At 45.8% G+C, this 69,649-nt stretch overlaps 5 protein-coding genes and 2 non-coding genes across 11 annotated transcripts; all 7 read left to right on the top strand.

Moving 5' to 3' along the window:
* Positions 1–422: 422 nt before the first annotated feature.
* best4 (bestrophin 4) lies at positions 423–13,582 on the top strand. 2 transcript variants are annotated; one of them, XM_046320853.1, is made up of 10 exons: positions 423–549; positions 658–830; positions 4,556–4,650; positions 9,791–10,024; positions 10,353–10,507; positions 10,763–10,840; positions 11,794–11,946; positions 12,311–12,391; positions 12,634–12,776; positions 12,870–13,582. In XM_046320853.1, exons 2-10 carry the CDS (start codon positions 679–681, stop codon positions 13,063–13,065), a joined length of 1,287 nt encoding a protein of 428 aa, XP_046176809.1. In that variant the 5' UTR covers positions 423–549; positions 658–678; the 3' UTR covers positions 13,066–13,582. The 2 variants fall into 2 exon arrangements, with proteins under 2 accessions (XP_046176809.1, XP_046176810.1); XM_046320854.1 differs by lacking the exons at positions 423–549; positions 658–830; positions 4,556–4,650 and adding an exon at positions 8,039–9,440.
* Positions 13,583–14,034: 452 nt separating this feature from the next.
* On the top strand, positions 14,035–29,149 carry hectd3 (HECT domain containing 3). Of its 4 annotated transcripts, none has more exons than XM_046320832.1 (19): positions 14,035–14,768; positions 14,958–15,119; positions 15,226–15,317; positions 15,824–15,959; positions 17,255–17,376; positions 17,874–17,987; positions 18,113–18,204; positions 18,722–18,887; positions 20,437–20,518; positions 21,170–21,352; positions 21,522–21,574; positions 22,026–22,194; positions 23,388–23,591; positions 23,848–24,054; positions 24,145–24,274; positions 27,280–27,354; positions 27,447–27,536; positions 28,263–28,334; positions 28,497–29,149. In XM_046320832.1, exons 1-19 carry the CDS (start codon positions 14,415–14,417, stop codon positions 28,562–28,564), a joined length of 2,571 nt encoding a protein of 856 aa, XP_046176788.1. In that variant the 5' UTR covers positions 14,035–14,414; the 3' UTR covers positions 28,565–29,149. The 4 variants fall into 4 exon arrangements, with proteins under 4 accessions (XP_046176788.1, XP_046176786.1, XP_046176789.1 ...); XM_046320830.1 differs by having other exon boundaries at positions 14,036–14,768; positions 27,447–27,528; XM_046320831.1 differs by having other exon boundaries at positions 14,038–14,768; positions 18,113–18,195; positions 27,447–27,528.
* Positions 29,150–36,361: 7,212 nt separating this feature from the next.
* On the top strand, positions 36,362–41,492 carry rps8a (ribosomal protein S8a). The gene is made up of 6 exons (XM_046320864.1): positions 36,362–36,414; positions 37,239–37,345; positions 37,625–37,724; positions 38,304–38,479; positions 40,754–40,883; positions 41,342–41,492. The coding sequence occupies exons 1-6, from the start codon at positions 36,411–36,413 to the stop codon at positions 41,449–41,451; spliced, it is 627 nt and encodes a 208-aa protein (XP_046176820.1). The 5' UTR covers positions 36,362–36,410; the 3' UTR covers positions 41,452–41,492.
* On the top strand, positions 37,414–37,520 carry LOC124010262. Its single transcript, XR_006834398.1, has one exon. It is a non-coding gene; the product is annotated as a small nucleolar RNA SNORD46 (small nucleolar RNA).
* LOC124010261 lies at positions 37,801–37,869 on the top strand. The gene has a single exon (XR_006834397.1). It is a non-coding gene; the product is annotated as a small nucleolar RNA SNORD38 (small nucleolar RNA).
* Positions 41,493–43,935: 2,443 nt separating the features above from the next.
* acadm (acyl-CoA dehydrogenase medium chain) lies at positions 43,936–51,105 on the top strand. Its single transcript, XM_046320855.1, has 11 exons — positions 43,936–44,063; positions 44,735–44,840; positions 45,543–45,640; positions 45,793–45,963; positions 46,393–46,473; positions 47,969–48,099; positions 48,290–48,398; positions 48,867–49,007; positions 49,257–49,352; positions 49,797–50,045; positions 50,569–51,105. Exons 1-11 carry the CDS (start codon positions 44,049–44,051, stop codon positions 50,638–50,640), a joined length of 1,269 nt encoding a protein of 422 aa, XP_046176811.1. The 5' UTR covers positions 43,936–44,048; the 3' UTR covers positions 50,641–51,105.
* A 1,187-nt stretch (positions 51,106–52,292) lies between these two features.
* On the top strand, positions 52,293–65,373 carry rabggtb (Rab geranylgeranyltransferase subunit beta). The gene is made up of 9 exons (XM_046320858.1): positions 52,293–52,376; positions 52,846–52,953; positions 53,378–53,575; positions 54,030–54,135; positions 54,820–54,872; positions 56,160–56,270; positions 58,153–58,278; positions 58,497–58,646; positions 62,173–65,373. The coding sequence occupies exons 1-9, from the start codon at positions 52,374–52,376 to the stop codon at positions 62,311–62,313; spliced, it is 996 nt and encodes a 331-aa protein (XP_046176814.1). The 5' UTR covers positions 52,293–52,373; the 3' UTR covers positions 62,314–65,373.
* Positions 65,374–69,649: the final 4,276 nt, after the last annotated feature.

Raw genomic sequence — 69,649 nt, forward strand, 5'->3', positions numbered from 1 at the left:
GGAGATTGGAGAAAGGGGGCATGATTTGCACTTGGAGATTGGAGAAAGGGGGGCATGATTTTCTGACATAATTATAATCTAAATGTACTCATTGTGACACACTGAGGTTCCAAACTCTGTTTTAGACCAGACTGACTTTATGACCAAAATTATCCCATTTACCCTTTGTCGTCAATTTTGACGCGATAATAAATGTTTCTGACTCATATTGATGCCACAGGCCGTTTTTCAAAGGGATTCGTTGTTTAGTTTTTTTTTAAAGGGGCCAGTCATTCTTTAATGCTTGTTTGTACTTCCTCAATTTCTCTCATCTCATGTGGGCCCAAAGGTGAACTTGACTTGTTTTGTCGGCAGGCCACTTCTTTTACACATGGTTTCCCAGCCTATAAATCTCAGGAGGATCAGCATCCTTTATCTCACATGATGATGATGAATTCTGACAGGATGACACACAGTAGAAGTTTCAAACGAGAGGAGAGGGAAGTGATGATCTTTCTCGGGACAGAGTGACTGGATACAGGAGTACAGGTGTTTCAGCAGTCTTTACAGGTAAGAGGGGACATGGCCTTTAAAATGCTCTGTGAAAAGAAATCTAACATTTGACATTATGGCAGCTACGTGTAATGGACAACTGCAATTTCCCTGTCTATTTGACAGGTTCTCCACAACGACATAGCGATGACGGTCTCCTACACCCTAGAAGTGGCCAATGCTAAGTTTGGAGGGTTTTCCAAGCTGCTCTTCAGGTGGAGGGGAAGCATCTACAAGCTGTTGTATAAAGAGTTCCTGGTGTTCTGTCTGCTGTACAGCTTCTTCAGTGTTTTCTACAGGTATGATGAGCAGCTGCCTTCAGTGTCTTTTATTGGGGGTAAATATAAAGAATGGAATGGAATCCCTCTACATGTTCCCAGAGGGAGCTACAGTTCGGCAAGTCAGATCGACTTTAGCAACACTGCATTAAAGGTCCTAAACAGTCATTCTGATTCCTGTGTATAAACTTTTGAGTGACTAAAACATCACCCACAATATTTTTTCCTGATAAAAATGTTAAACAATTGAGAAAAATTACTTAATTAATACATTTCTCTCATGTCAAACTACCAGGAAGTCTGACAAGACAGACTGAGTGGACAGGGAGCTAGTAGACTGAGTGGACAGGGAGCTAGTAGACTGAGTGGACAGGGAGCTAGTAGACTGAGTGGACAGGGAGCTAGTAGACTGAGTGGGCAGGGAGCTAGTAGACTGAGTGGACAGGGAGCTGGTAGACTGAGTGGACAGGGAGCTAGTAGACTGAGTGGGACAGGGCGCTAGTAGACTGAGTGGACAGGGCGCTAGTAGACTGAGTGGGCAGGGAGCTAGTAGACTGAGTGGACAGGGAGCTAGTAGACTGAGTGGACGGGGAGCTAGTAGACTGAGTGGACAGGGAGCTAGTAGACTGAGTGGACAGGGAGCTAGTAGACTGAGTGGACAGGGAGCTAGTAGACTGAGTGGACAGGGAGCTAGTAGACTGAGTGGACAGGGAGCTAGTAGACTGAGTGGACAGGGAGCTAGTAGACTGAGTGGACAGGGAGCTAGTAGACTGAGTGGACAGGGAGCTAGTAGACTGAGTGGGCAGGGAGCTAGTAGACTGAGTGGACAGGGAGCTAGTAGACTGAGTGGACAGGGAGCTAGTAGACTGAGTGGACAGGGAGCTAGTAGACTGAGTGGACAGGGAGCTAGTAGACTGAGTGGACAGGGAGCTAGTAGACTGAGTGGACAGGGAGCTAGTAGACTTAGTGGACAGGGAGCTAGTAGACTGAGTGGATTTACATTTACATTTAAGTCACTGAGTGGACAGGGAGCTAGTAGACTGAGTGGACAGGGAGCTAGTAGACTGAGTGGACATTCAGCTATGACTCCAGTGGAACAGGGAGCTAGTAGACTGAGTGGGCATCTAAATATTTTAGACTGAGTGGAAGGATTACTTTAGCTAGTAAGTACTAAGTGGGTGGGGTTTCAGGTAGACTGAGTGGTGAGGGAGCTGTAGACTGCGTGGAGGGAGTTTGTTAGACTGAGTGGACAGGGAGCAGTAGACTTAGTGGACAGGGCGCTAGTAGACTGAGTGGAAGGGGAGCTAGTAGACTGAGTGGAGGGAGCTAGTAGACTGAGTGGATTTGGGAGCTAGTAGACTGAGTGGAGCAGGGAGCTAGTAGACTGAGTGGACAGGGAGCTCACAGTAGACTGAGTGGACATGGTCTTGTAGACTGAGTGGGCAGGGAGCTAGTAGAGCCAGTGGACAGGGAGCTAGTAGGAGTGGACAGGGAGCTAGTAGACTGAGTGGGCAGGGAGCTAGTAGACTGAGTGGGCAGGGAGCTAGTAGACTGAGTGGACAGGAGTTTAATGGACTGAGTGGACAGGGAGCCCAGCCAGACTGAGTGGACAGTAAGCTAGTAGACTGAGTGGAGATGACAAGTGACTGGAGTGGACAGGGAGCTAGTCCTGAGTGGACAGGGAGCTAGTAGACTGAGTGGACAGGGAGCTAGTAGACTGAGTGGACAGGGAGCTAGTAGACTGTCTGGACAGGGAGCTAGTAGACTGGGTGTTGGCAGGGAGCTAGGTTCTGAGTGGACAGGGAGCTAGTAGACTGACAATGGAGCTTGTAGACTGAGTGGACAGGGAGCATGTAGACTGAGTGGACGGGAGGAAGTAGACTGAGTGGGCGGGAGTTCAGTAGACTGGTGGACAGGGAGCAGTAGACTGAGTGGACAGGGAGCATGTAGACTGAGTGGACAGGGAGCTAGTAGACTGAGGGACAGGGAGCTAGTAGGGGAGTGGACAGGGAGCTAGTAGACTGAGTGGACAGGAGAGCTAGTAGACTTAGTGGACAGGGAGCTAGTGACTGAGTGGACAGGGAGCTAGTAGACTGAGTGGACAGGGAGCTAGTAGACTGGGGACAGGGAGCTAGTAGACTGAGTGGGCAGGGAGCTAGTAGACTGAGTGGGCAGGAGCTAGTAGACTGAGTGGACAGGGAGCTAGTAGACTGAGTGGACAGGGAGCTAGTAGACTGGTGGACAGGGAGCTAGTAGACTGAGTGGACAGGGAGCTGGTAGACTGAGTGGACAGGGAGCTAGGACTGAGTGGACAGGGAGCTAGTAGACTGAGTGGACAGGGTGCTAGTAGACTGAGTGGACAGGAGCTCAGTTGACTGAGTCTTGGACAGGGAGCTGATTTAGACTGAGTGGGCAGGAGCTAGTAGACTGAGTGGACAGGGAGCTAGTAGACTGAGTGGACAGGGAGCTAGTAGACTGAGTGGACAGGGAGCTAATAGACTGAGTGGGCAGGGAGCTAGTAGACTGAGTGGGCAGGGAGCTAGTAGACTGAGTGGACAGGGAGCTAGTAGACTGAGTGGACAGGGAGCTAGTAGACTGAGTGGACAGGGATAGTATTAGCACACACCCAGCTAACTAGCTAGCCATTTCACATTGGTTACACCAGCCATTAAGCTGATAGGCTTGAAGTCATAAACAGCGCTGTGCTTGCGAAGAGATGCTGGCAAAACACACGAAAGTGCTATTTGAATGAATGATTACGGGCCTGCTGATGCTCAGTCAGTCTGCTCTATCAAATCAGACTAAATTCTAACATAATAACACACAGAAATACGAGCCTTTGGTCATTAATATGATCGAATCCGGAAACTATCATTTCAAAAAACAAAACGTTTATTATTTCAGTGAAATACGGAACCGTTCGGTATTTTATCTAATGGGTGGCATCCCTAAGTCTAAATATTTTTGTTACATTGCACAACCTGTTTGACATGAGGAAGTGTGTGACAAGAGGAAGTGTTTGACATGAGGAAGTGTTTGACACGAGGAAGTGTTTGACACGAGGAAGTGTTTGACACGAGGAAGTGTTTGACACGAGGAAGTGTTTGACAGGAGGAAGTGTTTGACAGGAGGAAGTGTTTGACAGGAGGAAGTGTTTGACAAGAGAAAGTGTTTGACACGAGGAAGTGTTTGACACGAGGAAGTGTTTGACACGAGGAAGTGTTTGACAGGAGGAAGTGTTTGACATGAGGAAGTGTGTGACACGAGGAAGTGTTTGACACGAGGAAGTGTGTGACACGAGGAAGTGTTTGACACGAGGAAGTGTTTGACACGAGGAAGTGTTTGACACGAGGAAGTGTTTGACAAGAGGAAGTGTGTGACATGAGGAAGTGTGTGACAAGAGGAAGTGTGTGACATGAGGAAGTGTGTGACATGAGGAAGTGTTTGATAAGAGGAAGTGTGTGACATGAGGAAGTGTTTGACATGAGGAAGTGTTTGACATGAGGAAGTGTTTGACAAGAGAAAGTGTTTGACATGAGGAAGGAGACAACCAACTTTATGATGAAATGTGATCAACAGTCATGTTTCTTCTTTGATCTGGTTTCATCCAAATATCACCAAATTTCATGAAAAACTGTTCAGGGTCTTTAAGGGTGGGAGTTACTAGCAGAACAATGTACGTTTGGTATCAATAATCAGTTATCTTGGATTGGATATATTATGTTTTAAATATGATTCCTTTGCAGGTTCTTCCTCACTGAGAAACAACAGTTGTTGTTTGAAAATGTCGCCCTTTACTGCGACCAGTTTACCAACTTTATACCAATGTCCTTTGTGCTGGGTAAGTCAACTTTATACCAATGTCCTTTGTGCTGGGTAAGTCAACTTCACACCAATGTCCTTTGTGTTGGGTAAGTCAACTTTATACCAATGTCCTTTGTGCTGGGTAAGTCAACTTCACACCAATTTCCTTTGTGTTGGGTAAGTCAACTTTATACCAATGTCCTTTGTGCTGGGTAAGTCAACTTTATACCAATGTCCTTTGTGTTGGGTAAGTCAACTTTATACCAATGTCCTTTGTGTTGGGTAAGTCAACTTTATACCAATGTCCTTTGTGTTGGGTAAGTCAACTTTATACCAATGTCCTTTGTGTTGGGTAAGTCAACTTTATACCAATGTCCTTTGTGTTGGGTAAGTCAACTTTGTGTTGGGTAAGTTTATACCAATGTCCTTTGTGTTGGGTAAGTCAACGTTATACAATGTCCTTTGTGTTGGGTAAGTCAACTTTATACCAATGTCCTTTGTGTTGGGTAAGTCAACTTTATACCAATGTCCTTTGTGCTGGGTAAGTCAACTTTACACCAATGTCCTTTGTGATGGGTAAGTCAAAACCTATGAGGTGGGATATGTAATCCTTTATTGTCAACTTTGATACCAATGTCCATTAATTATAATTTGAGGTTTAAAAAGGCTTCCAGTTTAATTATAATTTCAGACTTGATTTTTCCTTACGAGAAATGTCCATTAATTATAATCCACGTAATAATTCACATTTCCTGTTGCTGCAGGATTATTTTCCTGCTGCAGCAAACTGGCTCAAATTAAGATCCTAAATTTGTACTTATCTGGGCCAAATGATCTCAAGGGAGAATACTATGAGAATGCTACATTACTGGTTGTCATAGCTACTGATGAGCATCTGAGCAGGTAGACACCAGATCAGTCAGTCACCTGATACAGCCCTTTCTGCCCCCACATGTAGGCACGCACATTTACAAAGAAAAAAATTCTAAACATCCCTTGTCTGTCACGAGTGTTAAATGAAATGATATTTGAAGTTACTCTGCCGATTGTCCGTGGTGTTGGTCCATTGGTGGGTTGAAATACGAGACAAAATATCCACAGACAAGTATCATTAAACTGATTTCTATGATGCTGGGTGTCACAGCACCCTCCTGATTCATCCGTCCTCATGATGCTGGGTATCACAGCACCCTCTGATTCATCCGTCCTCATGATGCTGGGTGTCACAGTACCCTCCGATTCATCCGTCCTCATGATGCTGGGTATCACAGCACCCTCTGATTCATCCGTCCTCATGATGCTGGGTGTCACAGTACCCTCCGATTCGTCCGTCCTCATGATGCTGGGTGTCACAGTACCCTCTGATTCATCCGTCCTCATGATGCTGGGTGTCACAGCACCCTCTGATTCATCCGTCCTCATGATGCTGGGTGTCACAGTACCCTCTGATTCATCCGTCCTCATGATGCTGGGTGTCACAGTACCCTCTGATTCATCCGTCCTCATGATGCTGGGTGTCACAGTACCCTCTGATTCATCCGTCCTCATGATGCTGGGTCTCACAGCACCCTCTGATTCATCCGTCCTCATGATGCTGGGTCTCACAGCACCCTCTGATTCATCCGTCCTCATGATGCTGGGTCTCACAGCACCCTCTGATTCATCCGTCCTTATGATGCTGGGTATCACAGCACCCTTGGATTCATCCGTCCTCATGATGCTGGGTCTCACAGCACCCTTGGATTCATTCGTCCTCATGATGCTGGGTCTCACAGCACCCTCTGATTCATCCGTCCTCATGATGCTGGGTCTCACAGCACCCTCTGATTCATCCGTCCTTATGATGCTGGGTATCACAGCACCCTCGGATTCATCCGTCCTCATGATGCTGGGTCTCACAGCACCCTCTGATTCATCAACCCTCATGATGCTGAGTACCACAGTACTGTCGTGTCATTGGCTATGCCGGATTAATCGATATGACATGCTATTCTATAAAATCCTTTCCCTGTAATTAATTTGACCTGATTGAGCTAATCATGTAAATGTAATTAACTAGAGAGTCGGGGCACCACAAAAAAGTGTTTATAGAGCTGTTATCTTCTGAATAAACTCTTAAAGACCTGGTAATATTTTACATCAATAGCAGTCAATATTAATCGTTACCTTAATTCAGTCTCATCTGAAAGTTGTAAATGCTTGGCTATCTTCACGAACCCTGGCTAACAAGTTGAATCAGCAATACAAAATTGGGTTTAATTATTTATTTTCTAAATACCTAACTAATCACACAGAATTACATGAACACAGAATGCAAATGATGTCATACAGAAAACGTCCCTGGTGGACGGAGCCGACATGACGGCTGGCTACACAAAGGGAAGGGGGTGGGGTTTGAGGGAAAGAGCTGGAGGAACAAAGGGATGGGGGCGGGGTTTGAGGGAAAGAGCGGGAAGACTGAGGAACAAAGGGAAGGGGGTTGGGTTTGAGGGAAAGAGCGGGAAGACTGAGGAACAAAGGGAGAAGCCATGCTATTGTAAATACAGTATCTTATGCATTCTAATTTACCGCCAATTTGGAAAAAGGAAAATGCAATAAATATTTACTCTGAGCTGCGCTTCGGTAGGTTGGTCGTAGATGCTGGCCGTGTTGGCCAACAGAGATCTTCCTGTCCTTGGAAGAATGTCTCTGGTGGTAAATTGGATACGTCGTCCGTCCTTTCCTAGCCCACGTTTACAGTGGCCGCTGCTAACTCAACAGCTAGGAGGTATCACTTCTGTACTGAATAAGAGTTCAAAGTTCATACCAATCGCAACCAAAGCTCACGCTGAGGTTGGCTTCGTTCTGTAGTTGACATGTTAGCCCTTTTAACGTGGGTCCGTCGTCCTCACGTCCTCTGAACAGGAGGTTACATTTTCGTCAAGGGCTTATATAGTGGAGGGAGAGAAGGGTGTCCACATCAACTTACATTCTACTACAGATTTATAAATGACATTATAGGAGCCTGGCCTCATGATATCCAACTATTCATTAGCATTCTCAACAGTCACCACCCATCCATTAAGGTTAAATACATAATAGATCCATGTGAAGTACACTTGGATACTACAGTTTTCTTTAATCACATAAATCAGTCTCAAAAAACAATATTCACTAAAGTTTATTTCAAACCAACAGATACACATGCTTTACTCCAAACACAGTTATCACCCCAAACATACATTTAGAGGCATCGATAAATCACAAATGATACGGTTTCATAGGATTTCCTCCTGCAAATGTAACAGTATAATTTTAAACCGTCCCCCTCGCCCATTCCCGGGTGCGAACCAGGGACCTTCTGCACACAACGACAACAGTCACCCTCGAAGTATCGTTACCCATCGCTCCACAAAAAGCCGCGGCCCTTGCAGAGCAAGGGGAACTACTACTTCAAGGTCTCAGAGCAAGTGACGTAACTGATTGAAACGCTATTTAGCGCACACCGCTAACTAAGCTAGCCGTTTCACATCCGTTACACAAACAGGACCTGGGAAAAGCAATTCAAACACTATGTCATGCACTCAGACAGAGAGGCTACTCCAAACGATATCTCAGAACCATAAATAACCTTGGTGGTCCTCTCTCCCATTCAACCTACACACTCACATAACACAAGTCTGTCCATCACTCTTTCTGACCCCAACCTTCATTATAGAGGTTCTAGAAGCACTGCCAAATCCACCCCCCCCTGACCCTAATCTTAACCCTGACCTTAACCTTAACCCTGACACTAACCCTGACCTTAACCCTGACCCCAACCTTCATTATAGAGGTTCTGGAGGCACTGCGAAATCCCCCTCTGACCTGAACCCTGACCCTACCCTTAACCTTAACCCTAACCTTAACCCTGACCTTGACCCTAACCTTAACCTTGACCCTACCCTTAACCTTGACCCTAACCTTAGCCCTGACCCTGACCTTAACCCTGACCCTAACCTTAACCCTGACCTTAACCCTAACCCTGACCCTAACCTTAACCCTGACCATAACCCTTACTGGGTTTGCACCCTGCTCCTGACCCTTAACCCTTACCCTAACCTGGGTTCGTATCCTGTCCCACCCCCATCCCTAACCCCATATCCACTCCTAACCCTAACCTCACCCTCACCCCGAACCCACCCCTAACCCCTCCCCTAACCTCATCCCTAACCCCTAACCCCCCATCAAAAGCTGCACTGAAGTCTAACAAAACAGCTCCCACAATCTTCTTATTTTCAATTTCTTTCAGCCAATCGCCAGTAATTTGTATCGAGCATGTTCAATGCCCTTCCGTATAAGCATGCTGCAAGTGTGTTGTTAATTTGTTATCTGTAAAATAACTTTGTATTTTATCAAACACCATTTTTTTCAAAAGTTTGCTAAGCACTTTGTAACAGTCTGATTGGTCAGCTGTTTGAACCATTAGAGGGTGCTCTGATTGGTCAGCTGTTTGAACCATTAGAGGGTGCTCTGATTGGTCGGCTGTTTGAACCATTAGAGGGTGCTCTGATTGGTCAGCTGTTTGAACCATTAGAGGGTGCTCTGATTGGTCAGCTGTTTGAACCATTAGAGGGTGCTCTGATTGGTCAGCTGTTTGAACCATTAGAGGGTGCTCTGATTGGTCAGCTGTTTGAACCATTAGAGGGTGCTCTGCTATTCTTGGGCAGCTGAATGACCTTTGACTCCCTCCATGTCTGAGGGAACACCGTCTTCTAGGCTTAAATTGAAGATGTGGCAAACAGGAGTCACAATGTATTCCTCTACCGACCTCAGTAATGTACCGTCCAGGTTGTCGGGAACCATGTGGTTTGTCCTTATTTATAGATATCAACAAATGTTTTCACGTCTTCCACTCTCACTTTGCGGAACTCAGAACTACACTCTGCTTGTCTTTCATTATTTGATCCATTATGCTAATCTGCTAATCTTTTGCTAATCTTGCCAACAAAAAAATAAGTTATGAAAGTGGTTGTTAATATCACAGGGTTTTGTTATGAACAAGTCATTTGCTGCAATGAAGGATGTTAATGAGGACATGTTTTTGCCTGTTGAGGGAGCTGGCAATACAAACATTTAGCTGAATCTGTAGTAAGACCTGCGAAACTGTGCAGGTGACCAATCTTTGATTTGATGTGCATGTCATATTTTCCTGTAAGGTTTCTATGTAACCCTGGCGTTCAACCGTTGGTGGGGTCAGTACACCAGCTTCCCCCTGCCTGACAACCTGATGATGGTGGTGTCAGGGAACGTCCACGGGCTCGACGAGAGGGGCCGGCTGCTCCGACGCACCCTCATGAGATATGCTAACCTCTCCTCTGTCCTCATCCTGCGATCCATCAGCACTAGAGTACGCAGGAGGTTCCCAACCATGGAGCATGTGGTGGATGCAGGTGGGGAGGTGTGTGTGTGTGTGTGTGTGTGTGTGTGTGTGTGTGTGTGTGTGTGTGTGTGTGTGTGTGTGTGTGTGTGTGTGTGTGTGTGTGTGTGTGTGTGTGTGTGTGTGTGTGTGTGTGTGTGTGTGTGCGTGTGTCCTTTCACGTCCCATGGATAATGCATAGGCTACACATCTCTATGACTGCGTTTACACAGGCAGCCCAATTCTCATCCTTTTACCCAAATTATTGTCAAAAGATCTGATTGGCCAAAAGAGATCAGATTTAGGGCTGCCTGAGTTAGGCTGTATTTACAGACGGTCGTTCCTCTTATCTCCTGGTGCAGGATTTATGACACCACTGGAGCATCGCCAGCTGGATGGTCTGTACTCTGACTTCAACAAGTACTGGATGCCTCTGACGTGGTTCACTAACCTGGCATCACGGGCCAGACAGGAGGGCCGGATCAGAGACGACGTCGCTCTACGACTTCTCATGGATGTGAGTGCTTTTCTCACAATAGTGAACCTGTGAATTGACCTATAAACTGTCCGAAGGAGACAAAACGTCAGAGACCCCCCTTGTTGCTGACATGGACCCGTCTCCATCCACAGGATTTAATTTCACTGACTTTGCACATCCAGACAATAGTATAAATCCGGACCTAACGGCCAGGAGTTCTTTCTGGTCAGTTCACATGGTCAGGTGACTCTCCTGGCCCTAACTGTGAAGCCCTTTTTGTCCTCCTGTCCGTAGGAGCTGAATAACTACAGAGGAAAGTGCAGCCTGCTGTTTCATTATGACTGGATCAGTATTCCTCTGGTCTACACTCAGGTAACCCTACCCTCTGACCCCTAACCTCTAACCCCTAAACCTCTGGTCTACACTCAGGTAAATGTTACAGGCCCCAAACCCCAAGACTGTTAGCCCACTGAGCTAAACTTAGGTGAGCTAACGGAGCTAACACAAGTTGTCAGGTCTCAGCCAAGGTTACTTATCAGCCAAGGTTACTTATCAGCCAAGGTTACTTATCAGCCAAGGTTACTTATCAGCCAAGGTTACTTATCAGTCAAGGTTACTTATCAGCCAAGGTTACTTATCAGCCAAGGTTACTTATCAGCCAAGGTTACTTATCAGCCAAGGTTACTTATCAGCCAAGGTTACTTATCAGCCAAGGTTACTTATCAGCCAAGGTTACTTATCAGCCAAGGTGTATAACACCAAACTACTGCCTGTATAACACAAAACGACTGCCTGTATAACACCAAATGACTGCCTGTATAATACCAAACTACTGCCTGTATAACACCAAACTACTGCCTGTATAACACCAAACTACTGCCTGTATAACACCAAACTACTGCCTGTATAACACCAAACTACTGCCTGTATAACACCAAACTACTGCCTGTATAACACCAAACTACTGCCTGTATAACACCAAACTACTGCCTATATAACACCAAACTACTGCCTGTATAATACCAAACTACTGCCTGTATAACACCAAACTACTGCCTGTATAACACCAAACTACTGCCTGTATAACACCAAACTACTGCCTGTATAACACCAAACTACTGCCTGTATAACACCAAACTACTGCCTGTATAATACCAAACTACTGCCTGTATAACACCAAACTACTGCCTGTATAACACCAAACTACTGCCTGTATAACACCAAACTACTGCCTGCTACTGTTTGAGGTGGATGTCTGCTTTTCCTTTTTTAATTTCCAAACTGCTGCCTGTATAATTGGATGTGATTCCGTCCCTCAACACAAGGTAGTGACCCTGGCTGTGTACTCGTTCTTCGGCTTCTGTCTGATCGGTCGGCAGTTCCTGAACCCTGAGAAGGGGTATAAAGGTCACCAGCTGGATTTGTACGTCCCCGTCTTCACCCTGCTTCAGTTCTTCTTCTATGCCGGCTGGCTCAAGGTGAGTTCCTTATCGATTGATTTGATTGGTTGGTTAATTGATTGATTGGATATTGATTGGTTAATTGATTGATTGATTGGATGTTGATTTGCTGGTTAATTGATTGATTGGGTGTTGATTTGTTGGTTAATTGATTGATTGGATATTGATTGGTTGGTTAATTGGTTGATTTAATATTGATTGGGTGGTTAATTGATTGATTGGTTTTCATTGTTGCTTGCAGTCTGAATTATGCAGAATGTACAGTCAAGTACATTCTGTTTATTTTGGCTGAGTTTATTTTGGCTGAGACATGGTCATGAACAAATCTTGGCCCTGGTTATGCTGAAGTCCTTGACTGTCCTTCCTTCTGTCTGTTTCCTAGGTGGGGGAACTGATCATCAATCCTTTCGGAGAGGACGATGACGACTTTGAAACCAACCAACTCATTGACCGAAATATTCAGGTGTGTTCATCTCACTTCCATTGAATTTAGGCCATCAATGACCATTGAGTGATGAAGTTGATTATCTGAGCATTTGTGCCAATGCTGTATTTTCAGTTTAAAAATAAAAATCCCAGTTCACTTTCCTGAACCAATCCTTTACCATCTCCGATAAAGTATCGTCTGACCTTGTGGACTGTTGGGGTGTTATCCAGAAAGAGTGATAGATCTGCTGTCTTTCTCCCCCTCACGTTTCTTCCCAGGTGTCTATGCTGGCTGTGGATGACATGCACCAGAACCTGCCCCCAACAGAGAAAGACAAGTTCTGGGTGGAGAGATACTTCTCTGTCCCCTACTCTACTGAGACCCTCAGACCTACCTTCATGGGCTCAACATATGACATAAGGTAGCCTACAATGACTGTGATTCATTTGTTCATGCGTTTGATTGTTAATTCATTAATTTCTTTGTTTGTTAATTCATTGATTCATTTGGGCAGCTATGAATCTGGTCAGGCCGTCTCCATGCCCTTCGTCTATAAGGATGAGTGTGGTGATGTGGACGTGAAGGATGTGTCTTTAGTGAGAGACAAACAGCTGAAGGTGTCTCATCTTCAGACAGAACGGGGGGAGGGGCAGTTCAAGGTGGCTGTGGAACTCATCCAAGCCAATGACAATGAGCAGAGCTCTTGTTGAAAGATCTGTGCAACACGTTTATGGGTTTTGTTGATTTTGGGGGGGATAATTCATGCATTTTCCATGCACCTGTGTGTCAATGATTGTGTGAAATGTCTTCTACAATCATGTTTCGATTGTTTGTAATCCTGGTTATTAAAAAATGATTTTGAAAAACATTAATTCTTATTTTTATAAAGAATATAAAAACCATTCAATTAAACAGCTGTGGCAGTGATGCATGACTTTTAACTTTGAAGCCTGATTCCATGATAGAACATTGTAGATTGATTTCAAGAACTAAATTAGTTTATCTACATAAATGAATATACTGTAGGTTGTGAACCAATCTGCAAAGACTGACATACGTGTGTAAGGAATAAAGGTGTGATTGTTTTTCATATTTTTTTGGTTTTTGTATTCTCTTGTATTGTTTACTTTCTGGTGTATTTCTTACGCAATTGTGTTGTATAATTTGTAAGATGCTTGGCTTTTTTGGTCTCATTAGGACTGTTAAAATAAAAAGCACTAAAATGTCGTTAGCTATTGACTGTCATGGAATGAAAACACGTTGCTAGCATGCTATAATAAAAGGCTAGCTAACATGTTAGCTAACTAGCATGCTAACTATAATAGAAGGCTAGCTAACATGTTAGCTAACTAGCATGCAATAATAGAAGGCTTGCTAACATGTTAGCTAACTAGCATGCTATAATAGAAGGCTAGCTAACATGTTAGCTAACTAGCATGCAATAATAGAAGGCTTGCTAACATGTTAGCTAACTAGCATGCTAAAATAGAAGGCTAGCTAACATGTTAGCTAACTAGCATGCTAACATGTTAACATCCTGCCGATGCTTTAGCCGTGTAAAAACTGGTTGGTGTAAGCTAGCTTGCTAGGCTACTAGGTAGACGGAAGCCGACACGGTAACATAACTTGTCGTATTGAAAGCTAGCTGAAGTTATGGGCGGTTCGCCCTTCTTCAGATCCGATGAAGTGCTACCGGTGAGAGCTACGGAAAGGGTCTGCTAGCTGTCAGGTAGCTGAAAGCGGTGACACCGGATGAGAATGTACCGTTTCGTTTGAAACGGGCTGGTGGATGAATAGCTTTGTGGGGTTTTTTGTTTTGTTTTGTTTGTTCAAATATAGAAAGCTTTGTCCATGAGAAAAAAAATCCTGGGCAAACAAAGGGGAGAAGTAAACGGAAAAACTGAAATGTCAGGTGACGTCCACCGTTGAAATGTGTGTTGACTGTGACGCGTAGTTAACTAGCCCTGCGACGGACTGGTGTGCCTGGCCAGCTTCAACTTCCTTAGCTTTATTAACTAACCTAGCTTTTAAATTAAACAACACAACAACACAGAAAGACATGTCACCGGGCGACAACCCTCACGTTTTACTAGGAAGGATTCGGTTTCTGAACAAATGCATAGATTGTTTCAGGAAGAGCGAAGCTGTGCCCGAGTGTTTATGTTTCGTCCCAAAAGAGGTATGTTATAAAATCTGCAAAGATTCGTCATCCAATTCAACCGCTTCGTCTAGTACGTCCACCGTCAACTCATCCGTCGGTAAGACCCTGGTTTCAGTTTGGGAGAGCCCCCATCAAGCTCTCCACAGTAAGAAGCTATGCAAGTGCAACATCGAACCAAAGAAAGGGACATGTATTCGGACAACAGGGGAAGAGTATTGCAACAGCCACGGCCTGTGGGTTAAAATCAACAAGGTACGAAAGAGTTGAATGATTAATCGCTTTACACACTTCCTGGTTAGTCATGAAGTCACGTCTCCATTCTTGTTACAGGACTGATCACCTTTGCTCAGTACACATTTTGAGGAAGTTCTCCTTTTAATCCTCTGTGTTTCTGCTTGGATATCTCTGTGTGTCTGTCTGCTTCTCTGTGTGTTTTTATAGGATCAGTTGGAGGAGCACCGCGTGGGTCAGGAGTGTGAGGAGGGCTGGGTCTTGGTCTGTAAACACACGGAGGGAGGAGATCGACTGGTACCTGTTGAATCACCTGAGACACTCGGCAGACACCAGCAGCTCTTTGGATATGACCACAAGCCCTGTGACAGGGTGTGTGTGTGTAACAGAGGTGGTGACTCACTTTGTTTGAGATCTGAAGACTGGCTCTGCTTGATGCTTTAGCTCAGCGGTTTAACACGGTCTGCTCTCTGTCAGGTGGGAACAAGTGGTGGATGTAGAGAGTTCTCTTCACATCGGCTCTAAACCCAAGGTCGCGGAGCGTGATGAAGCAGCTGTTCAGAAACTCAGGTCAGTGTGTTTGGAGGCGAAGCCAGCTCCTGGTCAAGCCCTGGTCGGTGATGGGTGATAGCAGGCTCTGATGAGCTACACAGCTACCTGTTTAAGCCCTGGTCGGTGATGGGTGATAACAGGCTCTGATGAGCTACACAGCTACCTGTTTAAGCCCTGGTCCATGGGTGATAACAGGCTCTGATGAGCTACACAGCTACCTGTTTAAGCCCTGGTCCATGGGTGATAGCAGGCTCTAATGAGCTACACAGCTACCTGTTTAAGCCCTGGTCCATGGGTGATAACAGGCTCTGATGAGCTACACAGCTACCTGTTTAAGCCCTGGTCCATGGGTGATAGCAGGCTCTAATGAGCTACACAGCTACCTGTTTAAGCCCTGGTCCATGGATGAAAACAGGCTCTGATGAGCTACAGCAGATATTGAGGCAGTTTGGACACTTTGTGTAAAAAGTGAATGAAGTTAGGTGGCCTGGTCTAACCAACAGTACTGTTCCCCTGTTGTCCAGATATGTTCCTCCCACCTGGACGTTTGAATATGACGAGGATCTGGTGCATTACTTCTACGACCACATCGGGAAGGAGGATGAGAACCTGGGCAGTGTCAAACAGTGTGTCACCAGCATTGATGTGTCCTCCTGCTCAGTGAGTAGTGTGTGTGTGTGTGTGTGTGTGTGTGTGTGTGTGTGTGTGTGTGTGTGTGTGTGTGTGTGTGTGTGTGTGTGTGTGTGTGTGTGTGTGTGTGTGTGTGTGTGTGTGTGTGTTAATTTCGTCAACAATAAATATGATGAAAAAATACTCGTCAACAACCTATTTTTCCTGACTAAAACTAGGATGCCCTGGAATAAAACAATAACTATTAAAATAATTTCAAATTTTTAGTCAACGGAAATGTGAGGAGATGAGAATTCCGTGTGAGACTAATGGACATTTGACATGAAGCTCCATATGCATGGAGGATATTTACATGCAATCCTCTCATTGGACGGAATGAATATCTTTCAGTTGTGCGGTCTGATTGGCTTGATCTGCCCAGCACATAGCTCCCAGGAGGTCTGTGATTGGCCTGATCTGCCCAGCACACAGGAGGTCTCTTCAGTCACTCTCTTGAACTGATATGAAGCCAGGACACTAACTAACCTCAACTAGAAACCGTTTTTACTCTCGCTCACTTTCATGGGGGCTATTTTTGCTTTGATCACATCAGAAGGTCTATCTATTCATCTGTTATTTATTCATCTGTGTTGCCACGTCGCGGTTCGCAGATGTGAGTTGCGGTTGATTTTTCCTATGGGTAAATTTGTTGACTATTTTCAAGGAAACCACTATTATTTACCCCCATGACGGTTAGGATGGGGACAAAATCACAGCTGTGAGAATGTTTTACCTGTATGGTTATTATGGCTGTCATTGGTTACAATCTGACGCAATTAGCATATATGGTTATTATGGCTGTCATTGGTTACAATCTGACGCAATTAGCATATATGGTTATTATGGCTGTCATTGGTTACAATCTGACGCAATTAGCATATATGGTTATTATGGCTGTCATTGGTTACAATCTGACGCAATTAGCATAAATGGTTATTATGGCTGTCATTGGTTACAATCTGACGCAATTAGCATATATGGTTATTGTGGCTGTCATTGGTTACAATCTGACACAATATCAGTGTTGCCAGCTAAGGTATATGAGGGGATAGTAGACCTAGTTGGACAAGGCTATCTGAATGTGCACATGATGGAAGTTAGAGGCAGCCTTAACATTCATCATTTAATAGAAAAATGCACTGACTAAAATGGCCGACCTAAAACTAGACAAAAATTGTCCAGAGTTTTAGTCAACTGATGACTAAGAAAATAATAAAATGGGACTAAGACTAAAAGGTATTTTAAAAAAACAGAGGTGACAAAATGAACGTGTGTGTGTGTGTCAGGAGGACCCTAGTGGTGGGGCAGGTTGCCTGACAGATGGAGACACAGAGACCTACTGGGAGAGTGATGGGATGCAGGGACAACACTGGATCAGACTGCACATGAAGAGAGGCACCGTAGTCAAGTAAGTGGTACTGTCATACAGTCTTGTCACTGCCATGGCAAACCTGGGATTTATGTAGGTGGAGAACAGTGTGGGGCCTAGTATGGAACCTGGGGGCACTCCCTTGGGGACAGGTGGAGAACAGTGTGGGGCCTAGTATGGAACCTGGGGGCACTCCCTTGGGGACAGGTGGAGAACAGTGTGGGGCCTTGTATGGAACCTGGGGGCACTCCCTTGGGGACAGGTGGAGAACAGTGTGGGGCCTAGTATGGAACCTGGGGGCACTCCCTTGGGGACAGGTGGAGAACAGTGTGGGGCCTAGTATGGAACCTGGGGGCACTCCCTTGGGGACAGGTGGAGAACAGTGTGGGGCCTAGTATGGAACCTGGGGGCACTCCCTTGGGGACAGTACATCATCAGATGACCACTAGCCCACCAAAACCATGACTTTGGTCAAGTCTTAGGAAGACCTGAAGAATAAACATGAATTTGTACTGTTTTTGTGTCTTGTCCGGCAGTAAGCTGATCTTGACGGTTGACTCAACCGATGACAACTACATGCCTAAAAGAGTGACTGTGTTCGGAGGGGAAGGAGACAATCTGAAGAAGCTCAGCGACGTCACCATAGACGAGTAAGTTACTCCGAAAGAACAACTGGGCCGTATTCAGCAGAGCAAACGGAAAAGAAAAGGGTTTTGAAACATCAGGAGGTGCTACGTGAACTTGTAACTGTGTGTTTTATTTCTCTGTCCCTCAGCAATCTGATTGGTGAGGTGTGTGTGCTGGAAGACATGACGGCCCACCTGCCTGTCATTGAGGTTCGCATCGAGGAGTGCAGGGGTGAGAATGGTGGCTACACATTGAATAATTAATATACACACAACTGTACTAATCATTTACGGCGGGAGTGCTGGTTTAGGATCAGTTTGGCCTTTTACATTAAAAAAATAATAATAATGAATTACATATGGACATGGGAAGAGACCTGATCCTAGATCAGCACTCTGAATACAGGGCTCTGATCAAAGTTGTCGAGCCTTGACAGACATCACATCCTGTCCAGCTGACGGAATTTAGCTCTACCCTGTCACCTTATCTGGGAGTGGCTCAGTGTCTTTGTTGGCACACTGTAGATATCAGCTTGGACTTTGGAAATATAGAAATGTGCCTTGAATTAAATACTGTATCAATCCCAGGCTTATCCCCTCCTGTCAGGACCTTAACAACATGTCCTATCAGTGAATAAAACGATAATACATTCTAGTTGAAAATGAATAACACCTTTTTTCTTTTCTTTTTTTCTTTAATTGAAATGGACTCAACCTCTTCCTGACCTGTTTCTCTGGCTTTTGTCTTCCTGTCTCAGACGAGGGGATAGACGTTCGGATCAGAGGGCTGAAGATCAAGTCGTCGTGTGAGAGAGACCTGGGGCTCAATGCTGACGTGTTTCAGTCTCCTAACCTAGTGCGTTATCCTCGACTGGAGGGTACACTACCTGATGTCCTCTACCACAGGGCCCTGGTTATACAGAGGTAAGACCCTGCCTGATGTCCTCTACCACAGGGCCCTGGTTATACAGAGGTAAGACCCTGCCCTACCTGATGTCCTCTACCACAGGGCCCTGGTTATACAGAGGTAAGACCCTGCCTGATGTCCTCTACCACAGGGCCCTGGTTATACAGAGGTAAGACCCTGCCCTGCCTGATGTCCTCTACCACAGGGCCCTGGTTATACAGAGGTAAGACCCTGCCTGATGTCCTCTACCACAGGGCCCTGGTTATACAGAGGTAAGACCCTGCCCTACCTGATGTCCTCTACCACAGGGCCCTGGTTATACAGAGGTAAGACCCTGCCCTGCCTGATGTCCTCTACCACAGGGCCCTGGTTATACAGAGGTAAGACCCTGCCTGATGTCCTCTACCACAGGGCCCTGGTTATACAGAGGTAAGACCCCTGCCTGATGTCCTCTACCACAGGGCCCTGGTTATACAGAGGTAAGACCCTGCCCTGCCTGATGTCCTCTACCACAGGGCCCTGGTTATACAGAGGTAAGACCCTGCCCTGCCTGATGTCCTCTACCACAGGGCCCTGGTTATACAGAGGTAAGACCCTGCCCTACCTGATGTCCTCTACCACAGGGCCCTGGTTATACAGAGGTAAGACCCTGCCCTGCCTGATGTCCTCTACCACAGGGCCCTGGTTATACAGAGGTAAGACCCTGCCCTACCTGATGTCCTCTACCACAGGGCCCTGGTTATACAGAGGTAAGACCCTGCCTGATGTCCTCTACCACAGGGCCCTGGTTATACAGAGGTAAGACCCTGCCCTGCCTGATGTCCTCTACCACAGGGCCCTGGTTATACAGAGGTAAGACCCTGCCCTGCCTGATGTCCTCTACCACAGGGCCCTGGTAATACAGAGGTAAGACCCTGCCTGATGTCCTCTACCACAGGGCCCTGGTTATACAGAGGTAAGACCCTGCCTGATGTCCTCTACCACAGGGCCCTGGTTATACAGAGGTAAGACCCTGCCCTGCCTGATGTCCTCTACCACAGGGCCCTGGTTATACAGAGGTAAGACCCTGCCCTACCTGATGTCCTCTACCACAGGGCCCTGGTTATACAGAGGTAAGACCCTGCCTGATGTCCTCTACCACAGGGCCCTGGTTATACAGAGGTAAGACCCTGCCCTGCCTGATGTCCTCTACCACAGGGCCCTGGTTATACAGAGGTAAGACCCTGCCCTGCCTGATGTCCTCTACCACAGGGCCCTGGTTATACAGAGGTAAGACCCTGCCTGATGTCCTCTACCACAGGGCCCTGGTTATACAGAGGTAAGACCCTGCCTGATGTCCTCTACCACAGGGCCCTGGTTATACAGAGGTAAGACCCTGCCTGATGCCCTCTACCACAGGGCCCTGGTTATACAGAGGTAAGACCCTGCCTGATGGTGATCATGGAGCTTGTTGTGATCATCATGAAACACTCCTGATCCTCCTATACTACCAAGATGAATGCTGGTCTGTGGTGCTTTTCCCCAGTCTGGTCAGTCGGTGTGGTGACTCAGCTTGTGTGTCCTCAGGTTCATCTCACTGCTGGACAGTCTCCTGCCCCACCTGGTTCCAGCCTGGGACTACAGCCTGGCCACCTTCAACCACATCAAGGTACGTCTAGTTGCTGGGCTGGAACAAAGACCTGCACTAGCTCCCCTGGACCAGGGTTGGAGACCACTGGTTGAGAGGGACACACCACAGATGTCATGTCTGATCTGTTGGTGTAAAAAATAAAATAAAAACCTCCACTGTCCTCCCTTTTCCTTTCATCTTTAAACGGACGCTGACAGATTTTCGTTGACCTTCTTACCCAGAGTTAAGCCAACTCATGGATGCCATTTTGTATAGAGATTACAATGCTGTACCTGTCCCGTTACAGCATCTGTGAGCGCACGGGCATCTCTATGAGCCGGATGCAACGTTACCATCTCTAAGACAACCGGGAAAGAATGAGGAAGTGGATATAATCTGGTTTCTTTTGATTATCAGTGAAATTAACGCATGTTATAACATGTCGATTTCTATGTATTTGAAGACTATAAATGGCCAACCACACGTTTTACTGTACCTGGAGACTTCCAGAAAATTGCGCTAAGCTAACCTCAATCATCTCCAAACTGCACGCAGAGACATACAATAGTCTCCATGAGTTGGTCTGACTCGGGGAAAGTAGATCAACTACCTAAATCTTGCAGTGTCCCTTTTTGAAATGTATTATCACGTCCAGTAACATTGACCGTTGTGTTCTCTGCTGCCCCCTAGAGTATCAAGCCGTTCCTGCTGCTGTCCAAGCGTCGCTCGGCCCTGATCACCCAGTGTCTGAAGGACTCCGAGACCAGCAAGCCTAACTTTATGCCCCGGCTCTATATCAACCGTAGACTGGCCATGGAGCACAGAGACAACCCCTCACTGGACCCTACTGCTAAGAACGCGGTCTTCACACAGGTAGTGGAGGGGGGTGTGTGTGTGTGTGTGTGTGTGTGTGTGTGTGTGTGTGTGTGTGTGTGTGTGTGTGTGTGTGTGTGTGTGTGTGTGTGTGTGTGTGTGTGTGTGTGTGTGTGTGTGTGTGTGTTGTAGCTATATGATTTTAGACATCTGGCTTTAACCCATGCAGGTCTACGAGGGTCTGAAGCCATCCGATAAGTTTGAGAAGATTTTGGACTACAGGTATAGTAATCTCTCTCCCCAGCATCCTTATTGACCATCACATTTACTTAGCGGTCATTCCCAGGAAGCTGGATTTGTTATCTAACAGATGGGGAAATGAATGTGTAAATAATAAACTGTTATCATAACAGACTTGAAAGGAAAACAGCAGTGATTATGTTGTTGATCAGACTGTTATCATAACAGAGGAAAGCAGCAGTGATTATGTTATTGATCAGACTGTTATCATAACAGAGGAAAGTAGCAGTGAATATGTTATTGATCAGACTGTTATCATAACAGAGGAAAGCAGCAGTGAATATGTTATTGTTGATCAGATGAAAGCAGCAGTGAATATGTTATTGATCAGACTGTTATCATAACAGAGGAAAGCAGCAGTGAATATGTTATTGTTGATCAGACTGTTATCATAACAGAGGAAAGCAGCAGTGAATATGTTATTGTTGATCAGATGGCCGGCGCGGTTCGACCAGTGGTGGGAGTGTAAATTCATAGCAGAGGGCATCATCGACCAAGGAGGTGGTTTTAGAGACAGTCTGGCAGACATGTCTGAAGAGCTGTGTCCCAGTTCAGCAGAATGCCTCCTGCCTTTACCCTTCTTCAACAGGACATCTAACCAGGTAACTACCCCTGACCTCTACCTAACCTCTACCTCTTTAACATGTAACTACCCCTAACCTCTTCCTTACCTAACCTCTACCTCTTTAATATCTAACCAGGTAACTACCCCTAACCTCTACCTCTTTAACATCTAACCAGGTAACTACCCCTGACCTCTACCTAACCTAACCTCTACCTCTTTAACATCTAACCAGGTAACTATCCCTGACCTCTACCTAACCTCTACCTCTTTAACATCTAACCAGGTAACTACCCCTAACCTCTACCTAACCTCTACCTCTTTAACATGTAACCAGGTAACTATCCCTGACCTCTACCTAACCTCTACCTCTTTAACATCTAACCAGGTAACTACCCCTAACCTCTACCTAACCTCTACCTCTTTAACATGTAACTACCCCTAACCTCTTCCTTACCTAACCTCTACCTCTTTAATATCTAACCAGGTAACTAAACCCTAACCTCTACCTCTTTAACATGTAACTATCCCTAACCTCTACCTAACCTCTATACCTCTTTAACATCTAACCAGGTAACTACCCCTGACCTCTACCTAACCTAACCTTTACCTCTTTAACATCTAACCAGGTAACTACCCCTAACCTCTACCTAACCTAACCTCTACCTCTTTAACATCTAACCAGGTAACTACCCCTGACCTCTACCTAACCTCTACCTCTTTAACATCTAACCAGGTAACTACCCCTAACCTCTACCTAACCTAACCTAACCTCTACCTCTTTAACATCTAACCAGGTAACTAAACCCTAACCTCTACCTCTTTGACATGTAACTACCCCTAACCTCTACCTAACCTAACTTGTACCTCTTTAACATCTAACCAGGTAACTAAACCCTAACCTCTACCTCTTTGACATGTAACTACCCCTAACCTCTTCCTTACCTAACCTCTACCTCTTTAATATCTAACCAGGTAACTAAACCCTAACCTCTACCTCATTAACATCTAACCAGGTAACTACCCCTAACCTCTACCTAACCTAACCTCTACCTCTTTAACATCTAACCAGGTAACTACCCCTAACCTCTACCTAACCTCTACCTCTTTAATATCTAACCAGGTAACTAAACCCTAACCTCTACCTCATTAACATCTAACCAGGTAACTACCCCTAACCTCTACCTAACCTAACCTCTACCTCTTTAACTAACAGTTAGTTTCTGCTCCCAGGGAACAGGCGAGGCCAGAGACCACTATGTTCCCAACCCGTCCTGCAGAGAGTTCCACAAGTTTGAGTGGATCGGACAGCTGATGGGAGCCGCTCTCCGAGGAAAAGACTTCCTGGTGCTGGCTCTGCCTGGTCTGGTGTGGAAACAGTTAACGGGGGAGGCTGTCAGCTGGAGCAAAGACTTCCCTGCTGTTGACTCTGTCCTGGTGAGCACTGTGCTGTTGTCACATCTAACGTAAATCATACATCGAAGTAAAAGACGACCACTGTGAAAATGGCAGAACTCAAGTTAGGATTCAGTCCACTGACGTTTTCAACCTTGGCATACTTATTGAAGCTTGTGTCTGTTCTGTTTTTATAGGCGATACAATCGCTCGTTGCAACATTCTGACAACGCATTGGATAATGTGATTTCCCGTCTGTTTTAAAATGTTAGTTTGCTTCTGTTCTGTCTCTCTACAGGTCAAGCTGCTGGAGGCCATGGAGGTCATGGACCAGGAGACATTTGACTTTAAATTTGGGGAGGAGTTGGTGTACACTACCCTGCTGAGTGACGGCAGACTGGTAGAGCTGCTACCAGGCGGCAGCAATCAGGTGGTACGGTACCAAGACCGCAGGGAGTTCATTCACCTGGTCCAGAAGGCACGCCTGGAGGAGAGCAGACACCAGGTGGGAAGGGGTTTTCAGATGGCCTTCAAGTCGGTCTTGGGTTGTCTCGTGTGGAGGGAGATGCTGTAACCATGCGTGTGTCTGGTCCAGGTCTGTGCTATGCAGGCGGGGCTGGTGAAGGTAGTGCCTCAGGCCGTGCTGGATCTGCTAACCTGGCAGGAGGTGGAGAAGAAGGTCTGTGGAGACCCGGAGATCACCGTGGAGGCACTCAAACGACTCAGTGAGTAATCAGACGGACCTTGATGTGGTTGAAGATCGCCAGGCTTTAGTCCCAGACTGACTCAGTACCATCACATGTGGCCCCATCTTATGTCCCCTCTCCACAACAGGTTGATTATAAACCCTAGTGTTGTCTCTCTCCATCAGGTTGATTATAAACCCTAGTGTTGTCTCTCTCTCCACATCAGGTTGATTATAAACCCTAGTGTTGTCTCTCTCTCCACATCAGGTTGATTATAAACCCTAGTGTTGTCTCTCTCTCCACATCAGGTTGATTATAAACCCTAGTGTTGTCTCTCTCTCCACATCAGGTTGATTATAAACCCTAGTGTTGTCTCTCTCTCCACATCAGGTTGATTATAAACCCTAGTGTTGTCTCTCTCTCCACATCAGGTTGATTATAAACCCTAGTGTTGTCTCTCTCCACATCAGGTTGATTATAAACCCTAGTGTTGTCTCTCTCTCCACATCAGGTTGATTATAAACCCTAGTGTTGTCTCTCTCCATCAGGTTGATTATAAACCCTAGTGTTGTCTCTCTCTCCACATCAGGTTGATTATAAACCCTAGTGTCTATCTCTCTCTCCACATCAGGTTGATTATAAACCCTAGTGTTGTCTCTCTCCATCAGGTTGATTATAAACCCTAGTGTTGTCTCTCTCCATCAGGTTGATTATAAACCCTAGTGTTGTCTCTCTCCACATCAGGTTGATTATAAACCCTAGTGTTGTCTCTCTCTCTCTCCACATCAGCTTGATAATAAACCCTAGTGTTGTCTCTCTCTCCACATCAGGTTGATAATAAACCCTAGTGTTGTCTCTCTCTCCACATCAGGTTGATTATAAACCCTAGTGTTGTCTCTCTCCATCAGGTTGATTATAAACCCTAGTGTTGTCTCTCTCTCTCTCTCTCCACATCAGCTTGATAATAAACCCTAGTGTTGTCTCTCTCTCTCTCTCCACATCAGCTTGATAATAAACCCTAGTGTTGTCTCTCTCTCTCCACATCAGGTTGATTATAAACCCTAGTGTTGTCTCTCTCCACATCAGGTTGATTATAAACCCTAGTGTTGTCTCTCTCCACATCAGGTTGATTATAAACCCTAGTGTTGTCTCTCTCTTTCTCCACATCAGGTTGATTATAAACCCTAGTGTTGTCTCTCTCTCTCCACATCAGGTTGATTATAAACCCTAGTGTTGTCTCTCTCCACATCAGGTTGATTATAAACCCTAGTGTTGTCTCTCTCTCCACATCAGGTTGATTATTAACCCTAGTGTTGTCTCTCTCCATCAGGTTGATTATAAACCCTAGTGTTGTCTCTCTCTCCACATCAGGTTGATTATAAACCCTAGTGTTGTCTCTCTCTCTCTCCACATCAGGTTGATTATAAACCCTAGTGTTGTCTCTCTCCACATCAGGTTGATAATAAACCCTAGTGTTGTCTCTCTCTCTCTCCACATCAGGTTGATTATAAACCCTAGTGTTGTCTCTCTCTCCACATCAGGTTGATTATAAACCCTAGTGTTGTCTCTCTCCACATCAGGTTGATTATAAACCCTAGTGTTGTCTCTCTCTCCACATCAGGTTGATTATAAACCCTAGTGTTGTCTCTCTCCACATCAGGTTGATTATAAACCCTAGTGTTGTCTCTCTCTCCACATCAGGTTGATTATAAACCCTAGTGTTGTCTCTCTCTCCACATCAGGTTGATTATAAACCCTAGTGTTGTCTCTCTCTCCACATCAGGTTGATTATAAACCCTAGTGTTGTCTCTCTCTCTCTCCACATCAGGTTGATTATAAACCCTAGTGTTGTCTCTCTCTCTCTCCACATCAGGTTGATTATAAACCCTAGTGTTGTCTCTCTCCACATCAGGTTGATTATAAACCCTAGTGTTGTCTCTCTCTCCACATCAGCTTGGTAATAAACCCTAGTGTTGTCTCTCTCTCTCTCCACATTAGGTTGATTATAAACCCTAGTGTTGTCTCTCTCTCTCTCCACATCAGGTTGATTATAAACCCTAGTGTTGTCTCTCTCTCTCCACATCAGGTTGATTATAAACCCTAGTGTTGTCTCTCTCTCTCTCTCTCCACATTAGGTTGATTATAAACCCTAGTGTTGTCTCTCTCTCTCTCCACATCAGGTTGATTATAAACCCTAGTGTTGTCTCTCTCTCTCTCCACATCAGGTTGATTATAAACCCTAGTGTTGTCTCTCTCTCTCCACATCAGCTTGATAATAAACCCTAGTGTTGTCTCTCTCTCTCTCCACATCAGGTTGATTATAAACCCTAGTGTTGTCTCTCTCCACATCAGGTTGATTATAAACCCTAGTGTTGTCTCTCTCTCTCTCCACATCAGGTTGATTATAAACCCTAGTGTTGTCTCTCTCTCTCCACATCAGGTTGATTATAAACCCTAGTGTTGTCTCTCTCCACATCAGGTTGATTATAAACCCTAGTGTTGTCTCTCTCTCTCTCTCTCTCTCCACATCAGGTTGATAATAAACCCTAGTGTTGTCTCTCTCTCTCCACATCAGGTTGATTATAAACCCTAGTGTTGTCTCTCTCTCTCTCCACATCAGGTTGATTATAAACCCTAGTGTTGTCTCTCTCCACATCAGGTTGATTATAAACCCTAGTGTTGTCTCTCTCTCCACATCAGGTTGATTATAAACCCTAGTGTTGTCTCTCTCTCCACATCAGGTTGATTATAAACCCTAGTGTTGTCTCTCTCTCTCTCCACATCAGGTTGATTATAAACCCTAGTGTTGTCTATCTCTCTCTCCACATCAGGTTGATAATAAACCCTAGTGTTGTCTCTCTCTCTCTCCACATCAGGTTGATAATAAACCCTAGTGTTGTCTCTCTCCACATCAGGTTGATAATAAACCCTAGTGTTGTCTCTCTCTCCACATCAGGTTGATAATAAACCCTAGTGTTGTCTCTCTCTCTCTCTCTCCACATCAGGTTGATAATAAACCCTAGTGTTGTCTCTCTCTCCTACAGCTCGATATGAGGACTTGGAGCAGACTGATGTCAGGGTACAGTACCTGTGGGAAGCTCTCATGAACTTCACTAACGGTCAGTTAAAACCGTCTTCTTTTTGTCTCTGTGGCTCTATCTTCTGTCCTCTCTTCACTCACTAACTCTCTGACTGTTCCCCCCTCTTCCAGAGGACCGCAGCCGGTTCCTGAGGTTTGTGACGGGGAGAAGCCGTCTTCCTGCTCCCATCTACATCTTCCCTGACAAACAAGGGTATGTTGGTAGGACTCCTTTTACCGTTTGTTGGTAGGACTTTTACCGTTTTACCGTATGTTGGTAGGACTCCTTTTACCGTATGTTGGTAGGACTCCTTTTACCGTGTGTTGGTAGGACTCCTTTTACTGTATGTTGGTAGGGCTCCTTTTACCGTATGTTGGTAGGACTCCTTTTACCGTATGTTGGTAGGACTCCTTTTACCGTGTGTTGGTAGGACTCCTTTTACCGTATGTTGGTAGGACTCCTTTTACCGTACCTCTGAGACTACAGATGCATTATAACATCTTTGGTTTCCCTGACCTCTAGCTCTGAGACTACAGATGCATTATAACATCTTTGGTTTCCCTGACCTCTAGCTCTGAGACTACAGATGCATTATAACATCTTTGGTTTCCCTGACCTCTAGCTCTGAGACTACAGATGCATTATAGCTCTGAGACTACAGATGCATTATAACATCTTTGGTTTCCCTGACCTCTAGCTCTGAGACTACAGATGCATTATAACGTCTTTGGTTTCCCTGACCTCTAGCTCTGAGACTACAGATGCATTATAACGTCTTTGGTTTCCCTGACCTCTAGCTCTGAGACTACAGATGCATTATAACGTCTTTGGTTTCCCTGACCTCTAGCTCTGAGACTACAGATGCATTATAACGTCTTTGGTTTCCCTGACCTCTAGCTCTGAGACTACAGATGCATTATAACGTCTTTGGTTTCCCTGACCTCTAGCTCTGAGACTACAGATGCATTGCCACAGTCCTCCACCTGCTCCAGTACCCTGTATCTACCCAACTACCCCAGGTGAGTTTTAATGGCAATTCTCTCTACTGTTATCAGAATATTTAGAAGGAAAGTGGTTTCTTTGGTTCCATATAACGGAGATTGTAGATATGATATTGCAATGGTTATACTCTTCCACATTCTCTAGTAAAAGCTAATTCCCTAACTTTGTGTCCCCTGCAGTGCAAAAGTGTGTGAGGACAAGCTGCGCTATGCTGCCTACAACTGTGTTGCCATCGACACTGACATGAGTCCCTGGGAGGAGTGACCACGCCCCCTGCCACGCCCATATAGCAGTTTTATGCCACGCCCACCTGTGTTTATGCAGCATTTATTACAAGTGGGGGGGGGAACGCCGAAAATAGTACTTGTAAACTGGGAGCAACAAGTTGTGTGCATTCATGTGCTTTGAACTTACCGAGACCGCTGATTGGCTAATGTAATGAACGCAGCATTAGCATCACTATCTGAAGCTGCTGCCAAGCCTATTATCATTTATAAACTGGGTGGTTTGAGCTCTGAATGCTGATTGGCTCTAAGCTGTGGTATATCCAACTGTATACCATGGGCATGACAAAACAGATTTTTACTGATCTAATTATGTTGGTAACCAGTTTATAATAGCAATAAGGGAATTCGGGGGGGTTGGGGGCGGTTGTGATTTATGGCCAATATACTTCAGTTAAGGGTCGTGTCTAAGAACAGCCCTAAGTTGTGGAATATTGGCCATATACCACACACCCCCCCCTCGGGCCTTATTGCTTAAGTATAGCATATCTACAACGGTGCCAACTATTTACAGCTGTACTGTATATAATAAACTAATGTGGAAGAAAGGTGACTTCTGATGTTTTACTTTTCATAATATGGGGAATATTCCAATGTTTGAAACAGTCAAAAGTCTGTTACTTGAACCCTGTGAAGTATTTATTTGGGCTGCAATTTCTGAGGCTGGTAACTCTAATGAACTTGTCCTCTGTAGCAGAGGTAACTCTGGGTCTTCCATTCCTGTGGTGGTCCTCATGAGAGCCAGTTTCATCATAACGCTTGATGGTTTTTGCGACTACACTTGAAGAAACGTTAAAGGTTCTTGAAATTTTCCATATTGACTGACCTTCATGTCTTAAAGTAATGATGGACTGTTGTATTGACTGACCTTCATGTCTTAAAGTAATGATGGACTGTTGTATTGACTGACCTTCATGTCTTAAAGTAATGATGGACTGACCTTCATGTCTTAAAGTAATGATGGACTGACCTTCGTCTTAAAGTGAATGATGGACTGTCTTGTAATGATGGACTGACCTTCATGTCTTAAAGTAATGATTATGTCTTAAAGTAATGATGGACTGTTGTATTGACTGACCTTCATGTCTTAAAGTAATGATGATGTATTGACTGACCTTTATGTCTTAAAGTAATGATGGACTGACCTTTATGTCTTAAAGTAATGATGGACTGACCTTTTGTCTTAAAGTAATGATGGACTGACCTTTATGTCTTAAAGTAATGATGGACTGTCCATGTCTTAGTAATGATTGACTGACCTTCATGTCTTAAAGTAATGATGGACTGTTGTATTGACTGACCTTCATGTCTTAAAGTAATAATGGACTGACCTTCATGTCTTAAAGTAATGATGGACTGACCTTCGTCTTAAAGTAATGATGGACTGTTGTATTGACTGACCTTCATGTCTTAAAGTAATGATGGACTGTTGTATTGACTGACCTTCATGTCTTAAAGTAATGATGGACTGACCTTCATGTCTTAAAGTAATGATGGACTGACCTTTGTCTTAAAGTAATGATGGACTGACCTTCATGTCTTAAAGTAATGATGTACTGTTGTATTGACTGACCTTTATGTCTTAAAGTAATGATGGACTGACCTTCATGTCATAAAGTAATGATGGACTGACCTTCGTCTTAAAGTAATGATGGACTGTTGTATTGACTGACCTTTATGTCTTAAAGTAATGATGGACTGACCTTTATGTCTTAAAGTAATGATGGACTGTTGTATTGACTGACCTTCATGTCTTAAAGTAATGATGGACTGTTGTATTGACTGACCTTCATGTCTTAAAGTAATGATGGACTGACCTTCATGTCTTAAAGTAATGATGGACTGACCTTCATGTCTTAAAGTAATGATGGACTGACCTTATGTCTTAAAGTAATGATGGACTGACCTTTATGTCTTAAAGTAATGATGGACTGACCTTTATGTCTTAAAGTAATGATAGAATGTTGTCTCTCTTTGCTTATTTGAGCTGTTCTTAAAGTAATGATGGACTGTTGTATTTTACCTTCATGTCTTATCTTCTGTGATGGACTGACCCCTTCTTGTCACAACACAACTGATTGGCTGACCTTTGTCTTAAAGTAATGATGGAAATAACTGACCTTCATGAACTTTAAGTAATGATGTACTGTTGTAATTGAAATTTATTCAGGTGACTACATCATTTGTATTTATTATGGATCCCCATTAGTTCCTGTCAAGGCAGCAGCTACTCTTCCTGGGGTTTATTATGGATCCCCATCACTTCCTGCCGAGGCAGCAGCTACTCTTCCTAGGGTTTATTATGGATCCCCATTACTTCCTGCCAAGGCAGCAGCTACTCTTCCTAGGGTTTATTATGGATCCCCATTGTTCTTAAAGCCAAGGCAGCAGCCACTCTTCCTGGGGTTTATTATGGATCCCCTTCATGTCTTAAAGCCAAGGCAGCAGCTACTCTTCCTGGGGTTTATTATGGATCCCCATTATGTCTTACTGTCAAGGATGCAGCTACTCTTTGGGGTTTAATTAATGATGGACTCCCCATTGAGTTCCTTCATGTCAAAGTAATGATTCCTGGGGTTTATTATGATCCCCTTCATTCTTAAAGTAATGATGCACTGACCTTTGGGGTTTATTATGGATAGAATTTGTTCCTTTGCTTATTTGAGCAGCTTACTCTTCCTGGGGTTTCTTATGGATCCCCATTACCTGTCACAAGGCAGCAGCTGATTGGCTCTTCCTAAGGGGAAATAAATTACACATGAATAACAAGGCCCCATTGTTAATTGAAATGCAGCAGCTACTCTTCCTTTGGGTTTATTATGGATCCCCATTAGTTCCTGTCAAGGCAGCAGCTGCTCTTCCTGGGGTTTATTATGGATCCCCGTTAGTTCCTGCCAAGGCAGCAGCTACTCTTCCTGGGGTTTATTATGGATCCTCATTAGTTCCTGCCAAGGCAGCAGCTACTCTTCCTGGGGTTTATTATGGATCCCCATTAGTTTCTGCTTAGGCAGCAGCCACTCTTCCTGGGGTTTATTATGGATCCCCATTAGTTCATGCCAAGGCAGCAGCTACTCTTCCTGGGGTTTATTATGGATCCCCATTAGTTACTGTCAAGGCAGCAGCTACTCTTCCTGGGGTTTATTATGTATCCCCATTAGTTCCTGTCAAGGCAGCAGCTACTCTTCCTGGGGTTTATTATGGATCCCCATTAGTTCCTGTCAAGGCAGCAGCTACTCTTCCTGGGGTTTATTATGGATCCCCATTAGTTCTTGCCAAGGCAGCAGCTACTCTTCCTGGGGTTTATTATGGATCCTCATTAGTTCCTGCCAAGGCAGCAGCTACTCTTCCTGGGGTTTATTATGGACCCCACTAGTTCCTGCCAAGGCAGCAGCTAGTCTTCCTGGGGTTTATTATGGATCCCCATTAGTTCCTGCCAAGGCAGCAGCTACTCTTCCTGGGGTTTATTATGGATCCCCATTAGTTCCTGCCAAGGCAGCAGCTACTCTTCCTGGGGTTTATTATGGATCCCCATTAGTTCCTGCCAAGGCAGCAGCTACTCTTCCTGGGGTTTATCATGGATCCCCATTAGTTCCTGCCAAGGCAGCAGCTACTCTTCCTGGGGTCCAGCAAAATGAAGGCAGTTTATACAATTTTAAAAACATTATGCCCTCAGGCCCCTACTACCACATCTACAGTACTAAATATGTGTTTGTATAGTTCGTGCGTGTATGCATGTGTCTATGCCTATGTATGTTTTGCTTCACAGTCCTCGCTGTTCGATAAGGTGTTTTGTAAATATTTTTTGTCGCCTTGTTGATATAGTTAGGGCAGAGTGGCGCTTTATTATGGACAGACTTCTTAGTATTTTAGCTACTGTTGTATCAATATGTTTTGACCATGACAGTTTACAATCCAGGGTTATGTTTCACTATGTTGGATCGCTCCAATATATTGGTATCACTCCGCGGCGGAGAGATACATCTGACGTAAGGATGTACAGATTCATTCCCATGTACACCTGTGTCACATTTACATTTAAGTCATTTAGCAGACGCGTCACGGCTGGGGTCCGCCCCTATAAATAGACCCCATGGCCGCGAAACATGTTCTCTTTCATTTTCTCAGCGGACGTCCGTATGGTTTGAGGTTCAAACGTTATGAAGTTCGCTTGGTAAGTGTAATATCTTGCGTGGACGTATACTCACTGGCTGTTTGCAGCTGTCCACATGGCCAAGCCCCTCCTCTTGAGAGTCTGCACTCAGCTGCGAGAGGTTGATCTGTATCTTCCGTCCGTGGTTTGTCGTGCTAGTGTTTCGTTGACGTTACACTACGACTCTGTGTGCCTCCTGGCTTGTGTTGTGAATTGCTTAACATGCTGTTGGTTTATCTGCTAAGTTTTTTTTCTTCCCACATACATAATATAAGAGTGTCGTGGTGGACTTCCACTACATTGAGACATTACGTTTGGAGTTCCTTAACAGAGTTACTCCATATGGTGCTGTTTCTACTGCTTGGATATGAAACCAGCGAGGTAATATTACAGTTGGCGTTAACAAATTATAATTTTAAACTCGCATATTAGATCCATTACCTGGTTGCCGTTTTGTCTGCCTGTTTTTCCCACAGAGGTGTTCCCCATTTTTGCAGAGGTACTGGGTAATGTATCCCTCCAAGTGGGTCACGACAAACTCTCCCAGGGCGTTGTACCTCTGCTCCGTGGCCTCGCTGGCTTGGCTGGGTTTATTATGGCTTCCCTTTGTGACAGGTGTGATGGTGGCATCCCCTCTGGAGCCCTTCATACCTCGTGCCTGGGCAGAGGGGAGCGGGCCATGATGCAGGTGGTTACCTCCCGGCGCCATCTCTGGCTGGCCCAATCCCATCTGCCAACTGCTCTCCAGAGCACATTTTCCACTCTCCCCATCACCCCAGTGCTGACCTTTTGGCACAGGGGTTAATGACATTCTGGAGCAGACTGATGAGGTTCGTAGGGAGACTCTGAGAAGGTTCATGCCACCACCTCAGGGGTCCAAGGCAGACGGACGACGACGGGGTCCCCCTCCTGCCCCTTCGCCTCGTGCTGAGGAACGACGGTGGGGTCCCCCTCCTGCCTCTTGCTGAGGAACGACGGTGGGGTCCCCCTCCTGCCCCTTCGCCTCGTGCTGAGGAACGACGGTGGGATCCCCCTCCTGCCCCTTCGCCTCGTGCTGAGGAACGACGGTGGGGTCCCCCTCCTGCCCCTTCGCCTCTTGCTGAGGAACGACGGTGGGATCCCCCTCCTGCCCCTTCGCCTCTTGCTGAGGAACGACGGTGGGGTCCCCCTCCTGCCCCTTCGCCTCTTGCTGAGGAACGACGGTGGGATCCCCCTCCTGCCCCTTCGCCTCGTGCTGAGGAACGACGGTGGGGTCCCCCTCCTGCCCCTTCGCCTCGTGCTGAGGAACGACGGTGGGGTCCCCCCCTCCTGCCCCTTCGCCTCGTGCTGAGGAACGACGGTGGGGTCCCCCTCCTGCCCCTTCGCCTCGTGCTGAGGAACGACGGTGGGGTCCCCCTCCTGCCCCTTCGCCTCGTGCTGAGGAACGACGGTGGGGTCCCCCTCCTGCCCCTTCGCCTCGTGCTGAGGAACGACGGTGGGGTCCCCCTCCTGCCCCTTCGCCTCGTGCTGAGGAACGACGGTGGGGTCCCCCTCCTGCCCCTTCGCCTCGCCTCTTGCTGAGGAACGACGGTGGGGTCCCCCTCCTGCCCCTTCGCCTCTTGCTGAGGAACGACGGTGGGGTCCCCCTCCTGCCCCTTCGCCTCTTGCTGAGGAACGACGGTGGGGTCCCCTCCTGCCCCTTCGCCTCTTGCTGAGGAACGACGGTGGGGTCCCCCTCCTGCCCCTTCGCCTCTTGCTGAGGAACGACGGTGGGGTCCCCCTCCTGCCCCTTCGCCTCTTGCTGAGGAACGACGGTGGGGTCCCCCTCCTGCCCCTTCGCCTCTTGCTGAGGAACGACGGTGGGGTCCCCCTCCTGCCCCTTCGCCTGAGGAACGACGGTGGGGTCCCCTCCGTGCTGAGCTGAGGAACGACGGTGGGGTCCCGGTGGGGTCTCCTGCCCCTTCGCCTCGTGCTGAGGAACGACGGTGGGGTCCCCCTCCTGCCCCTTCGCCTCTTGCTGAGGAACGACGGTGGGGTCCCCCTCCTGCCCCTTCGCCTCTTGCTGAGGAACGACGGTGGGGTCCCCCTCCTGCCCCTTCGTCTCGTGCTGAGGAACAACGGTGGGGTCCCCCTCCTGCCCCTTCGCCTCGTGCTGAGGAACGACGGTGGGGTCCCCCTCCTGCCCCTTCGCCTCTTGCTGAGGAACGACGGTGGGGTCCCCCTCCTGCCCCTTCGCCTCTTGCTGAGGAACGACGGTGGGGTCCCCCTCCTGCCCCTTCGCCTCTTGCTGAGGAACGACGGTGGGGTCCCCCTCCTGCCCCTTCGCCTCGTGCTGAGGAACGACGGTGGGGTCCCCCTCCTGCCCCTTCGCCTCGTGCTGAGGAACGACGGTGGGGTCCCTCCTGCCCCTTCGCCTCGTGCTGAGGAACGACGGTGGGGTCCCCCTCCTGCCCCTTCGCCTCTTGCTGAGGAACGACGGTGGGGTCCCCCTCCTGCCCCTTCGCCTCTTGCTGAGGAACGACGGTGGGGTCCCCCTCCTGCCCCTTCGCCTCGTGCTGAGGAACGACGGTGGGGTCCCCCTCCTGCCCCTTCGCCTCGTGCTGAGGAACGACGGTGGGGTCCCCCTCCTGCCCCTTCGCCTCTTGCTGAGGAACGACGGTGGGGTCCCCCTCCTGCCCCTTCGCCTCTTGCTGAGGAACGACGGTGGGGTCCCCCTCCTGCCCCTTCGCCTCTTGCTGAGGAACGACGGTGGGGTCCCCCTCCTGCCCCTTCGCCTCGTGCTGAGGAACGACAGTGGGGAGGGGCACAGCGTGTGGTGGAACAACAACCTGTCAACCATCACCTCCATGGGGACGTGACTTGAGGGACCAAGGCGCTCGGGGCGCCAGACGAAAGGCGGGCCCCGGCAGGACCCCTGACACACCTTTTCCCTGCCTCTGCTGGGTGCTAGAGGAAAATGATGTAGAGAACGTGTGTCGCGGCCATGGGGTCTATGTATAGGGGCGGACCCCAGCAGTGACACAGGTGCACACTGGAGTAAATCTGTAAATCCTCACGTCGGCTGTATCCCTCCGCCGCGGAGTGATACCAATATATTGGAGTGATCCATATAGCTCGCATAACCATGGTTACATACGTAATATTTGTTACTCCAAGCAGTTTAGTCATCTCAACTTGCTAAATATCCACATTATTTATTACAAGATGTAGTTGAGGTTTAGTGTATGATTTGTCCAAAATACAATGCTATTAGTTTTAGGAATAATTAGGGTTAACTTAAGGTGGTTGAGAGAATGCCGAGTGTGTGCAAAGCTATCAAGGTAAATGGGGGCTTCATTGAAGAATCTCAAATATAAAATATATTTTGATTTAGCACTTTTTTTTGGTTACAACATGATTCTATGTTATTTCATAGTTTTGATGCCTTCCCTATTATTGTACAATGTAGAAAATAGTCAAACTAAACTCTGGATTGAGGCTTGTCCAAGTATAAATCTCTGCAGTAATAGTTTTGGGGCTTTCTAGTTTATCCTGGGTGGTGCACACTCGCAGATGGCGGCAGTCAACGTTTCAGTTTGCGCTCATGGATTTCTAGAGTTATCGTACAGTCTCGCGATATCTGACACCTTCAAACTTCCCCATGAACCTTTGCGTGTTCTCTTTCCAGCCGTCGCCTGAGAATGGGTACGTGTTTTCATCCTCCGGTCGCTGAGAGAATCCTTGTCCATCACTTGTTTTACATCAGGAATATAACTATAATGGTTTGACAGATTACTTTTTATTTGAATATCTTACTGGAATGTTGTTGAATTGCACTAATATCACCATAGAGGATTGTTTTTCACTGAATTATTGTAAAAGGATGTCATGTTACAAGATGGCTGCTCATGGGCTAGTCTAGCTGACTTGCAAGTGAGCATTTGCAGATGGTTCTCAAATTGCACTGTCGCTTGTTTTGGTAGTTACCTAGTTTGGTGTACCTTAAACCTAACACACATGGCTATGTTGCGTTGTTTTGGTAGACATTTAGCTGCCAAGTCTTCCTCGTTCGCTAGGGATTTTAGTTGTAAGCTAGCGATAGGCCTCTGGATAAGTTTAATATTTTTTACATTCTCAATTTAGTACCTCCTAGTACCTCTACTAATTAATCTATATATCGACTAAATCTTTGCATGCTTACGAAGAAATGTGTATCTACAGGACTATGATCAGTGATTTAACGGGATAACGTTACTCTTAGTACTGTGCTGATGTTGGGCAATGGCTACTCAGAATCACGCTAGCTTAGGCTAACGTGCTAGCCTTACCTAGGTAGTGGTTCACTCTATTCGGAGAAGCCTTGTGTTTGAGTGAATATGATGACAATTAGGTTTCCGAGATTACTGTGCGGATAACCACCTTGGAGAACTGACACTCGCAAGCACAATGGCTTCCTTAGGCTTTAGTGCTTTTTGTTTTTGTTGCAGAGTTCGCATCTTTCTCACTAGTGTCTTGTTTCTGTGGCCCAGGTATCTCTAGGGACAACTGGCATAAACGCCGCAAGACCGGCGGCAAACGCAAACCCTACCACAAGAAGAGGAAGTATGAACTGGGTCGCCCCCCTGCAAACACAAAGGTGAAGACGCTGACCACGTGTATCGGTATTGTGGACAGTAGCTAGTAAAATAAGGTTTGATTATTTGTGGTGTGGATGATTACAAATTGACCATAGGTAGGTCTGTTTTGACCGTTTTGGTTAAAGTTTAAGGACCTACCAATGACCCGGACTGTCATAGTTACACTGACACACCTATGCCAAACAATGGGGTACATGTGGCCACCAGGTATCCCTATACATAATGCAATCACTCGTGATTTAGTTGGTTTCCACTTTTTTTTAATGCTTCTCTTCTAGATTGGACCTCGCCGTATTCACACAGTGAGGACCCGCGGTGGCAATAAGAAGTACCGCGCTCTGAGGGTCGACGTGGGTAACTTCTCGTGGGGCTCTGAGTGTAAGTTTCCATACGGTTGTTCTCCTATGGATATCAGCTGTACACACTGGTTAAATCTGTAAGGGTGTCGTGAGTCTTTCAATGACTATATTCATGTCCAGTTCTGCTACTGAATGTTTGTGACGATATTTGTGACTCTGAGAAAGACAAAAGCTAGATTCACTCATGTAACGCAATGTGTTTTGAGAGCTCAAATTAATTTCACGTGATTTACCACCTACATGTGTGCATTTGGCCATAATGCTACTTTTGAAATGTTAGCTGAACATAACATGTAACAATTTCCAACATTTTACTGAGTAAAAATAAACATTCAATTGAAATGAATTCATTAGGCCCTGATCGATCGATTTCACACAACTGGGAATACAGATACCTTAAAGGTTGAGAGAGATACGGATTATATTTCAGTTCTTGAAACGTGACCAACGTTTGGTGTAAATTTTGCCATTTTAAAGCTACTTAAAAATGCTCATGGGCCTGTTTATTTCTAGACTGTGCTTGAACCCCTGTTTCATCACTGCAGTAATATTACCACTACACACAGGTGGGAATTTTGATATTGTGTTCATTTTGCAGGCTGCACTCGTAAGACCAGGCTCATTGATGTGGTGTACAACGCCTCCAACAACGAGTTGGTGAGAACCAAGACCTTGGTGAAGAACTGCATCGTTCTCGTCGACAGCCTGCCTTACAGGCAGTGGTATGAGGCCCACTTCGCCACTCCTCTGGGACGCAAGAAGGGAGCCAAGCTGGTACGTACAAGACCCAAGTGGCTCCTGGGTAGTGCACTGGTTTTGAATTGAACAAAGATCTATAATTTGAATTGAACAAAGATGTATAACTGCAACATGTAAAGTGTTGGTTCCATGTTTTAACCTCTGTAGGGTAGGTGAGACTCTTAACGTCCCACCAGGCCAACGTGAGGTGACATTGCAGAGCGCTAACATTCTAAACACACCATTCGTTGTTTTAAACATTCTTGTAAATACATGTATTTTTACATCGTTTAAAAGATGAACGTCTTGTTAATCCAGCCGCTTTGTCAGATTTCAAAAAGGCTTTACAGCGAAAGCAAACCATGCGATTTTCTGAGGACGGCTCCCTGCACACGAGTATTACTAGTATTTTTCCAACCAAGAATTAGCGTCACGAAAGTCAGAAATAACAAAATAAATCGCGTACCTTTGAAGATCTTCGTCTGTTGGCAATGCCAGGTGTCCTAGCTACATCCATTTTTATAGCCTAACACAACATGTGTTATATTCTCCTGCATTCAATACACATTTCCACAAAATTGTGTTTTTCCTTTCAAATGATACAAAGAATATGCATATCCTTGCTTCTGGGCTTGAGCTACAGGCAGTTACATTAGGGTATGTCTTTAGGTGGAAATTTAGAAGGGGGTGTGTACCCCGACGAAGTTAATGAGCTGAAATAAAAGACACCTTCCCTCAATTTTGTTCAATCCTTTACATCCCTTGTTAGTGAGCATTTCTCATTTACCAAGATCTGACACCTGACAGGTGTGGAATATCAAGCAGCATGATCATTACACAGGTACACCTTGTGCTGTGGACAATAAAAGGGTTCTCTAAAATGTACAGTTCTGTCAACACAACACCAGACGTTTCCAGTTGAGGGAGGGTGCAATTAGCTTGCTGACTGCAAGAATGTCCACCAGGGCATTTAATGTTCACTTCTCTATCATAAGGGGTTTCGGTGGGTAAATGCTCACCTTCGACGGCAACTGGCATCATGTGCTCTTTACGGATGAATCCTGTGTTTCAACTGTACCGGGCCGAGCGTGTATTGTCGTGTGGGTGAGCGGTGTGCTGATGTCGCCGTTGTGAACAGAGTTCCCCGTGGTGGGGTTATGGTATGGGCAGGCATAAGCTGCAGACACAATCTCATTTTATTGGCGGCAATTTGAATGCACAGATAACGTGACAAGCTCCAGAGGCCAGTTGTCGTGCCATTCATCCGCCGTCATCACCTCCGACATGTCGCCCATTGAGCATGTTTGGGATGCTCTGGGTCGACTTGTACCACATGTTCCAGTTTCTGCCAATCAAATGTATTTATGTAGCCCTTCGTACATCAGCTGATATCTCAAAGTGCTGTACAGAAACCCAGCCTAAAACCCCAAACGGCAAGCAATGCAGGTGTAGAAGCACGCCAATATCCAGCAACTTCACACAGACATTGAAGAGGAGTAGGAAAACATTCCACAGGCCACAATCAACGGCCTGATCAACTCCGTGTGAAGGAGATGTGTCGCTGCTGCATCAGGAAAATGGTCACACCAGATACTGACTGGTTCTGATCCAATCCCTACCTCTTTATTAAGGTATCTGTGACTAACAGATGCAGATCTGTATTCCCAGTCATGTGGAATCCATAGATTAGGGCCCAGTGAAATTATTTAAATTGACTGATTTCCTTATGTACTGTCATCTAAGTAAAAATGGATGTGCCGTTTCTATATTGTGTAGAACAGTTGACAGCTTGCTGTTGTCCCAAATGGCAACCTAATTCCTTTAAATATGCGGCTTTTGGCCACAGCGTCAGTATCCACTACAACCTGTCGACAGAAGCCTTAGTGTAGAGTACTACTTTCACTAACGGACACTAGCTGACAGCTGAGTCCCAAAAGAGTACTACTTTCACTAACGGACACTAGCTGACAGCTGAGTCCCAAAGCCAGTACACTATTCCCTTATTTGTTCTTGTTAAACATTGTCAATGTGTTTATAATATTGGGTATTTTGATGGAGATGCCGTTGTCCATTTCTGTTACAGAATGACCTTGGCTTTTATCGCCAGAACTGAGTGAAACTAAATATACTGGTTATTTAATTTTGGAGACAAATTGTGTTAGCAGGCCGGGGCTCAACTGCAGGTATAAACGGTTCTGTGAAATGTTTTTCTGCAGACTCAACGGTGCAGTACAATGTACTTGAAATCGTACTAGTGTTCCATTGGTGCCCGTCATTAATCGCCTAACGTCTTTATTTCCTGTGTTTTAGACTCCCGAGGAGGAAGAGGTGATCAACAAGAAGAGGTCGAAGAAGATTCAGAAGAAGTTTGACGAGCGTAAGAAGAACTGCAAGATCAGCCCTCTCCTGGAAGAACAGTTCATGCAGGGGAAACTCCTCGGTGAGTCTCCGACCTCTGTTTCTACTGGGCAGCACTGTGCTGATTTTAAAAGGTCAAAGTTGACTTGTATCAGTGCTCCTAGTCTGAAGTGCTTGATACATATACTCCAGGTACTAGTTATTGTGGTTTGTCTGGGTACTCACGGCGTATGCAGGGCAGGCTTAGTTTCCCAGACATGCAGAAACACTCGTGAGGGGTATCTAATAATGCTTGTTAGTCTTGGTCAGAGATGTCTGATTCGTTCCTCCCAAGCACTAACACCTTATTGACCGAACTTCCATCAGCTGAGTCGTGTGGTGCTGGGCTTGTAACAGGTGTGAGGAACACTGCATTACAACGTGACATCTGAATCCTCAAGGACAAAATCCCATTGTCAATTTTCTGATGGGACTTCTGTTAACTTCTAATTGGTGTTTCTTCTCTGACTTGGTAATGATTGTTCTCTCTCTCTCTCCCAGCCTGCATTGCCTCCAAGCCCGGCCAGTGCGGCAGGGTGGATGGCTACATTTTGGAGGGCAAGGAGCTGGAGTTCTACCTGAGGAAGATCAAGGCCAAGAAGGGCAAATAGATCCGCTGTTTAATACCATGTCAATAAAAACACAAAAGTCCCACAAGCTTCTAGGTCTTTTATTTTTTAGATGTATCTACTCAACCTTACACCCGGACAGGAAACGTTGAATGTGCCGGCGTTGTCCAATTTACTCCCACCTGTTAATAAAACATTCCGTCCACGCTGCCTGTCAACAGCTTATTTGAGCTGTTCTTGCCATCATATGGACTTGGGTCTTTTACCAAATAGTGCTATCTTCTGTATACCACCTCTACCATGTCACAACACAACTGATTGGCTCAAACGCATGATGAAGGAAAGAAATTACTCAAATTAACTTTTGACAAGGCACATCTGTTAATTGAAATGCCTTCCAGGTGACTACCTCAAGAATCTGGTTGAGAGAATGCCAAGAGTGCAAAGCTGTCATGAAGGCAAAGGGTGGCTACTTTGAATCTGAAATATAAAATATATTTTGATTTGTTGTTTTTTTGTTACTACATGATTTCATGTGTTATTTCAGTTTTGATTCTATGTAGTAAAATAAAACCCTGGAATGAGTAGTTTTGTCCAAACTTTTGACTGGTACTGTAAATGTACTTTTTAGGTCCCAAAATGGATGTAGCAACTACAGATGAAATGCATATCCATGCAACACCATTTTCTTCAGGAAATGTACTTTTCTATACTAAACAAAAATATAAACTCAACATGTAACAATTTCATAGATTTTTTCTGAGTTACAGATCATATAAGGAAATCGGTCAATTGAAATAAATACATTCGGCCCTAATCTATAGATTTCACATGACTGGGAATAAAGGTATGTGTCTGTTGGTCACAGATACTGAACCTTAAAAAAATATTTTGTCACTATATTTTTGTGCAATCAAATTGCCATCGATAAAATTAAATTGTGTTTGTTGTCCATATTTTATGTATTTTATGTCTGCCCATACCGTCAACCCATTGTCATCACGAGGCACTCTGTTCACAGAGTTTATCTCAGCAAACAGCTTCCCTACATGACTTCATACACGTGGTCTGCAGTTGTGAGGCCGGTTGGATGTACTGCCAAATTCTCAAACACCACGTGGGAGGCGGCTTATGGTAGAGAAAGGAACATTAAATTCTCTGGCAACAGCCAATGGTGGACATTCCTTCAGTAAACATACCAATTGCGCAATCCCTCAAAACTTGACACATCTGTCGCATTGTGTTGTGTGACAAAACTGCACATTTTAGTGGCATTTTATTGTCCCCAGCACAAGCACTGTGTATTTATCATGCTATTTAATGAGCTCCTTGATATGCAACACCTGTCAGATTATCTTGTCAAAGGAGCAATGCTCACTAACATTTGAGAGAAGCTTTTTTGTGTGCATGGAAAATGTCTGCAATCTTTTATTTCAACTCATGAACCATGGGACCAACATTTTACATGTTGCGTTTATATTTTTGTTCAGTGTAGTTTGTACTACGAATGGTAGGCTGAGGACACACTGCATCGACCTCTGCTCTGATAGCCGTGAGGCTCATAGAACGTCACACAACCATTAATCAGGCTGTGTGAGGTACTGTATATATTGTACAACCTGTCGTTTTCCATTCCGTGCAAGGTGTAACTTTCCAGGAAATTGCATTTTCCCACTTTGCTTGATCTTGACCTTGTTGTATAATTATGACAGGACAAGAGTTTATCTTGTCTATATTATAACTACCCTTGCCATGATCACATTCCTGACTTATCCAACATGATACATAAAGGTTATAAAATATCTCTAAGGAAAATATGTGATTTTAAGATTATGTTATATAATTGTATTTAATATAATTCACTAATTTGTTCACAATCAAATAACATCATTATTGTTCTTACACAAACTGTGGTTAGTATATACAAATGTAAATGATTGAATACAGCATTTAATACAATTATTTTGAATGATTTATTTTGTAAAATGAGAATATTGTGTTTTATTGTAATGGATATCTGCACAGAGGAAACGACGAAGCAAGAGGGTTTACTCCGCCCAAAATCTGTTCACGAAAATAAAACCCTGAAGTGAGGAATGTTTATACGGAAGTCAATAAGCACGTTTCCATCCACAATTTTTATGCAGTAAAGTCATACAATATATTTTTTTAAATCACGACAGCTGTGATCAGAAACAGGACGCTCCGGTACAATTGTACGAATGCCGACAGATAATGTATTTTCTTTATGCGTATTTTAGAATATTCGCATGAAAAAAAGTCGCCAATTGTTTTGAAACCCAGCTAATGAAAACGTTTCGAATTTGGTCAACAACAAATTGCTAATTTTCTTATTGGCTAGAATGGTCCCGCCTGATCTCGCCTGTCTTCCATCTCTGAGGACATTGTCCTCAGAGAAATATTTATAAATATCGGTCACTCGTCTATCTTGCCAATATTATCGAAGGTCTTTGTCTTAGGTAAGAAACTAGGTGAAAAGTCATCTCCCGACAGACATAACGTCATGTGACAAAACCCGCAGCCCTGATTGGATGAAACATGTATTTTTCTGGTAGGACGAACGTGACGTGTGTACTCAAGGATTTTACGACACGGACGTCTGTAGTGCAACAATAGCGATGCTTTTCAACAAGGTAAAATACAGCTAGTAAACAAGTAATTGACATGCTTTAATAGTTAATTAAGATGTATTTAAGCATTGACAGGTTTCTCGAGAAATCAAGATCTTTTCACATTTGGCAGTTGTCTTACTAGCCGAGAAAAGGCAGCTAGCGTTAAGTTAGCTAGCTAGCTATAACGTTAATTAATGCCTAACGTTAGTGTGAAAAGCATTGGTTCCTTTCTGCGCCACATGTACATGTTAGCTTTCTTATAGATTTATAGCTTTTGCCGTTTGTTGTGAAAACGTGTTGTAAACTAGCTAGTAGACGTGACGTATCTAACCCCATATTCAAACCATTTCAATCAACCTCTTGGTGTTGTCAATTGTTGACGTTTTAAAGTTCTGACATTCTTGTACACATTCTAACAACTGTAGACCAGAAGTAAAGATCCCTCTAAAATCCACTAGAAATAGTAACATTTGACGTACCTATAGTACTATGCATGTATTCATTAGCTAGTGGGATGAGGTCTCTTTTTGTGTCCCAAATGGCACCCTATTACTTATGGGCCCAGTAGTGCACTACATGGGGAATAAGGTGCCATTTGGCACGTAATCACTGTGTCGCCTTGGCCCTTGCACAGCCATAAGCTTATAGTAGTTGTTGATATGTTCTATGCCCTCGCCCCATCTCTCCTCAAGGCTCTGAGAGGGGGCGTGCAGTCTGTCCTGCGGCTCCAGAGTACCAATGCTGCAGCTGTGGCCGCTACCAGCTCTCAGAATGCTCCGTCAACCGGGTTCTGCTTTGGTGAGTACTGGCCAGGGCTCTCTGCGAGCAGCTGTCGGGACAGGGCTCTCTGTGAGCAGCTGCTGGGACGGGGCTCTCTGCGAGCAGCTGGCGGGACGGGGCTCTGCGAGCAGCTGCTGGGACAGGGGGCTCTCTGTGAGCAGCTGCTGGGACGGGGCTCTCTGCGAGCAGCTGGCGGGACGGGGCTCTCTGCGAGCAGCTGCTGGGACAGGGGCTCTCTGCGAGCAGCTGCTGGGACAGGGGCTCTCTGCGAGCAGCTGCTGGGACAGGGGCTCTCTGCGAGCAGCTGCTGGGACAGGGGGCTCTCTGCGAGCAGCTGCTGGGACAGGGGGCTCTCTGCGAGCAGCTGCTGGGACAGGGGGCTCTCTGCGAGCAGCTGCTGGGACAGGGGGCTCTCTGCGAGCAGCTGCTGGGACAGGGGGCTCTCTGCGAGCAGCTGCTGGGACAGGGGGCTCTCTGCGAGCAGCTGCTGGGACAGGGGGCTCTCTGCGAGCAGCTGCTGGGACAGGGGGCTCTCTGCGAGCAGCTGCTGGGACAGGGGGCTCTCTGCGAGCAGCTGCTGGGACAGGGGGCTCTCTGCGAGCAGCTGCTGGGACAGGGGGCTCTCTGCGAGCAGCTGCTGGGACAGTGTCAATGCATACCTGTGTATTTATAGACTTCCTGTCTCTCTCTCTCTCCCTCCCTCTGTCTGACTATCAACAGAGATGACAGACCAGCAGAAAGAGTTCCAGGAGCTAGCCAGGAAGTTTTCCCGGGAGGAGATTGTCCCTGTTGCAGCAGCCTACGACAGGAGTGGAGAAGTGAGTAGAAGACATCAACCTGGTGCTCTGGTCTTTCCCAGCCTGTTTGTATACCAAGCAGTGGCATGCTGTCATTGGAACAGAGTAGCTGTCAGTCCAGTCAGCAGCTGCTTCCTATTGGACCACATACCCTAACCCTTTTTATCCCACAGTATCCTTTCCCCATCATCAAGAGAGCATGGGAGCTGGGCCTGATGAACTCTCACATTCCAGAGGACTGTGGTGGAATGGGTCTGGGCATATTTGACTCCTGCCTCATCACAGAAGAGCTGGCCTATGGTTGCACAGGAGTTCAGACTGCTATCGAAGCCAACTCTCTCGGTGTAAGTTCACATTGTCATTGAGCTGTAAAACTATAAAGAGTTGAAAAACCTAAGATTTGAATCCAGGTTGATTTAAAAAAAAAACAATTTTATATATATATTTTTTTAAATATATATATTTTTATACATGTATAATGGATACATGGCTAATTATGTCTTAAAATAATCCTGCTGTGAAATGGAGGCTCATAGTGGCTGTTGGTGTGAAATACTGTCATCTTGTAACCCTGGTTCATTCAGAGTTCTTAGGCTGGTAAAGGTCAGACTTCCCCCAAATTCTCTGTTTTTTTTCTAGAAAACCTGTTTGGAGGATTCCTAGATTTCCTGCTTATTCTGGAAAACTATTGGAATTGTGAGGAGAAAAACAAAGTGACTGTATTTTTGCAACCCAATACAGGCTTAAAGAGCTCTTCTGTTTCTTCCTCACAGCAAATGCCAGTGATCATAGCCGGTAATGATTTCCAGAAGAAGAAGTACCTGGGCAGAATGACAGAGGAACCTCTCATGTGTGTAAGTGTTCATATGAAATACAAGAAGGAATTAGGGATATGACAAGTGAAAACATTTATTCATTGTTTTCTGTTAAAATGATAAAAATATTTTAAAAATCCCAGTGAATTCACAATGCAGATATCCATATGGTTCTGTTCTGTTTGAGTCATGGTTAAGCAATGCAACTGTACTGCTGCTACAGTACCTCGATACAATCTCGTGATGTTAGCATTTGACCGATTTGTCATTAAACTTCTCAAAAGTATAGCCATACAGTACTTCACTGTTGTCGCTTTGCCTTTCTCTGTCAGTTATCCAACCGTTAATGTCCATAAGGAAGACGTAGTGGTGGAGAGTCGACTCCCGTTTCCCAATGTCAAGATTTGATTCCACTAGAAATTGACTCCTAAGATTTGGTATTTTTGGAATGGAGGAAACTGATTGATTGCGTTTTTTTTACGAGAACACAAACGCTCACATATTGTATAGCGAGAGAAGGGAGGGACACTGTATAGTAGGGCCAGGGTATCGCGATACTCGTCAGTATCGTGGCAAGGATACAAAACACGAAGCAGATTGAACTTCTTTATGAAAACAGCCTTGATGCTGGAAACGCACATCATGATGATGTCATCCAGAGGATTTACGTTTAAACAGACATTTTTTAAAATTGGTTTTCCGTTAAAACGATTCTAAAAAAAAATATCATAAAATTCTACATGAATTTACAATGCAGAATAATTCTCTGATTAGGAATGTATGATCGCTAGGGACAGGCAATGAAGTTCTATCTACTAAATGTTATTTGTCACGTGCTGAATACAACAGTTACTTACAAGCCCTTAATTATTTACAACAATACAGTTTTTTAATTAAATAGCATTAAGAAAACAAACTAAAGTAAAAAAAAAAAAAAAAGTTGCACAATATTTAAATGACAATAACGAGGCTATATACAGGTTGAACTAGTACCGTGTCAATATGCGGGGGTACAGGTTAGTCCACGACCCTTTCCAGAGACAGACTACAGCTACAGTAACATGGCAAAAGCAACTTTTCAGACTATTTTAAGAAGTGCCGCATCTCTAGACGTACCTTTTCAGACAGTATATCTTCTCCGGCGTAAAGCGTTGTATTTGTTCCCTGACAACAATAAACATAGCTGATTAGTGTGTTGTTTCTGTAGGTAGATGTTTTATTTCCACTAAACGTCTTGGTAAGTCACGGTATTCAACAAACGTTTTAAAGTATATATTTTTTATTAGGAGAGAGTAGTTTGCCGCAGCTAGGTCCATATAATTTGATTGACCGTTCTGGTTACCTAGTGATGGACGCTAAGTCCTGCTTCAGAAGCTGTTCATCTCTCCAGAGAAGAGTTTCGTGTCTGCATTAAAAAAGCCGTAGTGTAGCCTACACTAACAGACAAACATGCCGAGGCGCTTTCAAGGCGCCACGTTCCATTATGTCTCAAAAATATAGTATGATAAGAAAATGCTGTGTGTTGACTTGACAGGCGTACGGAGTGACGGAGCCTGGCGCGGGCTCTGACGTGGCGGGCCTGAAGACGCGGGCGGAGAAGAAAGGAGACGAGTACGTTGTTAACGGTCAGAAGATGTGGATCACCAACGGAGGCAAAGCCAACTGGTGAGAGGAGAAACGCACACCACCATTTTAAAGTGATTTGTCAATAAAGACCATCTTCCTCCATGCTGAACACATTAATGCCCCTTTGTGGAATGAAATGTTTTCTCTATAAAAAAATATGATGTTTGTCTTTTAGTTTATTCCCAAGGCAGCATGTGGTGTGATAAAACAGTCTTCTTAATTCTCACAGGTATTTCCTGCTGGCCCGTACTGATGCTGACCCTAAGTGTCCAACCAGCAAGGCTTTCACAGGCTTCATCGTTGACGCGGATTCACCTGGAATACTAGTTGGCAGGAAGGTAAGGATCTAGTGCCTCAATGACCGATCAGTTATATCACTCTGTCACCACCATGCTTCGATCAACAATTCTACATAGTAGTGACTGGATCTATTCTTGTTGTTTTTGCGTAGACATGCCCAATTATTTAGCTAGCTAGAACTTATGAAATGACTTGTGTTTGCTGCAAACTGTAGAGGATCTGAGATTGGTGTCTGGACATATAATATTGATGTGTGTGTGTGTGTGTGTAGGAGTTGAACATGTACTTGTATTTTATTTTACTAGGCAATTCGGTTAAGAACAAATTCTTATTTACAATGATGGCCTAAGAACAGTGGGTTAACTGCCTGTTCAGGGGCAGAACGACAGATTTTTACCTTGTCAGTTCGGGGATTCGATCTAGCAACCTTTCGGTTACTGGTCCAACGCTCTAACCACTAGGTTACTATAGTAACCTATAATATTGCTGTGTGTCTCTGTGTGTAGGAGTTGAACATGGGTCAGCGGTGTTCAGACACCAGAGGAATCACCTTCGAGGACGTCCGGATACCCAAGGAGAACGTTCTGATTGGAGAAGGAGCTGGCTTCAAGATTGCCATGGGAGCCTTCGACAAGACCAGACCACCAGTGAGTCATGGTTTCCTAGACAACATGGCGGGCTGCATGTTTGACACCACTGACACAATTTCCGGAAACCATCCCAAAGTTTCCCAGAAATCCTGGCTAAAGGATTGCAGGGTTTCGTGCTTTTTCCCGACCTGAGTCCACAATATCTTCCCCGCTAAAAACCTGGGAATTGTGGGAAAGTTACCAGAATTTTAAAAACCTACCTGCTATATTATGAGTTAGTGACGAGACTTCCTCCTGTGCTTCCAGGTGGCAGCAGGCGCTACAGGTCTGGCTCAGAGAGCTCTGGATGAAGCCACTGGCTACGCTCTGGAGAGGAAGACCTTCGGGAAGCTCATCGCTGAGGTTCATCACTTTCACATTTCCACATTAGAAATGCATGAAGCCACGTCAGTATTAGGGTATTAGACTGTTGCCTTGGTGATAGTTGAAGAGATTCAGCCTCAGCAAGAACTCATTGACAATTTTGACCAAGTGCTTTGTAGTCCAGGAGTATTCTTCATCTTAGTCTGGGGAAACTGGCCCTAGTGCTCTAAGGTTTGACCTTTGACCTCATACCATTGATAATGCTACTGCAGTCTCCATTGAAAGTTATTTTTTTGTCAGGAGTAGTCTTAGTCTGGGGAAACTGGCAACAGTGCCATGTTCACCTCATAGCCGACATGATCCTTTATCCTACATATCAGAGGTTTATTCTCCATGGCATATCTGTCTGAAAGTTCTACAACGTTGCGTCCTACTGAACACATCTCAATACTCTTGAGGTTTGACAACCCCCCCTCCCCACAGCACCAGGCGGTGTCGTTCCTGTTGGCTGAGATGGCCATGAAGGTGGAGCTGGCCAGGATGGGCTGGCAGAGGTCAGCGTGGGAGGTTGACAACGGGAGGAGGAACACCTACTACGCCTCCATCGCTAAGGCATTCGCCGGGGACATCGCCAACCAGGTGGCCAGCGACGCCGTGCAGGTGTTTGGAGGAAACGGCTTCAACTCTGAATACCCCGTAGAGAAACTGATGAGGGATGCCAAGATCTACCAGGTGAGGGGGCAGTTCTACCTCATCAACTGTTTAAAAAAAAATTCTGTTAGAATAGCGAATGACCAATCAGTAGCCTGTACCACTATTGTTGTATGCATAAGAGTTATCTGACCAGGGCCTGTATGCAAAAAGCATCCGAGTGCTAGAACTCGTTTTCCCTTTTTAGCTCATAAGGACTAAGACTATGTGGATGGAGGGGACCTGATCCTAGATCAGCACTCCCACTTTTTGAGACTCTTTGAATTAGAGACCTGGATGAACTTGGGGGTCCTTAGCTTTACACTACTTCCTGGGTTGTGTTCAGACGTACATTACCACGTGAATGAACTTAACCAATCGTTTTTGGTTTCCGTTACAAAATGTTTAGCCACGTTGTGCCTCACTGAACACTTCCCTAGTCCGGTCAACTGGCTAGGGAAAAACTCCTGGCTTTTAATGAATGAAAACTGATATAAATGGGGGGGACGACGACGACTGATAAGACTTCATTGGAGACATTTTATGTCTGCTTGTTTAATTCCAGATCTATGAAGGCACAGCCCAGATCCAGAGGCTAATCATCTCCCGTGAACACTTCGGCAGGTTTAAGAAATGAGCTCCCAACACCTGTCAAGTCACTAGTCCCGTCCTCTCTGAATGAACACCTGTTGTCTTCCTTCTCGGTTCTGTTCTAACTACTTGTTGGTTTTTTAATAGTCATGATCAATACATATTTTGGGTGAATCAGATATGGCACACTATGCTTTTTTAATATAGTTCCCTACTTTTGACCAGAGGCTATGGTTAAAAGTAGTGCACTGCATAGGGAATAGGGTGCAATTTCAGACACACTTTGACTGAAGTGTGGAATGCAGTACAGAATGTGGCCTTCTGTCATCACAACACACCACATGCCTTGTTGCCCTTTGGTTTCAACGTTCAACTGTAGCTGGACTGTTTTAAAGGGCTTTGTGTGAAGAAGATTGTAACTTGTGAAAATATAACCGATCAAATGAGTTGGAAACGTAAAACCTCAACTTTATCAGCACTTTGTTGAACCGTAATAAACTATGTATACTGATTCACTTGTATTGTAATTATTACTTTCGTCATTGTACATGAAGACTATGATGAAGTCATGAACACCACACACTGACGTCACGCATTCAACATGTCTTAGATTTACGTTTTTATTTGTTCTAAATAAAACCACGTTTGATTCTTGCTTGAACAGTTCCAAGCAGTAAAATGTATTTGGCTGGCGTTCGTTACAGCAATATATCGGGCGTTAGCTAGAATGCTAACTAATGCATCCAAAATAGTTATTTTGCAAAGATCACAACCAAATATAATTAATTCTAGCTAACGCTGGATATATTGCTGTAACAAACGCTAGCCTTACTGCTTGGAATTGTTAAGTATAATGCAGTTGATTTGCGATGACAAGACATTCATACGAACCTTAAAATCAAATGATAATCCAAAAGCAGTGTAAGCAACCTGTAAATTGACTTTTTGCTGCGTTCTGCAAGAACTCCATCGTTTTGACACCGACTTGTGCGGCAATGTTTGCAAACACAGGAGTCTTAGAATAAATAGTTTATCTATTGGGATTTGGAAAATCCTGTTAACGTTTTTCGCCACTTTATGTTCACCCAGCGTTAGATCTATTTACTCAACAAGTTTGACAGCACAGCAAAAGCTCCCTGGTTGTCACTAGCTTCCTTTTTTTAACTAGGCAAGTCGGTTAAGAATAAATGATTATTTACAATGACCGCCTACCAAAAGGCCTCCTGTGGGGACGGGGGCCTGGGATAAAAAAAATAAATATATATAAATATATATATAGGACAAAACACACATCACGAGATACCGAAGACAACATAAGGCTGCAACACATGACAAGATGGTACAAACATTATTGGAAAAAAATCAACAGCACAAAGGTCAAGGAGGTCAACAATACACACACAAAGCAGCCACAACTGTCAGTAAGAATCTCCATGATTGAGTCTTTGAATGAAGAGATAAAACTGTTCAGTTTGAGTGTTTGTTGCAGCTCGTTCCAGTCGCCAGCTGCAGTGAATTGAACAGAGGAGCGACCCAGGGATGTTCCATAGCCACAAAACCCATTTATACAATTTATCTTAAAATTAGATTTTAAACTCAACCTTAATCACACTACTAATCTTATGCCTGACTATAAACTTTAAGACCAAAATATATATTTTTGTTATCGACAATTTTGAGTGTGTCTGTTTTATGTCCCACCCTGTCTGTCGCGTTGATGACGTGTACTTTTCATGAGGTAATCATTCTGCGCCGCCAGATGATACGAAGATATCAAGGATGGTAACTTGAATCGCGATTAAAATGACTATTCTTCTTGTACTATAACCATAAATTGGACACAGCTGATTGTTTGTTTCGTATTATCTGCTTGTACTTATAGAGTGAGAAATATATTCCCTGTCGATTAAAAATACAAGTCTTAGCAAAAATGATGGCTAAACTGTAGCGAGTAACATTACTGTCATTGTTTTCATCCAGAGCAGAGGAAATGGCCGGCTAGAAAATCAAGCTATGTTGTAGCAGCTGCTAATCTCTATCCAACGGCTCTTACTAGAGAAGAAGAACAACAATTATCTTCTCAATCTGAATGTTGTATTCTGAGCAGCAGTCAATGTATAATTTGCCAAACTGGTAGTTGCTAGCTAGCTCCGTAGTCAGTTTACTAGGCTAGCTAGTAGTATCTGTCTTGCTCGGCTTGTATCTGACAATGAAATGACCGTTAGCTACATTTCTCCCATTGTTATTGTAGGGGACCCAAGTAAAAGATGTAGTGATCAAGTCTGATGCCCCCAGTGCTCTACTGTTGGACAAGCATGCAGACTATATTGCTGCCTACGGCTCCAAGAAGGATGACTATGTAAGTATTGGATGTTATGCTGACATCATTTCACTGAATCCCGTCTGTGGCAGGTGAACAAGGATGTCTTTGATTAGACCAGTCATGGAAAGCATTAAAAAACTAAAAAACCTCTCCAAGACATGTTTGAGAAACTCTACGTGGAGGTAGTTATCTATCTTATGTTTCAATTGTTATTTGATATCCTGTGTCATCCCCTCCCTCCCTCAGGAGAACACATTGTCAGAGTACATGAGAATGAGGGTATGTAGCTAGCTAGCTAGCTGTGTGATTCACGTGTCGTTCTTCAGTAGAACACGTCAGAGAACCTGTTTCATTTGTTGATTGGTTGCCTGTATCATCCCTCTCCTCTGCTAGAAGTGGATGTAGCCATCTACTAGTTAACTGGGTTCAGTCATTGATATCCTCTGTTTTCCCACCACAGGAGTACACCCTGTCAGAGTATCTGCGGATGTCAGGTATCTACTGGGGCCTGACGGTGATGGACTTGATGGGTCAGCTGACCAGGATGAACCAACCGGAGATCTCTGACTTCATCAAGTCCTGTCAGCACGACTGTGGAGGCGTCAGCGCCAGCATTGGACACGACCCACACGTCCTCTACACGCTCAGTGCTGTACAGGTATAATACAACACCACCCACACCTGTTCTACACTCAGGGCTGTACAGGTATAATACAACACCACCCACACCTGTTCTACACTCAGGGCTGTACAGGTATAATACAACACCACCCACACCTGTTCTACACTCAGGGCTGTACAGGTATAATACAACACCACCCACACCTGTTCTACACTCAGGGCTGTACAGGTATAATACAACACCACCCACACCTGTTCTACACTCAGGGCTGTACAGGTATAATACAACACCACCCACACCTGTTCTACACTCAGGGCTGTACAGGTATAATACAACACCACCCACACCTGTTCTACACTCTGCTGTGAAGGTCAGACAGATGGGATACATAACATCATTCGTTTTTGGACACGTTCAGATAGTAACAATCTATTTCATGCTTAGAAAACACAACTTTAGACACAAACTCCATGCTGTCCGTCTCCCTCAGATCCTCTCGTTGTACGATAACGTGAACGTGCTGGACGTGGACAAGGTGGTGGAGTACGTCAGAGGACTGCAGCAGGAGGATGGCTCGTTCGCTGGAGACAAATGGGGTGAGTTTACTTTATGTCTGGGTTTCTGCACAATGTCGAGATGATAGTGGTGGATGCATTGAAGATCATAGATAAATTCAGCTTCATCTCAAGTTATAAAAATGTATCTAACCAAATCATCCCTATTGCCTCTCAAGACCCTGATGAAGGACCCCATCTCTATGGAATCCCAATCCTTTCCCATTTTAGGGGGTGGGGGGGGGCTGAAGGGGAGGAGGATGGGGACTGAAGGGGAGGAGGATGGGGGCTGAAGGGGAGGAGGATGGGGGCTGAAGGGGGGGGACTGAAGGGGAGGGGGACTGAAGGGGAGGATGGGACTGAGGGGGGGGGAGGGGAGGAGGATGGGGACTGAAGGGGAGGAGGATGGGGACTGAAGGAGGGGGGACTGAAGGGGGGGGGGGGACTGAAGGGGAGGATGGGGACTGAAGTGGAGGAGGATGGGGACTGAAGGAGGAGGGTTTATCTTTGTATGCATTTCTTTGATGATTTTGTACCTGTAACCCCCCCCCATCTGATAAAACTAACAAAAGTAAATAAGAAGTTGGTCAATGAGTAGATACTTGTGGTCCTGGCAGTCTGTTGTTGCTGATGTCTGTAAGCAGGAAGTCACCCCACTGCCTATCATGATGCCATATTGCTACCTTTAAAACCTAACCTGTCTGTCTTCATCTACTGTCTCTACAGGGGAGATAGACACACGATTCTCTTTCTGTGCTGTCGCAACACTCGCATTGCTGGTACGGATCAAATTAACTCTGTCATATTGTCTTTGGTTACTAGCTAACACATTATATTCTTTACTTTTACACCAGAATGCATTGCATATTGTTTTTTCCCTGTATCATAATCATTTAGTTAACTTGTATAGTGCTTTTCATTCCAGAAAATTACCTCAAAGTACATGAAAAGAAAAAAACAAAACAAATTGGGATGGTGATGAAAGGCTGGGAGTGGGAGGAAGTTTGAATGAAAGGCTGAGAGTGGGAGGAAGTTTGAATGAAAGGCTGAGAGTGGGAGACAGTTTGGATGAAAGGCTGAGAGTGGAGACAGTTTGAATAAATGGCTGGGAGTGGAGACAGTTTGAATGAATGGCTGAGAGTGGGAGACAGTTTGGATGAAAGGCTGAGAGTGGAGACAGTTTGGATGAAAGGCTGAGAGTGGAGACAGTTTGAATGAATGGCTGAGGGTGGAGACAGTTTAGATAAAAGGCTGAGAGTGGAGACAGTTTGAATGAATGGCTGAGGGTGGAGACAGTTTAGATAAAAGGCTGAGAGTGGAGACAGTTTGAATGAATGGCTGAGAGTGGGAGACAGTTTAGATGAAAGGCTGAGAGTGGAGACAGTTTGGATGAAAGGCTGAGAGTGGAGACAGTTTGGATGAAAGGCTGGGAGTGGAGACAGTTTGGACGAAAGGCTGGGAGTGGGAGACAGTTTGAATGAAAGGCTGGGAGTGGAGACAGTTTGGATGAAAGGCTGGGAGTGGAGACAGTTTGGATGAAAGGCTGGGAGTGGGAGACAGTTTGAATGAAAGGCTGGGAGTGGAGACAGTTTGGATGAAAGGCTGAGAGTGGAGACAGTTTGGATGAAAGGCTGGGAGTGGAGACAGTTTAGATGAAAGGCTGAGAGTGGAGACAGTTTGGATGAAAGGCTGAGAGTGGAGACAGTTTGGATGAAAGGCTGGGAGTGGAGACAGTTTGAATGAAAGGCTGAGAGTGGAGACAGTTTGAATGAAAGGCTGAGAGTGGAGACAGTTTGGATGAATGGCTGAGAGTGGAGACAGTTTGGATTGGAAATCAGTGTCGCGTCTGGAGGGAAGGGGTCATCGAAGGTCCAGCCAGAGAGAAACAAATTACAGCACATTGCAACAAATGTTTATTTTGTAAATAAGACAGCCTCAACTGTCAGTCATTTTGGCTTTGTTTGCTAGAATAGGGCTTGTATTGTTGGAGGATAGCTGTTGTTCTGTGTCTTGTATCATTAGTCTGTACACAACAGCAGTTCACTATTTGGTCTGTGTGTCTGCAGGGTAGGCTGGATGCCATTAACATGGACAAGGCTGTGGAGTTTGTTCTGTCCTGTATGAATTTTGATGGAGGGTTTGGCTGCAGACCAGGATCAGAGTCTCATGCCGGACAGGTATGCAGGGTTCAGCTAGCCCCCCAAAAAAGAAACGTCCTCTCACTGTCAACTGTGTTCATTTTCAGCAAACTTAACATGTGTAAATATTTGTATGAACAAGATTCAACAACTGAGACATAAACTGAACAAGTTCCACAGACATGTGACTAGCAGAAATGGAATAATGTGTCCCTGAACAAAGGGGGGGGGGGTCAAAATCAAAAGCAACAGACAGTATCTGGTGTGGCCACCAGCTGCATTAAGCACTGCAGTGCATCTCCTCCTCATGGACTGCACCAGATGTGTCAGTTCTTGCTGTGAGATGTTACCCCACTCTTCCATCAAGGTACCTGCAAGTTCCCAGACATTTCTGGGGGGGAATGGTCCTAGCCCTCACCCTCCGATCCAACAGGTCTCAGACGTGCTCACTGGAATTGAGATCTTCGCTCTTCGCTGGCCATGGCAGAACACTGACATTCCTGTCTTGCAGGAAATCACGCACAGAATGAGCAGTATGGCTGGTGGCATTGTCATGCTGGAGGGTCATGTCAGGATGAGCCTGCAGGAAGGGTACCACATGAGGGAGGAGGATGTCTTCCCTGTAACGCACAGCCTTGAGATTGCCTGCAATGACAACACGCTCAGTCCGATGATGCTGTGACACACCGCCCCAGACCATGACGCACCCTCCACCTCCAAATCGATCCCGCTCCAGAGTACAGGCCTCGGTGTAACACTCATTCCTTCAACGATAAACACAAATCTGACCATCACCCCTGGTGAGACAAAACCGTGACTCATCAGTGAATAGCATTTTTTGCCAGTCCTGTCTGGTCCAGCGATGGTGGGTTTGTGCCCAACGTTGTTGCCAGTGATGTCTGGTGAGGACATGCCTTACAACAGGCCTACAAGCCCTCAGTCCAGCCTCTCTCAGCCTATTGAGGATCTTCTATACAACAGGCCTAAAAGCCCTCAGTCCAGCCTCTCTCAGCCTATTGAGGACCTGCTATACAACAGGCCTGCAAGCACTCAGTCCAGCCTCTCTCAGCCTATTGTGGACAGTCTGAACACTGATGGAGGGATTGTGCGTTCCTGGTGTAACTTGGGTAGTTGTTGGTGCCATCCTGTACCTGTCCCGCAGGTGTGATGTTCAGATGTACCGATCCTGTGCAGGTGTTACACGTGGTCTGCCACTGCGAGGACGATCAGCTGTCCGTCCTGTCTCCCTGTAGCACTGTCTTAGGCATCTCACTTTACGGACATTGTAATTTTATTGCCCTGGCCACATCTGCAGAAGTCATGCCTTCTTGCAGCATGCCTTAGGCACGTTCACGCAGATGAGCAGGGACCCTGGGCATCTTCCTTTTGGTGTTTTTCAGAGTCAGTAGAAAGGCCTCTTTAGTGTCCTACGTTTTCATAACTGTGACCCTAATTGCCTACCGTCTGTAAGCTGTTAGTCTCTTAACGACCGTTCCACAGGTGCATGTTCATTAATTGTTTATGGTTGATTGAACAAGCATGGGAAACAGTGTTTAAACCCTTTACATTGAAGATCTGTGAAGTCATTTGGATTTATATGAATTATCTTTGAAAGACAGAGTTCTGAAAAAGGGATGATTATTTTTTTACTGAGTTTGTTACTGTCATGTTTTTAGAAAAATCTATTTCAGCCATTATTCCATAGTTTAATTATTTTATTTCCTCCCTCCCATCTTTTCCTTGGCTTCTCCTCGCTCTCCTACCCTCCCCTCTGCTCTCTTCCCCTCCCCTCTGCTCTCTACCCTCCCCTCTGCTCTCCTACCCTCCCCTCTGCTCTCCTACCCTCCCCTCTGCTCTCCTACCCTCCCCTCTGCTCTCCTACCCTCCCTCTCTCCTACCCTCCCCTCTGCTCTCTTCTTAGATCTACTGTTGTACAGGGTTCCTGTCTATAGCAGGTCAGTTACACCAGGTGAATGCTGACCTGCTGGGCTGGTGGCTCTGTGAGAGGCAGCTTCCCTCGGGAGGGCTCAACGGACGCCCTGAGAAAGTAGGAGCTTGGGGGTTGATTCGGTCATTAATATCATATAATTCACAGTTCTATTTAATTCTGTGGTTTGGGATTCAGCACAAGGCGTCTGGCTTACTGACAGAAGTTTAATGTGGTGAAACATACATATAGATTCCCTACCCTCATTGCTGGGCATTTGAAACGATTGACTGTGGCATAATTTGTTACCATGTCTCATTGTAACCTCTCTCGGCTAGCTGCCTGATGTATGTTATTCGTGGTGGGTGCTGGCCTCCCTGAAGATCATTGGTAGAATCCACTGGATAGACAAGTCCAAGCTGAGGTCCTTTATTTTGGCCTGTCAGGATGAGGAGACGGGGGGCTTTGCTGACCGACCAGGAGACATGGTGAGCTCATCATATCATCTCGGTTAACCCAGGATGTAGCAGGTAGGAAAGGGGATGTAGCAGGTAGGAACGGGGATGTACCAGGTAGGAGGGGATGGTAGCAGGTAGGAACGGGGATGTAGCAGGTAGGAACGGGGATGTAGCAGGTAGGAACGGGGATGTAGCAGGTAGGAACGGGGATGTAGCAGGTAGGAACGGGGATGTAGCAGGTAGGAACGGGGATGGTAGCAGGTAGGAACGGGGATGGTAGCAGGTAGGAACGGGGATGTAGCAGGTAGGAACGGGGATGTAGCAGGTAGGAACGGGGATGTAGCAGGTAGGAACGGGGATGTAGCAGGTAGGAACGGGGATGTAGCAGGTAGGAACGGGGATGGTAGCAGGTAGGAACGGGGATGTAGCAGGTAGGAATGGGGATGTAGCAGGTAGGAATGGGGATGTAGCAGGTAGGAATGGGGATGTAGCAGGTAGGAATGGGGATGTAGCAGGTAGGAACGGGGATGTAGCAGGTAGGAATGGGGACGGTAGCAGGTAGGAATGGGGATGTAGCAGGTAGGAACGGGGATGGTAGCAGGTAGGAACGGGGATGTAGCAGGTAGGAACGGGGATGTAGCAGGTAGGAACGGGGATGGTAGCAGGTAGGAACGGGGATGGTAGCAGGTAGCAACGGGGATGGTAGCAGGTAGCAACGGGGATGGTAGCAGGTAGGAACGGGGATGGTAGCAGGTAGGAGGGGATGGTAGCAGGTAGGAGGGGATGGTAGCAGGTAGGAACGGGGATGGTAGCAGGTAGGAACGGGGATGGTAGCAGGTAGGAACGGGGATGGTAGCAGGTAGGAACGGGGCCGGTAGCAGGTAGGAGGGGATGGTAGCAGGTAGGAGGGGATGGTAGCAGGTAGGAACGGGGATGGTAGCAGGTAGGAACGGGGCCGGTAGCAGGTAGGAACGGGGCCGGTAGCAGGTAGGAACGGGGCCGGTAGCAGGTAGGAACGGGGCCGGTAGCAGGTAGGAACGGGGCCGGTAGCAGGTAGGAACGGGGCCGGTAGCAGGTAGGAGGGGATGGTAGCAGGTAGGAACGGGGCCGGTAGCAGGTAGGTACGGGGATGGTAGCAGGTAGGTACGGGGATGGTAGCAGGTAGGAGGGGATGGTAAGCAGGTACATTTACATTTACATTTAAGTCATTTAGCAGACGCTCTTATCCAGAGCGACTTACAAATTGGTGCATTCACCTTATGACATCCAGTGGAACAGTCACTTTACAATAGTGCATCTAAATCTTAAAGGGGGGGGGTGAGAGGGATTACTTATCCTATCCTAGGTATTCCTTAAAGAGGTGGGGAATACCTAGGATAGGATAAGTAATCCCTCTCACCCTCCCCCCCTTTAGGTAGGTAGGAGGGGATGTAGCAGGTAGGAGGGGATGGTAGCAGGTAGGTACGGGGATGGTAGCAGGTAGGAGGGGATGGTAGCAGGTAGGTACGGGGGATGGTAGCAGGTAGGTACGGGGCCGGTAGCAGGTAGGAACGGGGCCGGTAGCAGGTAGGAACGGGGCCGGTAGCAGGTAGGAGGGGATGGTAGCAGGTAGGAACGGGGCCGGTAGCAGGTAGGAGGGGATGGTAGCAGGTAGGAACGGGGATGGTAGCAGGTAGAAGGGGATGGTAGCAGGTAGGAACGGGGATGGTAGCAGGTAGGAACGGGGATGGTAGCAGGTAGGAAGGGGATGGTAGCAGGTAGGAGGGGATGGTAGCAGGTACATTTACATTTACATTTAAGTCATTTAGCAGACGCTCTTATCCAGAGCGACTTACAAATTGGTGCATTCACCTTATGACATCCAGTGGAACAGTCACTTACAATAGTGCATCTAAATCTTAAAGGAGGGGGGGGTGAGAGGGATTACTTATCCTATCCTAGGTATTCCTTAAAGAGGTGGGGAATACCTAGGATAGGATAAGTAATCCCTCTCACCCTCCCCCCCTTTAGGTAGGTAGGAGGGGATGTAGCAGGTAGGAGGGGATGTAGCAGGTAGGAGGGGATGTAGCAGGTAGGTACGGGGACGGTAGCAGGTAGGAACGGGGATGTAGCAGGTAGGAACGGGGATGGTAGCAGGTAGGAACGGGGATGTAGCAGGTAGGAACGGGGATGGTAGCAGGTAGGAACGGGGATGTAGCAGGTAGGAACGGGGATGGTAGCAGGTAGGAACGGGGATGGTAGCAGGTAGGAACGGGGATGGTAGCAGGTAGGAACGGGATGGTAGCAGGTAGGAACGGGGATGGTAGCAGGTAGGAACGGGGATGGTAGCAGGTAGGAACGGGGATGGTAGCAGGTAGGAACGGGGATGGTAGCAGGTAGGAACGGGGATGGTAGCAGGTAGGAACGGGGATGGTAGCAGGTAGGAACGGGGATGGTAGCAGGTAGGAACGGGGATGGTAGCAGGTAGGAACGGGGATGGTAGCAGGTAGGAACGGGGATGTAGCAGGTAGGTACGGGGATGTAGCAGGTAGGTACGGGGATGGTAGCAGGTAGGAACGGGGATGGTAGCAGGTAGGAACGGGGATGGTAGCAGGTAGGAACGGGGATGGTAGCAGGTAGGAACGGGGATGGTAGCAGGTAGGAACGGGGATGTAGCAGGTAGGAACGGGGATGTAGCAGGTAGGAACGGGGATGGTAGCAGGTAGGAACGGGGATGGTAGCAGGTAGGACGGGGATGGTAGCAGGTAGGAACGGGGATGGTAGCAGGTAGGAACGGGGATGGTAGCAGGTAGGAACGGGACGGTAGCAGGTAGGAGGGGACGGTAGCAGGTAGGTACGGGGACGGTAGCAGGTAGGAACGGGGACGGTAGCAGGTAGGGACGGTAGCAGGTAGGAACGGGGACGGTAGCAGGTAGGAACGGGGACGGTAGCAGGTAGGAACGGGGACGGTAGCAGGTAGGAACGGGGCCGGTAGCAGGTAGGAACGGGGACGGTAGCTGGTAGCAAATAGGAACAGGGGGGGGGGTGTAGCAGGTGCGGGTGAGTTTTGGAGGGGGGGGTTAGCAGATTGGTGGGGAGTTTAGCAGGTAGAAGTGGGGAGTTTAGCAGGTAGGAGAGGGGGGTTTAGCAGGTAGAAAGGGAGGGGAGTTTAGCAGGTAGGAGGGGGTTTAGCAGGTAGGAAGGGAGGGGGTTTAGCAGGTAGGAAGGGAGGGGGGTTTACCAGGTCGAAAGGGAGGGGGAGTTTAGCAGGTAGGGAGGGGGGTTTAGCAGGTTGAAAGGGAGGGGGTTTAGCAGGTTGAAAGGGAGGGGGTTTAGCAGGTAGGATGGGAGGGGTTTAGCAGGTAGGATGGGAGGGGGAGTTTAGCAGGTAGGGAGGGGGTTTAGCAGGTCGAAAGGGAGGGGGAGTTTAGCAGGTAGAGAGGGGGATACCCTTACATGATGTAAACCTTGGCTGACACCTGGAGGCTCATCTTAGTTCCCAGTGCTAATTAATACATTTTGCTAGGTAGGTTCATGTCTCTGCCCTCTTCCTCATTCTGTCCCCTCTCTTCTTCAGGTGGACCCATTCCATACTCTGTTTGGCGTAGCAGGCTTGTCTCTGCTGGGAGAGGGGCAGATAAAGGACGTCAATCCTGTTCTCTGTATGCCTGAAGACGTGTTGGAGAGGCTAGGCTTCCACCCAGACCTCCTCAGCTAGCTCTTCACTCATCTACACACACCAGGGTCGACCTCTTGTCCCTGCAGCTATAGTCTTTAACAGGTCATCTAGCAGTATGTCATGACAACGTTTACACTGTCTAATATAGCACCCTATTCCCTAATATAGTGCACTCGTTCTGACCAGGGCCCATAGGGGAAAAGGGTGATCTTTTTGGACACAACCCAGGAAGAACACATCACTGCTGGTTCTTCACTCCCCTGGTAGTTAATGTATTGATCGTTCTCTCCCCTGGTAGTTAATGTATTGATCGTTCTCTCCCCTGGTAGTTAATATATTGATCGTCCACTCCCCTGGTAGTTAATGTATTGATTGTCCACTCCCCTGGTAGTTAATGTATTGATCGTTCACTCCCCTGGTAGTTAATGTATTGATCGTTCACTCCCCTGGTAGTTAATGTATTGATCGTTCTCTCCCCTGGTAGTTAATGTATTGATCGTCCACTCCCCTGGTAGTTAATGTATTGATCGTTCTCTCCCCTGGTAGTTAATGTATTGATCGTTCACTCCCCTGGTAGTTAATGTATTGATCGTTCTCTCCCCTGGTAGTTAATGTATTGATCGTTCTCTCCCCTGGTAGTTAATGTATTGATCGTTCTCTCCCCTGGTAGTTAATGTATTGATTGTCCACTCCCCTGGTAGTTAATGTATTGATCGTTCACTCCCCTGGTAGTTAATGTATTGATCGTTCTCTCCCCTGGTAGTTAATGTATTGATCGTTCTCTCCCCTGGTAGTTAATGTATTGATCGTTCTCTCCCCTGGTAGTTAATGTATTGATCGTTCTCTCCCCTGGTAGTTAATGTATTGATCGTTCTCTCCCCTGGTAGTTAATGTATTGATCGTTCTCTCCCCTGGTAGTTAATGTATTGATCGTTCTCTCCCCTGGTAGTTAATGTATTGATCGTTCTCTCCCCTGGTAGTTAATGTATTGATCGTTCTCTCCCCTGGTAGTTAATGTATTGATCGTTCTCTCCCCTGGTAGTTAATGTATTGATCGTTCTCTCCCCTGGTTAGAGGGGAACCAGCAGTGTTGTGAATCTTCTGCACTTCATTACAAGACCAACCAATAATCCCTGTCTTTTGTGATGCTAGCAACTGGAGCTACTTACAGCTGGGAACTCACTGACCACAAACCTTGTGTTGGGTTGTTTTCTTAACATACAGGTGGAACTGACAAAATAAAGGAAACACTATACTTGAAGGCAGGTGCTTCCACACAGGTGTGGTTCCTGAGTTCATTAAGCAATTAACATCCCATCATGCTTAGGGTCATGTATAAAAATGTCCCAGTTGCCCATTATTTTGGCTACCATGTCTAGAAGAAGAGATGTCCAGTGCCTTAGAAAGAGGGGTCTGAAAGGAGCATAGGGGGTTTAAAGGCTGTGTGTGTCAGTCAACAGATGTCAGGCCGAGACACTGCGTTTTCTGCATCAACAAAACACCAAATGATGTCATTTCTCGTGGAAGAATGGTGTCTTATTCCTCCAATAGAGTTCCAGACTCTAGTAGAATCTATGACGAGGTGCATTGAACCTGTTCTGATTGGTGGAGGCCCAACGCCCTATTAGGACACTTGATGTTGGTGTTTATACTTTATTTTGGCAGTTACCTGCATATTGTAATGAATTCAGGTGACTATGCAGCTGCAGGGTTATATAGGCCTGTGTAGGGTTGGGATAATCTAATCCTGTGTAGGGTTGGGATAATCTAATCCTGTGTAGGGTTGGGATAATCTAATCCTGTGTAGGGTTGGGATAATCTAATCCTGTGTAGGGTTGGGATAATCTAATCCTGTGTAGGGTTGGGATAATCTAATCCTGTGTAGGGTTGGGATAATCTAATCCTGTGTAGGGTTGGGATAATCTAATCCTGTGTAGGGTTGGGATAATCTAATCCTGTGTAGGGTTGGGATAATCTAATCCTGTGTAGGGTTGGGATAATCTAATCCTGTGTAGGGTTGGGATAATCTAATCCTGTGTAGGGTTGGGATAATCTAATCCTGTGTAGGGTTGGGATAATCTAATCCTGTGTAGGGTTGGGATAATCTAATCCTGTGTAGGGTTGGGATAATCTAATCCTGTGTAGGGTTGGGATAATCTAATCCTGTGTAGGGTTGGGATAATCTAATCCTGTGTAGGGTTGGGATAATCTAATCCTGTGTAGGGTTGGGATAATCTAATCCTGTGTAGGGTTGGGATAATCTAATCCTGTGTAGGGTTGGGATAATCTAATCCTGTGTAGGGTTGGGATAATCTAATCCTGTGTAGGGTTGGGATAATCTAATCCTGTGTAGGGTTGGGATAATCTAATCCTGTGTAGGGTTGGTGATTTGGATAATCTCATTTTAGTACACCATATTATTATTTATTATTATTACACCACCTAGTAGCATCCAACATTTTGGCGCTAAACATTTTATATATCCAAAACTCATCCTTCATGGAGAGTTACTGAATCATATTCACGTCATCTTAATCTGGGATCCTAAAATAGGTTTTTCCCCCCAGAGGGAGTCTGTGATTGTGTCCTAAACGGCCACCTATTCCCTATCTATTGAACTCTTTTTGACAAGGGGCCATAAGACTTTTTGTCAAGAGTAGTGCGCTAAATAGGGAATAGGGTGCCATTTGAGAAGCACTCTGTATTATAGCGATAATCACTTTTAACATATGCATCTATTTCTGTGTTTTTCTTTTGTTTTCTGAGAACCATATTGAATTTGTTGTCAGTGTCATATGTGATGTCAACTTGTTGTGCTGTTGTTACCTATAAAAAAAACAGGCTTGGCATCAATTCAGTCAATTCAGGAAGTTGACTGAAATTCACTTTTAAAATAGAATCATTTTGAGGAGAATTGGAATTTCAGTTTACTTTAAGAATTGACTGAATTGAAATGGAATTGACCCCCCAACCCTGTACCTGACTGATATCCACCTGTCCAAATGTTGAGGACAATTAATACATATCTGTCTACTCACCTGTAACAACAGTGTTAACTCATCCTGTAGTAGGCAATAAATACATTGATTCAAGGGTGAAGTTGTGGTGTTCATATTGGGGGGGCCCGAACAGTAGACGGGGAGGTCTGGGGGGGGGCATTTAAGACATGTTCCTGCTATTCTACACAGTTTGACTTATTATGCCTCTTCTGAGGGCTATGCAGGGGTTGTCAGTGGGGTATATGCAGGGGTTGTCAGTGGGGTATATGGAGGGCTATTCAGTGGGGTATATGGAGGGCTATTCAGTGGGGTATATGGAGGGCTATTCAGTGGGGTATATGGAGGGCTATTCAGTGGGGTATATGGAGGGCTATTCAGTGGGGTATATGGAGGGCTATTCAGTGGGGTATATGGAGGGGTATTCAGTGGGGTATATGGAGGGCTAATCAGTGGGGTATATGGAGGGCTATTCAGTGAGGTATATGGAGGGGTATTCAGTGGGGTATATGGAGGGGTATTCAGTGGGGTATATGGAGGGGTATTCAGTGGGGTATATGGAGGGCTAATCAGTGGGGTATATGGAGGGCTATTCAGTGAGGTATATGGAGGGGTATTCAGTGTTTCAGTGGGGTATATGGAGGGGTATTCAGTGGGGTATATGGAGGGCTATTCAGTGGGGTATTCGGAGGGGTATATGGAGGGGTATAAATTTTACAGGGTAAAAATTCCCAGTCTTAGGTCAGTTAGGATCACCACTTTATTTTAAGAATGTGAAATGTCAGAATAATAGTAGAATGATTTATTTCAGTTTTTATTTCTTTCATCATAATCCCAGTGGGTCAGAAATACATCCACAGCTGCACCTCCAATTGATTCAACTGATGTCAATTAGCCTATCAGAAGCTTATAAGCCAAGCTGTTTAAAAGGCACAGTCAACGTAGTGTATGTAAACTTCTGACCCACTAGAATTGTGATACAGTGAAATCATCTGTCTGTAAACAATTGTTGGGAAAATTATGTGTTATGTACAAAGTAGATGTCCTTACCGACTTGCCAAAACTATAGTTTTGTTAACAAGAAATTTGAGGAGTGGTTGAACAACTAGTTTTAATACCGCCAACCTAAGTGTATGTAAACTAGTTTTAATGCCGCCAACCTTCCGAATTCACCTGTACATATCTGCCCTGTACAGCATTTATCTTCCTGTACATCTCTCTATCTGACCTGTACAGTATTTATCTTCCTGTACATCTCTCTATCTGCCCTGTACAGCATTTATCTTCCTGTACATCTCTATCTGCCCTGTACAGTATTTATCTTCCTGTACATCTCTCTATCTGCCCTGTACAGCATTTATCTTCCTGTACATCTCTCTATCTGCCCTGTACAGTATTTATCTTCCTGTACATCTCTATCTGCCATGTACAGTATTTATCTTCCTGTACATCTCTATCTGCCATGTACAGTATTTATCTTCCTGTACATCTCTCTATCTGCCCTGTACAGTATTTATCTTCCTGTACATCTCTCTATCTGCCCTGTACAGCATTTATCTTCCTGTACATCTCTATCTGCCCTGTACAGCATTTATCTTCCTGTACATCTCTCTATCTGCCCTGTACAGCATTTATCTTGTGTACAGTGTGTCTATCACCCTGTACAGTATTTATCTTCCAGGAGGATCTTATCAGACCATGTACAGTATTTATCTTCCTTTAACACAGAGTCTCAGAGACCAAATGTACAGTATTTATCTTCCTAAGAGTCTCTCTATCTGCCCTGGGAACAGTATTTATCTTCCTGTACATCTCTATCTGCCCTGTACAGCATTTATCTTCCTGACATCTCTATCTGCCATGTACAGTATTTATCTTCCTGTACATCTCTCTATCTGCCCTGAACAGTATTTATCTTCCTGTAGTCTCTCTATCAAACCCTGAACAGCATTTATCTTCCTGTACATCTCTCTATCTGCAAACCCTGAACAGTATTTATCTTCATGTACATCTCTCTATCCAAACCCTGAACAGCATTTATCTTCCTGAACATCTCTCTATCTGCCCTGTACAGTATTTATCTTCCTGTACATCTCTCTATCTGCCCTGTACAGTATTTATCTTCCTGTACATCTTCCTGTACATCTCTCTCCCTTTCTATCTGCCCTGTACAGGAGGTTATCTCTCCTCTAAGCAGATTCTATTACAGTAAGCTACAAAAGGACTTCGCTTCACTGGGAAATTATACCCCTGGCATTGTCTGTTTGTCTGTCAGCGCATGTGTGTCACAGTGTGTGTGTCTGTAACTGTGTCACAGTGTGTCTCACCGTGTGTGTGTCTCACCGTGTGTGTGTGTAACTGTGTCACAGTGTGTCTCACCGTGTGTGTGTGTCTGTCATCACAGGAGGAGGGTTACAGACCAGAGGAGAGCCCATCACTCAGTCACCTTTAACACAGAGTCTCAGAGACCAAACCCTGGGAACAGCCACCTTTAACACAGAGTCTCAGAGACCAAACCCTGGGAACAACCACCTTTAACAGTCTCTAAGAGTCTCAGAGACCAAACCCTGGGAACAGTTACCTTTAACACAGAGTCTCAGAGACCAAACCCTGGGAACAGCCACCTTTAACAGTCTCTAAGAGTCTCAGAGGCCAAACCCTGGGAACAACCACCTTTAACACAGAGTCTCAGAGACCAAACCCTGGGAACAGCCACCTTTAACAGTCTCTAAGAGTCTCAGAGACCAAACCCTGGGAACAGCCACCTTTAACACAGAGTCTCAGAGACCAAACCCTGGGAACAGCCACCTTTCACACAGAGTCTCAGAGACCAAACCCTGGGAACAACCACCTTTAACAGTCTCTAAGAGTCTCAGAGACCAAACCCTGGGAACAGCCACCTTTAACACAGAGTCTCAGAGACCAAACCCTGGGAACAGCCACCTTTAACAGTCTCTAAGAGTCTCAGAGGCCAAACCCTGGGAACAGCCACCTTTACCACAGTCTCAGAGACCAAACCCTGGGAACAGCCACCTTTAACAGTCTCTAAGAGTCTCAGAGGCCAAACCCTGGGAACAGCCACCTTTACACAGTCTCAGAGACCAAACCCTGGGAACAGCCACCTTTAACAGTCTCTAAGAGTCTCAGAGACCAAACCCTGGGAACAACCACCTTTAACAGTCTCAGAGTCTCAGAGACCAAACCCTGGGAACAGCCACCTTTACCACAGTCTCAGAGACCAAACCCTGGGAACAGCCACCTTTAACAGTCTCTAAGAGTCTCAGAGGCCAAACCCTGGGAACAGCCACCTTTACCACAGTCTCAGAGACCAAACCCTGGGAACAGCCACCTTTAACAGTCTCTAAGAGTCTCAGAGACCAAACCCTGGGAACAGCCACCTTTAACAGTCTCTAAGAGTCTCAGAGACCAAACCCTGGGAACAGCCACCTTTAACAGTCTCTAAGAGTCTCAGAGACCAAACCCTGGGAACAGCCACCTTTACCACAGTCTCAGAGACCAAACCCTGGGAACAGCCACCTTTAACAGTCTCTAAGAGTCTCAGAGGCCAAACCCTGGGAACAGCCACCTTTACCACAGTCTCAGAGACCAAACCCTGGGAACAGCCACCTTTAACAGTCTCTAAGAGTCTCAGAGGCCAAACCCTGGGAACAGCCACCTTTACCACAGTCTCAGAGACCAAACCCTGGGAACAACCACCTTTAACAGTCTCTAAGAGTCTCAGAGACCAAACCCTGGGAACAGCCACCTTTAACACAGAGTCTCAGAGACCAAACCCTGGGAACAGCCACCTTTAACACAGAGTCTCAGAGACCAAACCCTGGGAACAGCCACCTTTAACAGTCTCTAAGAGTCTCAGAGGCCAAACCCTGGGAACAGCCACCTTTAACAGTCTCTAAGAGTCTCAGAGGCCAAACCCTGGGAACAACCACCTTTAACAGTCTCTAAGAGTCTCAGAGGCCAAACCCTGGGAACAGCCACCTTTACCACAGTCTCAGAGACCAAACCCTGGGAACAGCCACCTTTAACAGTCTCTAAGAGTCTCAGAGGCCAAACCCTGGGAACAGCCACCTTTACCACAGTCTCAGAGACCAAACCCTGGGAACAGCCACCTTTAACAGTCTCTAAGAGTCTCAGAGACCAAACCCTGGGAACAGTTACCTTTACCACAGTCTCAGAGACCAAACCCTGGGAACAACCACCTTTAACAGTCTCTAAGAGTCTCAGAGGCCAAACCCTGGGAACAGCCACCTTTACCACAGTCTCAGAGACCAAACCATGGGAACAGCCACCTTTAACAGTCTCTAAGAGTCTCAGAGACCAAACCCTGGGAACAGTTACCTTTAACAGTCTCTAAGAGT

The sequence above is a fragment of the Oncorhynchus gorbuscha genome, linkage group LG22 (genome assembly GCF_021184085.1).
Source record: "Oncorhynchus gorbuscha isolate QuinsamMale2020 ecotype Even-year linkage group LG22, OgorEven_v1.0, whole genome shotgun sequence".
NCBI lineage: Eukaryota > Metazoa > Chordata > Actinopteri > Salmoniformes > Salmonidae > Oncorhynchus > Oncorhynchus gorbuscha.

What these genes read in the sequence shown, in the direction of transcription:
- best4 (XM_046320853.1), top strand. Translation starts at nt 679, where the DNA reads ATGACGGTCTCCTACACCCTAGAAGTGGCCAATGCTAAGTTTGGAGGG. An exon ending in GGAGCATGTGGTGGATGCAG is followed by an intron (nt 10,025 to 10,352) that starts GTGGGGAGGTGT and finishes CTCCTGGTGCAG; the next exon opens with GATTTATGACACCACTGGAG. An exon ending in TTCCTCTGGTCTACACTCAG is followed by an intron (nt 10,841 to 11,793) that starts GTAACCCTACCC and finishes CCTCAACACAAG; the next exon opens with GTAGTGACCCTGGCTGTGTA.
- hectd3 (XM_046320830.1), top strand. Translation starts at nt 14,415, where the DNA reads ATGTCACCGGGCGACAACCCTCACGTTTTACTAGGAAGGATTCGGTTT. An exon ending in GGAGGCACTCAAACGACTCA is followed by an intron (nt 24,275 to 27,279) that starts GTGAGTAATCAG and finishes TCTCTCCTACAG; the next exon opens with CTCGATATGAGGACTTGGAG. An exon ending in ATCTTCCCTGACAAACAAGG is followed by an intron (nt 27,529 to 28,262) that starts GTATGTTGGTAG and finishes CCTGACCTCTAG; the next exon opens with CTCTGAGACTACAGATGCAT.
- rps8a (XM_046320864.1), top strand. An exon ending in GCCCCCCTGCAAACACAAAG is followed by an intron (nt 37,346 to 37,624) that starts GTGAAGACGCTG and finishes CTTCTCTTCTAG; the next exon opens with ATTGGACCTCGCCGTATTCA. An exon ending in CTTCTCGTGGGGCTCTGAGT is followed by an intron (nt 37,725 to 38,303) that starts GTAAGTTTCCAT and finishes TTCATTTTGCAG; the next exon opens with GCTGCACTCGTAAGACCAGG.
- acadm (XM_046320855.1), top strand. An exon ending in GTCAACCGGGTTCTGCTTTG is followed by an intron (nt 44,841 to 45,542) that starts GTGAGTACTGGC and finishes GACTATCAACAG; the next exon opens with AGATGACAGACCAGCAGAAA. An exon ending in CCTACGACAGGAGTGGAGAA is followed by an intron (nt 45,641 to 45,792) that starts GTGAGTAGAAGA and finishes TTTATCCCACAG; the next exon opens with TATCCTTTCCCCATCATCAA.
- rabggtb (XM_046320858.1), top strand. An exon ending in ACACGCTCAGTGCTGTACAG is followed by an intron (nt 53,576 to 54,029) that starts GTATAATACAAC and finishes CGTCTCCCTCAG; the next exon opens with ATCCTCTCGTTGTACGATAA. An exon ending in CTGACCGACCAGGAGACATG is followed by an intron (nt 58,647 to 62,172) that starts GTGAGCTCATCA and finishes TCTCTTCTTCAG; the next exon opens with GTGGACCCATTCCATACTCT.